The 69692-nt window shown below is 46.3% G+C and overlaps 7 protein-coding genes across 7 annotated transcripts; 3 read left to right on the forward strand and 4 right to left on the reverse strand.

The window, feature by feature from the left end:
* The first annotated feature begins 1958 nt into the window (after nt 1-1958).
* Nucleotides 1959-3592, forward strand: LOC125525845 (uncharacterized). Its single transcript, XM_087536718.1, has 4 exons — nt 1959-2185; nt 2558-2719; nt 2863-2988; nt 3023-3592. The coding sequence occupies exons 1-3, from the start codon at nt 2009-2011 to the stop codon at nt 2983-2985; spliced, it is 462 nt and encodes a 153-aa protein (XP_087392844.1). The 5' UTR covers nt 1959-2008; the 3' UTR covers nt 2986-2988; nt 3023-3592.
* Nucleotides 3593-12674: 9082 nt separating this feature from the next.
* LOC147958254 (uncharacterized) lies at nt 12675-14474 on the reverse strand. The gene is made up of 4 exons (XM_087532014.1): nt 14214-14474; nt 14001-14077; nt 13310-13441; nt 12675-13254 (listed from the first exon to the last, which is right to left on the reverse strand). Exons 1-4 carry the CDS (start codon nt 14472-14474, stop codon nt 12675-12677), a joined length of 1050 nt encoding a protein of 349 aa, XP_087388140.1.
* Nucleotides 14475-16838: 2364 nt separating this feature from the next.
* On the reverse strand, nt 16839-20862 carry LOC147958255 (uncharacterized). The gene is made up of 13 exons (XM_087535614.1): nt 20694-20862; nt 20493-20569; nt 20323-20403; nt 20127-20258; nt 19950-20036; nt 19769-19822; nt 19388-19478; nt 19225-19295; nt 19069-19138; nt 18870-18922; nt 18692-18785; nt 18375-18472; nt 16839-17312 (listed from the first exon to the last, which is right to left on the reverse strand). The coding sequence occupies exons 1-13, from the start codon at nt 20761-20763 to the stop codon at nt 17226-17228; spliced, it is 1065 nt and encodes a 354-aa protein (XP_087391740.1). The 5' UTR covers nt 20764-20862; the 3' UTR covers nt 16839-17225.
* A 13662-nt stretch (nt 20863-34524) lies between these two features.
* LOC147958256 (uncharacterized) lies at nt 34525-36158 on the forward strand. Its single transcript, XM_087536637.1, has 4 exons — nt 34525-34751; nt 35124-35285; nt 35429-35554; nt 35589-36158. The coding sequence occupies exons 1-3, from the start codon at nt 34575-34577 to the stop codon at nt 35549-35551; spliced, it is 462 nt and encodes a 153-aa protein (XP_087392763.1). The 5' UTR covers nt 34525-34574; the 3' UTR covers nt 35552-35554; nt 35589-36158.
* A 9055-nt stretch (nt 36159-45213) lies between these two features.
* LOC147958257 (uncharacterized) lies at nt 45214-47013 on the reverse strand. The gene is made up of 4 exons (XM_087532015.1): nt 46753-47013; nt 46540-46616; nt 45849-45980; nt 45214-45793 (listed from the first exon to the last, which is right to left on the reverse strand). Exons 1-4 carry the CDS (start codon nt 47011-47013, stop codon nt 45214-45216), a joined length of 1050 nt encoding a protein of 349 aa, XP_087388141.1.
* Nucleotides 47014-49375: 2362 nt separating this feature from the next.
* LOC147958258 (uncharacterized) lies at nt 49376-53398 on the reverse strand. Its single transcript, XM_087535746.1, has 13 exons — nt 53230-53398; nt 53030-53106; nt 52860-52940; nt 52664-52795; nt 52487-52573; nt 52306-52359; nt 51925-52015; nt 51762-51832; nt 51606-51675; nt 51407-51459; nt 51229-51322; nt 50912-51009; nt 49376-49849 (listed from the first exon to the last, which is right to left on the reverse strand). The coding sequence occupies exons 1-13, from the start codon at nt 53297-53299 to the stop codon at nt 49763-49765; spliced, it is 1065 nt and encodes a 354-aa protein (XP_087391872.1). The 5' UTR covers nt 53300-53398; the 3' UTR covers nt 49376-49762.
* A 13662-nt stretch (nt 53399-67060) lies between these two features.
* Nucleotides 67061-68694, forward strand: LOC147958259 (uncharacterized). The gene is made up of 4 exons (XM_087536636.1): nt 67061-67287; nt 67660-67821; nt 67965-68090; nt 68125-68694. The coding sequence occupies exons 1-3, from the start codon at nt 67111-67113 to the stop codon at nt 68085-68087; spliced, it is 462 nt and encodes a 153-aa protein (XP_087392762.1). The 5' UTR covers nt 67061-67110; the 3' UTR covers nt 68088-68090; nt 68125-68694.
* The last annotated feature ends 998 nt before the right edge of the window (nt 68695-69692 follow it).

The raw sequence follows: 69692 nt of genomic DNA on the forward strand, positions 1-69692 counted from the left end.
TACCTTCAGCCGGACTCCAGGACTATGAAGATACAAGATTGAAGATTTCGTCCCGTGTCCGGATGGGACTTTCCTTGGCGTGGAAGGCAAGCTTAGCGATGCGGATATTCAAGATCTCCTACCATTGTAACCGACTTTGTGTAACCCTAACCCTCTCCGGTGTCTATATAAACCAGAGGGTTTTAGTCCGTAGGACAACTTCATCATACAACAATCATACCGTAGGCTAGCTTCTAGGGTTTAGCCTCCTTGATCTCGTGGTAGATCTACTCTTGTACTACCCATATCATCAATATTAATCAAGCAGGACATAGGGTTTTACCTCCATCGTGAGGGCCTGAACCTGGGTAAAACATCGTGTTCCTTGCCTCCCGTTACAATCCGGCCTAGACGCACAGTTCGGGACCCTCTACCCGAGATCCGCCGGTTTTGACACCGACAACGCCCATCTCCTCCCCTTTCCGCCATGTGGTGGCCATGGACGGTGCCCACCTTCCCCCTCCTGCCGTTGCGGTGCTGCACCCCCTCCCCACTTTTTCTGACTTCTGTACATTGCTGCGTCGTGACGCAACATCGACGTCGACACAGTTGCCCCCTTTGTGCTAGATGGTGGCCATGACGCTGGCCGGGGATGTTTCAAACGGCGAGGGCGGCGCAACCGACGGGGCGGCCGAGAGTGGGTGTATCGTGATGATTTTTTTGCTACAACCGTCATCCAGTTTTGCTACTATCGACTCAAAATTTGCTACAAGGATTTTTCATGGCGAAGCTGCAACTGCGACGGCGGTGATGAAGTTTTGCTACATCCTTTGCCGTATTTTGCTACGACCGGCAAGATTTTTTGCTACAATGATTTCATGGTGAAGCTACAACCGCGACGTTGCTAACAAAGTTTTGCTGCATCCATCGCCGGATTTTGCTTCGACCGGCGAGGAATTTTGTTACAATCGGCGTTTTGTGGCTGGCGGCGGCTACAACCATGATTGAAAAGATGCAACCATGACCACCAGCGTCGCATTTTTTGCTACAACCAAGTCGCCTTTTGCTACAACCGGAGTCGCTCTTTGCTACAACCATCCGTCGGCGATGCGGAACTGGCAGTGCGAGGAGCTACGAGCGGTAGATGGGGATGCTACAACCGGTCGCCGGAGATGCTGGAACCGACGGTGCGAGAAGCTGCGAGCAGCAACCGGGATGCTATAACTGTCTAGGCGTGAAGCAATAACCCCTAGCGTTCTTTTGCTGGAAGCGGCCGCCGGCGATGCTACAACCTTCATCGGTGGATGCTACAACCATCAATGGCGGGAGCTACAAGCAGCGATGGCGAGATGGAAAGCCATGTCTCCATGGAGTCGATTTGCTGGGACGGGGGGCACGGCGGTGATGGCGGAGCTGCAACAGCGGCTGATGGCGCAGATGCGAGGATGTGCCGCGGTGCTGCAACCACGGGGCGGTCAGGGGAGCTGCAATGGCGACCTTGGGCACGACGACCACCTCGGGCACGACGCCAGCAACCTCGCGCGCGACGACGGCGAGCGGCGACGGCGAGGCGTGCGGTTGCGACAGCATGGTGGACGGTGCGAGCCAGCGGTGCTTCGCGGTCCCGCATCCATGGCGGCCCCGACTGGCTCCCTCCTCTCTGTATGTATTGGAGGCAAGGATAAGGTAAAAAAAAGGTTGAAGAGGAGATGGCGGCCAGATCGGGCGGCTGGGGGCAAACCGGCCGAAACTTTCGGCCGGCGCACCGGCGCCCAGTGCTGGCCAGGATGTGGTGTAATTAAGCGCTAACAAAGGTCAGTAAAAAAGTCATTTATTCCCCTGAAGAAAAGGGCCATTTATATTTAGAAAGAGAAAAAAAAAGTACTCTACGTGGCTTTTAGCACGGAACTCACTCACGTGCCTCCAAATAAGCGCTAGTAAACCCTAGCCAGTAGCCATACGCCCATCGCCTCCTCACCGCCGCCGACTCATCCGCATCCTCATCCTCATCCGCCCATCTGAGGCAAGCATGGCAGGCGGCCGACGAGGCGGTGCCACGGGCGCCTTTACTGTTGCCGGAAAGTTCAATCCGGTGCCTGAGTACGCTGTTACCTTCGTCCGCGACTACGACATCAAGGGCATCGGGGCCATATTGGCTAAAGCTTCCCCTTGCTCCATGGAGGAATGGATCGAACTCTTCAGAAAGGTGTGTTCAATTGATTTTCTTACCCATCTAGCTTCTGTTTCTTTCGGATTTAGAGCTTTGGTTTATCCGATTTGATCCTTCGGTCGACGCATCATGGCGAAGGTAGTGATTAGTGTTCGGGGTTCCCTAATCTTAAAGGGGTGGTGGGGGAAGACGGAGGCAGCGGGGCCGTGGCAACGTCGGCGTGTATGAGGCAGCGGTAGCCACAGGAGAAGAGGGGGAGATGATGACTGCGCTGGGATGGTTCGGTGGGATCATATGAACAGCAGTCCGGTTCTACCTTTTAATTCCTGTGGCTGCACTCATTTGTTCCCCGAACTACATCCGCTATAATTTTTTTTACTAACATACACCCCTGTAATATGTATTCAGAATGTGGAACAATTCAGGAAGCCTAATGCCATTGGGACATTCTCCAACAAAGGCAATGCCATGGACAAGGTGGGCGAGGAGAGCGACGTCGAGGAGGAGGGGGATTACGAGGTGGATGAAGATTCGGGCGACGGTATGGATGAAGATGAGGTGATACCTGAGGTAATAAAAGTCTAACTACATTCCCTATGTTAAAAATACTAGTACGATTTATTGGTTGCAGAATTTATTGGATCATTATTTGATTTGCTCGCTGGTTTAGTTGCCTCTTTTGACTAAGCTTTATAACATCAATGGTTGTTCAGCTGATGGTTGATGGCAGTAAACCTGCTACTGATGGACAGCTTCAAGTCCATAATGAAGGTGAACGACAGTGCAAGAAGCTAAGATTAGCAGAAGAAGGCTTTGGGTGGCAAGGGAAATTTTGAGAGGTCGTTTTTCTGCTAAGGTGGGAAATTTTGAGAGGTCGTTTTTCTGCTAAGGTGGGAAATTTTGAGAGGTCGTTTTTCTGCAAGGGAAATTTTGAGAGGTCGTTTTTGATATTTCTACCTTGTCATCTCGCTTGAGTAGGTATGTTTCCGAGGACAAAAATGGACGGTAGTAATGCCATGACTAGCTATCTTCTTTTTTATGGTATTGATCAAAGCAAGTACTTTCTGATTTACCCATGTAGCTCGAGGCCTCGAGCCTCGTGAGCCGCTCGAGATCGACTCGTCTTTGGCTCGACTCGGGACCAACTTGACAAAAATAAGTTGAGTATAGTCACTTTATGTAGCTCGATTAAGAAACATGCTGATCTTGAGCCAACATCGGCTCGCTTGATAGCTTGATATAATATAATTATATAAAATATAGTCCTGATATATATTAAAAGGAAATATGATCATTTATGTTGTCTATTATTTTCTCGGAGAACATTTAGGGCTGCTACATGGTAAGCTGTGTGTCAAATATCAGGTTGTTTTAGGCCAAAGTTTGAAAGCAGATGCATCTTGTTTCTTCTCTTGCCAGTTCATCCATGATTTCTTGCCATTAAGTACCCAATTGTCTTCACTTGACAAAGAATAAGTCAAATTACCTTGAAATAATTTATATTATAATCATTTCGATTTGATTGGAATAATATTTATAGTGGTTTCTTATGTTGTGTTGTGGGCTATCTTGTTTGCAAGACTGCCTTACATTATTAAAATAAATCATCTTATTTAGCTCAATACTAGCTCAAGATCGACTCAAGAACATTGCAAGCTGAGCACATGCCACTTTTTACAGCTCGACCATGAGCTTCGCTCTGTTTGGGCTCGCTTGGATATATTAGTATAAGTTGGGTTGATCATAATCCAACTCGCTCAAACTCTACTCGCTTACAAACCCTAAACCTAGGTTTTGGAAAACTTACCTATTTTTCTCAAACAAAAAAGAGAATAACTTGCCTATTATTATTATTATTATTATTATCATTATTATTATTATTATTATTATTATTATTATTATTATTATTATTATTATTATTATTATTATTATTATTATTATTATATATCATATAGCTCAGACTACTTCGTCTGGTGGAGCCTCATTTCAAAGAGTTAATATAGGGTGTGATATATAGTAAAAAAAGTAGTATAGGTATATCTCCCGCATAAACCAACTGCGGATATAATGTCGGAAATGTGGTGTGATATCATTGTGTGGAAACAACGGTTTAGCTTGGAATCGCAAGTTTAAATCTTTGTATGATATATTCATTAAAATTGCGTGCACACGGCCGGCTAGCTCGTTATACTTCTGTGTCCACGTACTACCTCATGCAATCAATTTGTGATCCAATTTTTAATTGCGTGCAATGATCACACGCGCATGCACATGCATCAGGACATGAATCAAATGCAGAATTGTAGTCTCTCCATACATATACGCTACTGCACCATCTTCACTCAGACAAACTTGCGTTTGGCATTAAAGTCTCTCCATATATGTACTTGACGAAACACCCATCTCTGCTTCTATAGTTTGATGAATAGGCCATATATGAGAAAGATAGGTAAAAGCTAGGACGTTGGAGACACAAGAGCAGAACAAAATAAGAGTGTGTGATGAACAATAGGGAATAAGAGGAGTCGGGAACGAGAGGATGTGTGCCTCATTTGGATGACAGCCCAACAAGACATCGCTCCATGACTACAATGCATGTTGGTACCAGATAGGCGGCTACCTCCCCACGAGACTTCCATCTCAGTAGCAACATTTTCACCTACAACGCCAGAAGCAGTGCTGGCTAGAACAAGTTAGCATGCTAGACCATTGGGGTTTGTTATTTAGATTCCAGTCACTTCGTGTGAGGTAGGAGTATCAAAGAAGTTGGTTCGACTTTCCTTTTAGTGTTTTTCTTTACTTTTTGGATACTCATATCTTTTATTCTTAAATCATTGTTTTGCCTTGTTTCTTTTCTGATTTCTTCTTTACCTTCTTTATTTGTCTTTTTCTTAAAGATGGTCTGATAAAAGTATATCAGATGGAACAAAAAAGAAAAGAGAAAATGGTTATTGGAACCCATACTTTATCCTTGCTACAATTAAAAGCTTATCGAACGTAGATTTGGTTCGTGAATAACATGGACTCTTTTTTTTGGACAGTTGGAATATTCTTTATGGAGTTTTTATTTTATCACATACCTCAGCGTTCGTGAATGGGTGCGATGGACAGTTTCCAAGAAAAAGTTGAAACGTACTCGTTACAAGGCACGTGCGAACAAATACATGAACAACATTTATTTGTCACATAACTCAAAAAGAAATATGATCAATACCATTCCTTTTGGTTCGCACAACAACATAATTATTCAGAAATTATGTCCATGGAGACATAATTTAGAACTTGCTCGACTTTCCCAAGAGAACCAAATCCAATTTGCTGAAGATCGTGATTTGGGAAGAAAAACGAGAGACTGAGATGTCAACCCACGACCTATAAATTGCAAAGCAAATGGCTCTACCATCTTAGCCAGCCTATGATCCTCTACAAAATTTGGAACAGATATTTTAATATATTAAACATAGTGCTTTTTATCTACTTCATTACTTGAAGCGCCAACAAAGATGGCGCAACTCAAAAACGGTAATACATAGGGTGCCACATTCTCTCAGAAACGCTAAACGTAGGTGGCATGTATGTACATCAAAAGCAGATCATTATTTTGAGAGAGAAGTTCACATTTCAACCTCGAATTAACCACACGGTTTGGTTTACAACCCTAAACTACAAAACCGGTCGAAATACACCCCGAACTAACCACGAGGTCCAAAACTCAACCTGGTCTTGGTTTTGCGTGGGTCAAGTGGTTTTGACCAAAGTCAGCACTGACTGGACTGCTGACCAGGCACCCGGTAAATAAAATAAAATAAAATAAAATAAACCTCTCTCTTCCTCCTCTCTATCTTTCTCTTTCTCTTTCTCTTTCTCCACCGCCGGGTACTCGATGCACATACCTTACTGGACTGGATCCTTACTATTGCTGCCGCTGCCGTCCGGAGCTCCCCTGGCACGCCTCCCCCTACCACTCCCCGCCGCCCACCACCCAGTGCCCCTTCCCCTGCCATGTAGCAACGCCGCCAATTCGAAGTAGCTCGGTGGCGAGGTCAACGGCGTCGGCGCCCTTCAGCCAGCACCGGACGAGCGCGTCGGCTCCCTTCATCCAGCAGCGGACGGCTTGTCCGGCTCTTCGAGGTACACCCAAGGGGATCCCGTCCATGAGGGCTCGCCGGAGTTGACGAAGATGACAGGGCAGTGCGGTTCTCGTCGGGATTGGCGTTCCTTTGGACGTCTTCTTCCGTGGGATGGCCGGCGAGGTTAGCAACGGCGAGGCAACCGTGACATGGTGGTGTTAGGCACCGATTTCCATCTCCTCAGGTGGCAATTTCTCGCCGGAGTTGATGCAGCGAGGCGGCGACACAGAGCATACTATTGTCCCGGTCCCCATATATCTTCCTATACAGGCGACGACGCCCCGGAGAAGCTGTTCCAGCTAGAGGCTGAAGGTGGTGTTCGCTAGCGTCGGCGACGGACGGAGGTACTGCTGCCAAGCCGCCACAGACTGGTTGTTGGCGAGCAGCACAGAGCGGCTGTTCTGGTTGCAAGCTGCAGGTGGTGTTGGCTGCCACCTCGGCGGACAGAGGCAGGGGTGGCTGGGCCGGTGGGCAAGGCGGCGGCGGCTGCAGTCGCTGGAGGAGGTCGGGGTGGGGCGATGAACAGAGAAACAAAGAACGGGCGGCGGCTGCAGTCGCTGGAGGAGGTCGGGGTGGGGCGATGAATAGAGAAACAAAGAACGGGCGGCGGCTGCTGCATCCGTTTTACTCCCCGAGAGAGAGAGAGAGAGCTGCATCCGTTTTACTCCCCGAGAGAGAGAGAGAGAGGAGAGTGGATTTTCTAGCATGCACGGGATCTTTTCTTTGTTGTGTGGGACCACCTACATACATCTACATGATATTCTATACTCACTAAGTTACATTCAAATAAATTGTTCTAATGTATATAATGAAATAAAAGTTTGATTTACATTCTGTTTGTACTGTCAGCACAATTGTGTTTGTACTGACAAGATCTTAAAAAAGACTAATATTGAATATATTTTTAGAAATTAAATTTTTAGACAACTAAATCACCATGCGTCAAACTTGTTTCATACAAAATTATTAATTCCATGCAAAATATTCAATAATGTTTTTTCTATTTCGCAAAAATATCTTATTGTTTCATTATGGCTCACTCTGTTCCAGTAGGAATCACAATTTAAAACCTTATTGAAGTACATTCAAACGGGGTCTTGTTTTGAAGTTCTCATCATCATAAACACAAAAATGCAAACAGGTCATAAGTTATATTTTTGGTTTATAAATGAAATAGTTTTAACCTTGGAAATAGAATGAAAAAGTATGGGATGGTGGAACATAGCTGGAACAATGTGCTTGCATGTGGTCAGAAAAATATTTAAGAAAGTACAAGCTCAATCAATACGCCTGGCATCTAATCTCTAAGCAAAATCAAGGGCTCTCTCATGCACCGTGCATGGGAGAATTGCTTTTCTCACAGAGAGAGAGAGAGAGAGAAGAGGAGGAGGAGGAGGAGCAGGGATAGAGTTTATTTTTTGTTTTTTATTTCTGGGTGCCTAATCAGCAGGCTAGTACAGCGTTGACTTCGGTCAAAACCACTTGACCGACACAAAACCGAGACCAGGGTTGTGTTTCGGACCTTGTGATTAGTTCGGGGTGTATTTCGACTGGTTTCGTATTTCAGGATTGTAAGTTAAACCGGATGGCTAGTTCGAGGTTGAAATGTGGACTTCTTTCTTATTTTGAGGGGCAGGAGACTAGCTCCACGCTAAGAAAGGTCATTTAGGAAAAGTAGTACGTGTCTTTCAGCATTGTACACATTCACGCGCAACCCTCAGCTAAAAAACGCGGAACTCTACCCTGAAAAAAAAATGAAAACAAATGTGCAACCCTCTCCGCTAGCAAACCCTAGATAGTAACGAAACCCCATCCCCTCCTCATCGCCACCCACACATCTGCTCATCGCGGATCTGAGGCAAGCATGGCAGGCAGCCAACCCGATAAAAGCAACATCGGTGCCATGGGCTCCATCCTTATGGTTGCTGGGAAGTTCAAGCCCTTGTCTGATCGCGCTATTAGCTTGGTCAGTGACTACGACATCAAGGGCATCATGGCCGTGGTGGATAAAGTTGCTCATTGCTTATTGGAGGTACAGATGGATGTCTTTAGCAAGGTGCTTCCAATTGCTTCTCTTACTTGTGTGGCTTGTGTTTCTTTCGGATATCAAGCTTTGGTTTATCTGATTTGATCCTTTCGGTCGATGCATCAGTGGCGAGGATAGTGGTTACCATTCGGTGTTCACCAGAACTCTAGTCTTAAAGGGCTGGCGGGGAAGATGGAGGCAGTGGTCGTTGCAACATCAGCGTGTATGCGACAGCCGTAGCCGTAGGAGAGGTGATGGCTGAGCGGGATGGTTCGGTGTGTTCATATGAACTGCTGCAGGGTCCTACCTTAATCCTTGTTTCCCTTTAGTTGGTGAAATATGTATTCAGAATCTGGAACGATTCAAGTTGCCTCATGCCATTGGAGCATTCCCCAAGGAAGGCAAGGCTAAGGACGAGGAAGAGAAGGGTGATGGCGAGGTCGGTGAACATGAGGAATTGACGATGATGATGTGGGTGAAGACGAGCAGACACTGAAAGTAATTAAAGTATTATTAAATTCCAGATGTTCAGTATTTAGATTTAGTGTTGGCAAAATTTATTACATAGCATTTGATTTTCTTGATGGTTTTAGTTAGTTCTTCTGACTAAGCTTGTAACATGAATGGTTATACAGTTGATGGTTGATGACAATAAACCTGCTACTGATGCACAACTTCAAGTCGCTAATGAAGGTGAACGCGCAAGAAGCCAAGGTTAGCAAAAGTGCCAAGGGGAATCTGAGAGGACGTTTTCCTAGTAAGGTGTGAGGAACTAGGGAAGAATAGGGCATCCTCCATCACCGATTATGTAAATCCCCTTATCCCAAACCTCTAATCTGTCTGATATATCTTCGTGGACGGAGCTGAAGGTTTCTCTTCATTTTGAAGACAAGACTCGAACATTTCTGTGTCCCCAAAATCAGATAAGGTTCCTGCATGAGATAAGGTTCCTGCTGAAGGTGAACATGTCTGAAAGTGATTATACAATCTATAGCTTGCATGACAGGAGCTCTACTCTGACACCAGAAATCACATATTATGAACTTCAATTCTAAGAGATCTTTTAGTATATGTTTGCAAATCTTGAGGGGAACAAGTGAGAGCAACAGATGTTAATCAACATATGGGAGTACGGCCAAATCAGAAAGTATCAGTACTGATCAATATCATAGAAAGCTAGCTAGTCATATCTATGCAGACATTGCTACCGTGCATGTGTTTTGTCCTCCAAAACTACCTACTCAAGCGAGACGGAAATGTGGAAATATCAAATTTACTAGGAGTCCAACATACGGATCGCATTCACATATGAAAGGTTGAACACAAGAAGGAGCACATTAAAGGTTGAACCCAAGAAGGAGCACACTATTTAGTTATTTCATAAATTGAATAGAGCATTCCAATAGACATCTAAATAGAGCATTTGAATATCGTTCAGTGGTTCACCCTTGAGTCAGGGAGATTGTCCACTTGAACCGAGACCAGATGGTGGTGCGCTCGAGCTGACCAGATGGTGCATGTGTGGGGTTCAACTCCCAACCGCGCCTATTTATTTTTCATCGCTATCTGCACACACCTATTGAAAACAAGAAGGAACAAGTTAGATAGTTAATTAATTCATTAATGAAATAGGGCATTCGGATATTATATGAATAGCACGTTCGAATATCCTAAAATAATATGCTTGTTTCTTTTTTCTTGAGAGAAAGATATATGTTGTGGTGGAGTGGTTCGTGCTTGAGTTAGGGAGAGTTACATTCCAAGTGTAGACGGAATGGTCCAAAATGCGATGTGGTATCATTGTGTGGAAACAACGTTTTGGCTTGTTGTCCCAAGTTTGAATCTTTGTATGCTGTTCATTAACATTGTGTGCAGACGCCGGCTAGCTCTTGATATACTCCAGTGTCCACGCGCTACCGATCATCACCAACAATCAATTTTTGGTCAAAACCTGTGACATCCCATACGCCCGTGCATGTGCGGTCTGTAGCAACTCCCACTCGAATTCATGATCTGCCTTAGTTATGTGCAACCGCGCCTATTTATTTTTCATCGCTATCTGCACACACCTATTGAAAACAAGAAGGAACAAGTTAGATAGTTAATTAATTCATTAATGAAATAGGGCATTCGGATATTATATGAATAGCACGTTCGAATATCCTAAAATAATATGCTTGTTTCTTTTTTCTTGAGAGAAAGATATATGTTGTGGTGGAGTGGTTCGTGCTTGAGTTAGGGAGAGTTACATTCCAAGTGTAGACGGAATGGTCCAAAATGCGATGTGGTATCATTGTGTGGAAACAACGTTTTGGCTTGTTGTCCCAAGTTTGAATCTTTGTATGCTGTTCATTAACATTGTGTGCAGACGCCGGCTAGCTCTTGATATACTCCAGTGTCCACGCGCTACCGATCATCACCAACAATCAATTTTTGGTCAAAACCTGTGACATCCCATACGCCCGTGCATGTGCGGTCTGTAGCAACTCCCACTCGAATTCATGATCTGCCTTAGTTATGTGCAATGACCGCGCGAACATGCACATGCACGAGCACATGCATCAAATGCTGAATTATAGTGCAACTACTCGAAAACAACCTTCCATCGTGTCTCTGCATACATATACACTCCTCAACTATCTTCACTCAGCAGATTTGCCTTACGCATGAAACTCTCTCCATATATGTATTCAGTGAAACACCCATGTTTGTGGATATCATTTGAATAGGCTATAGATGGGAAATGGTGAAAAAAGCTAGCACGACGGAGACAAGAGAGGTGGAACAAAATAAGAGTGTGTGAAGAGCATTACGGAACAAGAGGCATCGGGAACGAGATGGCCTGAGAAAAATATTGTGGAACGCCACACTTGGCTGGCAGACCTACTCAAAGTAATCCTCGACTATACTGTTTGTATCGATCGACTACATGGACTCCTTGAGCCTTTCATCGGCAAGGGTACCAGAGCGCCACTATCATATCAATAGCAACACTAGCTACGTCGCCAGAAGTAGTAGCATTAGAAGCTAGACCAAGTTGGCATGCTAGCCATTGGAGTTTAATAGACCAATCACGTGTATGGGCAAAGTCTTGCATCCAATGTTGGTTTTTTAGTTGCCCGTATCTTTCTGCTGGTTAGCAAAAATGGTACAAATATTACTCTTAAAAAGGAAGTAAACATTATTTAAAATAAACGTAAACATGAATGATTGCGCCATGATTCTCACAGCGGATTGTCTCTTCAGAAAATAGAAATAACAAGCCGAGTGGCCCACTCATCTACGCGGCTAGGTTCTTACACATTGTCATCGAATGTTTTAGATTTTTACATGATCTTTGGTACTCCCTCATGATAGATGCATAGAGCATGCACATGTTTCTAGGTCATCGATTTGACCAACCAAATATGTGATATATCATCAAGGGCATATAACTGGATTCGTATATGGATGAAGCATCTAAACTTCCAATTCTCGTCACATATAATATATATTTTAGTAGTCAAATTGCCGATGTAGAAGCACGTGCACACCATACACACCCGTCTTGAGGGTGTAGTTACCTTTGACTATTATTTATGTATATAAATGTTGTACAACATTATGAATGGTCATGCTATGAATAAAACCCTAATTATTAAGATAGTACTACTGTTGACAAGACTAAATATTTTGATATGGTCCAAAGGATTTTTGTGCTAATCTGACTGAAAATCCATTTACAGTAGTGTCCTGCCTCATACTGTTACGTGAGCGAGTAGCAGTGGGTGAAGGAAATATGTCCTAGAGGCAATAATAAAGTTATTATTTATTTCCTTATATCATGATAAATGTTTATTATTCATGCTAGAATTGTATTAACCGGAAACATAATACATGTGTGAATACATAGACAAACAGAGTGTCACTAGTATGCCTCTACTAGACTAACAAGTTGATCAAAGATGGTTAGGTTTCCTAGCCATAGACATAAGTTGTCATTTGATTAACGGGATAACATCATTAGGAGACTGATGTGATTGACATGACACATTCCGTTAGCTTAGCACACGATCGTTTAGTATGTTGCTATTGCTTTCTTCATGACTTATACATGTTCCAATGACTATGAGATTATGCAACTCCCGTTTACCGGAGGAACACTTTGTGTGCTACCAAACGTCACAACGTAACTGGGTGATTATAAAGGTGCTCTACAGGTGTCTCTGAAGGTACTTGTTGGGTTGGCGTATTTCGAGATTAGGATTTGTCACTCCGATTGTCGAAGAGGTATCTCTGGGCCCTCTCAGTAATGCACATCACTTAAGCCTTGCAAGCATTGAAAATAATGTGTGAGAGTGTACTGATTAGTTCTATCATCATGTAAACATTATTTATCATATTTCCATGGCCTTCCTAGTAACATAGAACAAGCTTGCATAGGCACAATATCGCAATCAATAGTGTCATGGTATGAACCTAAAGAAAAAGAAACTCTCACCATGCGTGTTACTTTTACCTTTCCACCATCATTAAACCATTGAATGTAGTATGGTTGTGGATGTTGTCGCGAAGGTAGGGAGAGCTTCTCCACCATGTCAATGCTTGCTAAATTGTTACAACTCCCTCCATCAATGATTATGCGAACGGAACGCTCCTTGACGACTCCTTTGATGTGGAAGAGGTTGTGACGTTGATCCTTCTTTGCTTTGACAATCTGAGCACTAAGTACACGATGTGATATAAGACTCATGTACTTATCGGCGTCGTCAGCGGTCACATGTTCTTCCTCTTGCTCCGGTCTTGTGTCATCGTCTTCATGTGTAGCAAGCAAGGCATATGTGTCTTCATCAAAATCACTAGCAGAGTCGTACTCGCCGTCTTCACGAATGATCAATACACGCTTATTAGGACACTCCTTCATGACATGGCCAAATCCCTTGCAAGTGTGGCATTGGATATCCTTTGTTCTTTTGAAGGAAGCGGACGATGACGATGAACTTTTTGTTGGAATTTGTGTATTACTCTTCAGTGGTGCCGAAGTGTGTGATGCTGAAGTTGATGAAGAAGGCCCCAGTCGAGAGGTTGCAGGTGCTGTTGTAGAGGTGCGAGTGGACGGGGCAGCAGGAGTGCGCGACGCCCATGTGGAAGTACGACCTGCAGAAAAATTAGGACGCAGTCTGGAACGACCCTGCACTTCATGTTCAGCATGTATAGCAAGATGGAATAAACGGGTCATTGAATGATAATCTTTATAAGCAAGTATGTCATAAATTTCTCTATTCAATCCACCCAAGAACCTAGCCATAGAGGCTTCCTCAGTCTCAACTAAACCACAACGTAACATGCCCATTTGCAATTCTTGATAATAGTCTTCCACATATTTAGATCCTTGGTTCAAGCGTTGTAGTTTATTTAGCAAGTCACGTTCATAATATCCAGGAACAAAACGGTGACGCATTACTAATTTCAAAGCTTCCCAAGTGGCAGGAATATTATTAGGATGTTTACGACAATGTGCTCTCCACCAAACAGAAGCAAAAGCACTAAACTCACTAGTTGCAGCCCTAACTCTTTTATCATCAGGAAAATCATGGCAAGCAAATTTTTGATCAACTAGTAATTCCCAGTCAAGATAAACATCTGGATCATATTTCCCATCAAAAGGAGGCATGACAAATTTAATTCTACCCAAAGAATCGTCATGGCCACGTACCTGAGGACGCTGGTGTCGTCCCATACCTTGTTGATTATTGCGTAGTCGACGATGATCACGATCATTGTTATCATTAACTGCATCAGGATCCTCAGAATCACCATCATAGTTGTCATCTTGGATGTCGTCGGCTATCGAGTTGGCATTGCGAGGACGGGGCTGGTCGACGGCATCGGTGTATGAAAGAGGGTGCCCCGGGTCTCCTGGGAGTACCCGACGAGCTCGTTGCAGACCTGTGTTGGTGGCTGGAAGATGCGGAGCGGAAGTGGAGGCGGCACCTAGACGGGCATCCTGGGCATCAAGACGTTTCATAATAGATGCAAGTGTTTGGGTGAACGTCTCATTGCTATCCTCGATCGACTTGAGACGCTTATCAAGTGCGCCCTCGAACGATGTGAACCGCTCGGTGTATGCATGCACATCCTCCTCAAGGCGTGCCACCGTGGCTTTCATGTTGTCTTCGTCACCTGCCATGGTTAGGACGGAACAAGAACAAAATCACAAGTATATTGCTCCTACAGTAACTATAGTGAGGCGGTGGAAAATGTCTCGCAACTCTCGAGCAATTACCAAGCTCTTTACCAGTTCTTACCGTGCTGCAGTGGTTGTCGGCCGTTGGCGATGTCAAAAGTGATCAAAAGATTGATATAGCGATTACCAAGGGACCGAACAAGATACGATATAGGAAGTGGAGCTTGGTGAAGGTTTCCTCAACTCACAATATGTGGCACAATTAAGCAAAAAGTAATGCAAGCTGAATAATTGCTCAAACTCTTAACTAGTGCTGGCAGTCGACTAGTAAGAGATAAAACAATCTAAGCCTAGATACTGAAACAAGTGAGTGGAAACCGATGAAAAATATGATAGCTCTAAGTAGCTAGATATAAGTGAGGTATAAATGCCGTGTATAATAAAGCTCGAAAGCAGATGATAAATGACGCGGCGATGAACACTGTAGCAGTAAAATAATGTCCAGAAAAGAAAATATCAGCCCAAAACAGATGCTAGCCGGCCTGATTTTTTTGCAACTTTTTCTTTTAACTTTTCTTTTGATTTTTTTCACTCTTTTTTTGATTTTTTTCTTTTTTTTTCCCTTTTTTTTGAGGCCGGTTGCTAGCAGACGTCAGGGACACAAAGCAAGGCTACTGGACAAAGGTGCTACGAGAGCTAGCTATACGTGCACTGGTGTTGAGATTACCTAAAACTAGTAGTACTAATGCACAGAAACAGTAGGCTGCTGGTGGAGAGTGTTGGTTGTGGCGCGTGTGGAGGCAGACAAAGAGATTTGAATGTCTGGCGTGGTGCGTGTGGTGAAGCGGCGCTGGCGGGCTCTAGCAAAGCAAGCGCGTGGATGGATGGGCGGATGTATGGTGTCAGACACGGATGATTGTCTGTCTGGCCGTAAGCTGCTGCTGTGCGACGGTGATTTTGTGTGATCAAATCATCGACTGATAAAAATATAGCAAAGAAAAACACAGGCGTCCGGAGGTAATAAGAATCGGAAACAATCGATCGCAATATTTATTTATTTTTGATCGTGAACGAGCGGAAGGGATTATGTGGGTGGACAAAAACAGATTGATCTAGTAGATAATTTTACATCCTAACCAATCTAAACCAGCACTAATTCTAGGATGAATGTAACCAAAAATTCAACGATGCAAATACTAGATGCAAAAACTGCTAAAGGCTAAAAAAGGTAGGTGTGATGGATGAACTAATCTAATTTTTTTTGCTTCTTTTTGTGGGTCTATGGGACAGAAAATAACTAATCTAATAAAACTGTAAATCTCTCACCGATGAACCTGAAAACTGATACCACTTGATGTGACGGCGGCCCGATCTTTCGATGAGAGTGGGGATAATTATCGATTTGGTGGATTTTGACCTTGACGATCCGGCTATACCGTACCCGACGATATGCCTCGACAATCGCTAAACCAATCTCCGATGGTTATTGACCTTGCCGTAGGCACGATCAACCTGAACAACGAGGTTCAAGTTCCTGCAAGCAACCGAAGAACCGGCAAGAACAAAGGTGAATTGCAACTGAAATTGCGGATAATAAACTGAGCACACGAACTAGATGAAAAGTTGGGGTTCCACTGTGGATCTGACAAGGCGGTAGTCCTACACGTCTCGTAGATGCGAATTGTAGCGATGGCTAGACAATACAATAAAACCCGAGATCTAAACCTAACAGTAGCTAACTATTTATTAGAGTACGGCCGCCTGCGCGTAGACGAATCCTGGTCGGCTACGACTTGAAAGAAATCAGAATCATGAGCCGGCCCACATGTAGTTTATTTCCTTGTTTAGCTGTTGACGGTGTGGGCTGCACGCGGACGTGGCCTTCTCCGGTCCAGGAAGCCTAATACTCCTTCTCCTCCTTTTGCACTTCAGCACGTACGTGGCTAGGTACCTTCTTGCATGTCAATAGTGTTGCTGCTTGTGGAATCAACGTGCAACATTTTTCATCTTCCATCTGCATGCGGCTTTTCCTCCTTATCTCTCCAACACCTTCGTTCCTGAGTACAAGTAAATCCAAACATGAGTGTAATATAATATTCTCATTAGTTAAATCATATGTACAAAGGAGCGATAGTACCTGGTCATTTATCTGTCTCGCTCGTGCTCTAGTCATAGGTCCAGATGGAATAACTGATGTCGCGGTGGGTGCAATTGTGGCAGAGATGTCCTCATCACGGGGGGGAGGGGGGGGGGGGGCACTGTCAGGTTGGAGTGTCGCCACTAACTGGGCAGTTACGAGTCAACGATTTTCTTGAACAATGGTAAATACAGTTCAGTATATGCAGAGCTCCCCAGGAAACATGATGGTGCATGATAAAAAAACTGCTCACATATGCTGTGTCGTTTCAAATGGAGAAATATAGCGTAGCGATTAGCTAGATAATGATGGAACAAATCAAGTCTGTGGAGCACACAGAATTTGTGCTGCGTAAAACCTCACGGCTTTTCACTGCACTCCTCTTGTTATTAGTAGCAACGACAGAAAAATGGCCACGAGATCGCGCAGTACCCGGCCTCCTTGCGGACCGCGCCATCCCACGATCCAACGAGTGCCGAGCGCGGTCACCGTGGTCTAGGCGAACTCGCCGCGCACGCACCATCACGGCGAAGGGATTTATTCAACAACGACAGTGATCCGAAAGTGAGGACAATTTATTGAGGCCGTGCACTCCATGAAGCATCCCGAACCCCGAGCTACTGCAGGAATCGGTCGAACCATTCGCTCGCTTCCTTCACCATGTTCGCCGTTAACATATGTTCAACTCCCGGCTCCACGATGAACTGAACAGCATACAGCAGATCAAAAAATGGCGTTAGCAATCCAAGAGGCACCCTGTGTTTTACCAGGATCACAGCTCCCTGTCATCCTAGGTCAATAGTCAACAGTCAACACAATCACGTATTTGCCACGGAAGAGGACACAAATCATCAATGGAATGAAGTGAAAAAAAGCACAAAGGAAAAAGCCTTTGACCCAGTATAAGATCTAAATTTCCTGGACAAAGTTTGTATTCTAAAATATCTGGCTCTTTTACATTGTAGGAACAGAGTCTCATTTTTTCTGTGCTTGTACTATGATTACTCCATCTTAGCACTGCCCATATTGATCTATAGCTTTAACTCTACAGGAGAGAATACCTTAAACAAAAACTTTACAAATTTATACTCCCACCGTTCCATAATTCCATAATTTGAGCTAAACCAGGACAAGAATTATGGAACGAATTCTTGTCGTGGTTTTATTTCAAATTTGAACTAAAACCTCGACAAGAATTCTAGAACAAAGGGGTTCATAGTACTAATAATAATTATTACTATCAGCAGGATTAGCCATTTAACCCGAAAAGATTAATACAAGTATAAAGTATAAACGGGTTCCATGGCACCCGGTGAATAGTAAAATAAAAATAAAAAAATCTGAAATTTTGTGACATTATTTATGTCCAAATGTCTTAGATGCTTGCAAAATTTGGGGTCCATATGACATCCGACGGGCTAACAAAAAAAGTTCTGCTCAACAGTGCACACAAGTTTGAGCACAAATTGTTGTTTTCTGTATGAGCTCCTAGAATGTTATTTGGACACAAAACTTTGCAAGCAGCTGCAACATTTGGTCATAATAAATCACACGAAGTTTCAGATTTTTTTTACTAATTATTTTCGATTTTACTGTTCACAGGGGTACCATGGAGCTCGAGCTCTGAAAAACACTCTAACCAAGCCCGTACAATTTTGAAAGAAAGTCTCATCTTCATCGCGATAAGAAAATACTCCCTCCGTCTGGAATTACTTGTCAGAGTGACAAGTAATTCCGGACGGAGGTTGTAGTAGTTTGCATGTTACCTTGAACTTCTCCGCAGAACCAGCTTTTTCATAAGCTTCAGCAACTCTGGAAGCAGGCTCTTGTAGACCAGCGATAGGGCAACAAGGGTCTTCAGCGCCTGCATCATAATTGGTAAATGAAGCACCAGAAGCAGGAAACATGTTCAATTAGCAAAATAAATGAATAAAAATTAACGAAGGGCCAACAACAGTTCTGGCTCAACAATAAAACTAAAATATATACTGAAGAGTGAGAGACAGTTCTATATGTGGGGTTATGAACAAGTATTGGACAAAACAGAAGCACTCAATACGGAATATATGCTTCACAGTTTTACCATTTAGGAGGAGGAGCGGACGTGGTGCAATCAGGGGAACCGAGTAAGGTGCATCAAACCGTGAAGCAAGCCCAGGTGCTATCCTGTCCCAAACCTGGTAAAAATATGTCAACACATGATCATGAAACTTTTCTACATGAATAATCAGAAATAAAGGCCAGATAAATCAGATAGTCACCTTCTCCACAACCTCCGAATCTATTTCACTCTTCCCTAAATCAGTTGCTGCCTCTACAGGAAAGAAAAAAGAATAAAACGACATGGATATTTACATGTAAATGTTCTGAACTGATATGCTATATTTCAGTTGTGATATATATTTTTTCAATGGTGTGAGCATAAACTTAAAAGAGGATGCATCATGCATGGTATCTCACCTTCAAATACAGGCCTGATGCTGTTAACTCTGGCTTCCCACATGTTATTGTCTATTGCCCACCGAAATCCCTGTAGTCACCACAAAGAGATTAGCTTTACATGGAACAAATCACAAAATCATCGACAAAACATAAATAACATGCTGCTGTGTGTACCTGAAAACCAACTATCGGAACAACAACACTGTACCGTGTATCCACGAAAGCACCAAACCATGAATGCATTCCTGTATTCAGCTCCAAATAAAAAATGTAAAATTTCTAAAAGTGAAACCTATGCATTAATTCTAGTATCATGATGCAACCATGATAATAATACCTCCGAGTGATTCACCAGTAATCCCAATCCTTGAGGGATCGACATCCTTCCTTGCACTAAGATGATCTGCAAGCTTTATCAAGTCCCATGCCTGCACATATTACTTGCTGAGTATGGTAAAAATCGAAAGGCCAATCATATTTTGAAGTACTATAAATCAGGTCATATGGTAGAAGACAATCACACAGAAACCCAAAATCCAGCTGAGGCGCTAATCCAGCCGGTCTAACACCAACACCAGTGGCTTACCAATCAGATTAGTTTAAGAGTAGAACCACATCCTGTATATATTCGGCTTGACATTTTTTCGTACAAATAACCATCGACTTGTTAAGAAGGAGCAAAAGATTAACAGTAACAAGTTGAAATAACATATGGTACCGTGTCAAAAATAAAAGGCATCGTGTCCCCATTCCTCCAAGCTGCTTTCAGTGCCTGTGTTCAAACCATGAAAGTAGCCAGTAGGGATGGTTGGGTCAGTTGAAATCTATGGATACCATAATTAATTGTCGAACATTTCATGGAATTGGTAGGAGAAGAAAGGAAGTAATAAGTAGATTACATCGGTGTAAGTATTCTTGTGGCTGGCCCTTTCACCATGATAGCGAGAATCGATGGAAACAGCAATATAACCCCTGGAGGCATATGCCTGCAAATGTCAACAAGTTTAGGAGCCAATAACTAGCAGTGTTAAAAGCTGATGTAATGTACGTATGGTTGAAATGAGAAGCAATTCTACCTCTAGCAGTGGACGCACCCATTCCTTGCATTTGTAAGAGCTGTGCAGTATCACAACAACCGGCTTCCTTTCGGGAGCAGTACTGTCGTTGAGTTTCAGCAGAAGTACAGGTACACGCCCCTGCTCACCTGACTGTTCGTTGAAGAGCCAAGTGAAGCACATGTATGTAATAGCATCAATCTGTTGGTAAGTATACCTCCGTAATCAGGAAGAAATTCTCCTCGACCAGCTTCTCGTGGAAGTCCTCCACCTCCTTCCTCGGGCACGACTCCATGGCCTGGGAAAAGTTCACGAGAGACACGGTTGAGCTGACATTGACACACACACAGCAAGCGCATCGCTCTTCAAATCGGAACGGATCCTGACCTCTCTGGGCCCCAGAGGCCAGTCGCCCTGGAACAGCGGCTTCGTCACCGGAGTCCCTTGCTCCACGGACAGAGGCACTGGCGCGACGATGGAGCAGATTCAGAACAAGCCACTGATCGACTCAAGCTCCGCGCGCGGGAGACAGAAGGAGACACGTACGGAGGGGGGGGGGGGGGGGGGGGGGGGGGGGGGCTGGCTGACCTTGGGGTTCGCGGCGGCGGCTGAGCAGGACCTGGAGGTACTCCGACCTGAGGTCTCCGGCGGCGGCCATTGGGGCTCCGGTGGGCGGTGGCGTCGGTGTGGAAGCCGCTGGAACTGGAGCTTGATGCACCGGGAACTGGAGTGGCAGCCGAGCCGAGCCCCATCCCTACTAGTAGGAGTAGTAGTTTCTTCAAGCGGCCGCGTACTCTCGTCACGTGCGTGTGGCCACGTCTCACGTCTCGCTGTCTCGACAACGACGACGAATCTCTGGCCCCGCGCATTGCATGCAGAAATTTGACCTTTTTTTTAAGTTCCATGCAGTTTGGTCGCTATCGCGTGTGTCGCGTGCCACATAAAAAACGATCGCTCAAATCGCTATCCCTGTCCCATCTTCCCTCTCACATTAAGAGCTTTTCTTTTGAAGGATCAGACCTATTAAAATTCACTAGAAAAACATATCGAGCATAATAAAATTACATTGAAATTCCGAGACCACGGAACGAACACTACTGCACTCAGAACGAGCCGCCGACGCGCTACCTATCGCCGCTTCTCTACCGGAGCTGGCTTGACCTTTGTTAATGCCAACTATAAAGTCTTGGTGCACGTGTCCTAACCAACGTCTTGTAGCCGCAGTCGTCGTTCTTGAACCCCTACATAGATCTGAAATACATGACACCAAATCTCGCCACATGACGAGAAACCCGCTTCAAGGAGACGACAGAAATCTGCGCCGGACCTCCATCGACTATGTCCAGACGGATGAACTTAAGAAGGATTGGGGCCCTGAAGAAAAATTGAAGCGCCGCCATCCGCCCCAACGAAGCACCTGTGATGACTAGAAAGACCTAATCTAAACTATTTACCAGAGCGAAGGCATCGGGATTCCCCTTCCCTGCAACGGGCTGCCGGAGCGACATTTAGAGGGGAGATGAATCCATAGTCCCACTGATAAAATCTGGATGGGAGAGTTTACCCTAGCAGCCTAGGATTAGGGGAGAAAAATGACAGAAAGTCTATCTGACATTAAGAGCGTCTTTGATTCATAGAACTCTAAAAATATGGAAATTGGAAAAACCTAGAATTAAAATATCCTCCTTAGCTCAATACTATAAGATTTTTACTCTTCTGGTTGCATCATAAAACAGAGAATTATTTCAAAGAGGTTTAAAAAGATGCAATTTTTTGAAATATAGTATAAAGGAATCGTTAGGAAAATTTCTATATAATTCAATCCTATGAAGCAAAACAATTAACATAGAAAAAATTAACCCCCCACAAAAATAACAGAAAAAATTAGTAAGGGTTCTAATCCTCCAAAATTTCTTTAAAATTTCTATAAGAATCCTTTGGAATCAAAGGAGGCCTACTGATCTTTTCCCCCCTACCAAGATCATAGCAATATGCTCTTTGAAAGAAATGTCAACTGACGAATGTTCACTAGGGGAGGTCCCAGCAAACGCCTGCACAACCGAGTGTGTGGAATCAAACATATGGCATTATAAAAACATTGTGTTCGCTAGCAGTTCTTCCCTACACAAGCTTTCATTCGCTGGCAGTTCTTCCATAACTCCTTCGAAGAGTCAAGTTTGACGAAGAAATACAATAGAAGGATCTTTTGACCAAAATACAAAGCATACAACACAAGAGAATTATACCTTAGACTGGTAAGTTTAACAAATGCCTTAAGGCTTAAGAAAGCTTAAACGAAAGCAAATGGCGACCATATCCCTGCCCAGACAAGTATTTGTGGGATAAACAGCTAACGCCGTTGTTGGTGTCCCGGTTTACGGACCCCTCACCATGACAGTTCCAAGCCTGGTGGCCTGGGATGAGGACTCCTTAATCGGTTTCACCCTGAGCCACGTTGGGCGGCAATGACGAGATACATGAAGACTCTGAAAGCTTTGACGTTCAAGACAAGAACTCTGCTCGCTTGATATATATTTACTCTGCTTGCTTGAGCCGCAAACGAAGATGACGCGACTAGAAAACGCCAGTAAGTATGGCGCCATATTCTCTCCTTTTATTCGAGGGGACTACTGGCGCCATATTCTCTCCTTTTATTTAAGGGGACACCATATTCTCTCCGAAGCATTAAAATTAGGAAAACGTTTCGCTTCGGCGCACCGGTCGAACACTCGGCCGGTCGCTTTCCGAGCGACGCTCACGGGGCCACACACAGCTTATCCTACCCACCCCTTTTCCCTTATCCATCCACACACAGATCCCCTCTCTCCTTCCTCTGTTTTTCCCCATCATCTACTTCTCCGCTATGGCTGCACCACCGATGACGCCTGAGGGAGTCCTGGATTAGGGGCTGTCCGGGTAGCCGGACTATACCTTCAGCCGGACTCCAGGACTATGAAGATACAAGATTGAAGACTTCGTCCCGTGTCCGGATGGGACTTTCCTTGGCGTGGAAGGCAAGCTTAGCGATGCGGATATTCAAGATCTCCTACCATTGTAACCGACTTTGTGTAACCCTAACCCTCTCCGGTGTCTATATAAACCGGAGGGTTTTAGTCCGTAGGACAACTTCATCATACAACAATCATACCGTAGGCTAGCTTCTAGGGTTTAGCCTCCTTGATCTCGTGGTAGATCTACTCTTGTACTACCCATATCATCAATATTAATCAAGCAAGACATAGGGTTTTACCTCCATCGAGAGGGCCCGAACCTGGGTAAAACATCGTGTTCCTTGCCTCCCGTTACAATCCGGCCTAGACGCACAGTTCGGGACCCCCTACCCAAGATCCGCCGGTTTTGACACCGACATTGATGCTTTCATTGAGAGTTCCTCTGTGCCGTCGCAATCAGGAAGGATGCCTCTTCCCGTCTTTAAAGACGACGCCGTTACTAAGGAAGCCTTGGCTGTCGGCCAAACTCTCCGGCTAGGCGGTTTTCTCATGACCGCCAGTTCGGCCGTTGCGCCGACGGTGACCTCTCGGGTCATCAAAAGCAATCTTCACATCAGCTCGGAACTCGCCGAGCAGTTAGATCCAATGGAGCTCTCTTCCATAAATGAGCTCTTGGATCGCATCGCCGCCTTGGGGGTCACTACGGATTATGACCAGGTTGGGCTTAAACCCGATCTAAGAGAAATTAATTCTCCCCAAGTCACCCATCACGTTGCCGTGGTAGAGGCACAGTGCGGCGACTCTTCATCTATCTTAAGGACTAGCTACGTCCGGATTCCTGATCCCTCCAAGCCGGACACCCGTGGAGGGGAGGATGTAACTCAAGACCTGAACTTAGAATCAGGCAACATGCTAGATTCACTGGACAACATCCAAGAATCCAAACTTCAGAGTTCGGAAACTCCTTGGCCTCTGAGTCTTAGAGTGGGTGAAGTTCCGGATTTAATTCCACCCACCCACCCGAACATAAGCGATCTATCCCAAATCAGGCAAAAGGCCGAAGAAACAGTACATCATTACTGGGCGAGGTTCCTCCTGGTTATGAACATGATAAAGGACTGCCGCGAGGAAGACGCAATCTCAATCTTCTGCAATAATTGCACGGACAAAGGAATCCTCAACGCCACAGGTCGTCGTGATCTTACACGCTTCGCTGACTTGACGTCCATAGTACAAAAGTACTGTGCGATGGAAAGCGCCCGGAAAACCGAAACTAAATTTTGGGACAATCCGGCCCTGAATAGAAACCCCATCCGAAATAAAAGGGTGCATCATCATCAGACACCCGGGTTAAAAACCAAAAAACCAAAACCCTTTACAGGGCATGGAATCGTACTGGAGGGATGGCTTAATGGACCTTGTAAAATTCATAGTACAGAGGACGCCACACCAACTCATAGCCTTAGAGCATGTTGGATACTCCGGCAGGTGGCCAAAAGGGGCGAAGATCTCCTGACTCCGGAGGCCGTAGAAAGCCACCTCAGGGACTCCAGTACAGTCTTAACAGTCTTTGAGACTTTCGCATCAAATAATATGCGAAAAAAACACTCCGCAGCCTCGCCGAAGTCTATCAAGTAGTAACAATAAACCCATGGAGTGACACGGCTATTACTTTTAATGCCAGTGATGAACCTAAATTCTGAACAACTCGAGCACCAGCCGCATTGGTACTCAGTACTATAGTGGACGGCTTTCGCCTCACCAAGGTACTCATGGACGGAGGCAGCGGATTGAACCTCATTTATGAGGAAACCCTTCAAAAAATGGAAATAGACTGGAACCGCATTGAGCGAAGTAGCACAACCTTTAGAGGAATAATTCCCAGTCAGGAAGCGCGCTGTACAGGAAAAATCACACTAGATATGGTGTTCGGCACGGCGGATAATTATAGGTCCGAAGAGGTCACATTCCAAGTGGCCCGTTTCAGTAGCGGATACCACGCTCTGCTGGGGCGGGAAGCATTTACAATCTTCCAAGCAATACCCCATTACGGGTACATGAAGCTCAAGATGCCCGGGCCGAACGGAATCATCACTCTCACTAGTGATCCGGACATAGCACTCCGCGCCGAAAACAAGACAGCCGCATTGGCCCTTGAGGCACTGTCCGAAGCCCTAGTGGCTGAGGAACTGACTACGCTGCGCTCCACGGTAAACAGGGACGATGTGATACTCGACAAAAGATCCAAGTCCACCTCCTTTAAACCAGCAGATGAAATAGTCAAATTCCAAGTCCATCCAACGGACCCCAATAAAACAGCTTCCATCGGGGCACAGTTAAACCCCGATGTAGACGCCGCATTGCGAGAATTCCTACGGGAGAACTGAGACATTTTTGCCTGGCACCCTTCAGACATGCCAGGAATCCCACGCAGGCTGGCCGAACACAGCTTAAATATCCTAAAAGGATTCAAACCTGTCAAACAAGCCCTTCGGCATTTCTCTGAGCCCAAGAGACAGGCAATGGGAGAGGAGCTAGCCAAACTATTGGAGGCCGGATTCATCAGAGATATAAAACATCCGGACTGGCTAGCAAACTTGGTGATGGTACCAAAGAAGGACAAATCCTGGCGCCTGTGCGTCGACTTCAAAGACCTTAAAAAGGCTTGCCCAAAGGATCCCTTCCCCCTCCCCCGCATCGATCAAATTATCGACGCCACTGCAGGACATGATTCGTTGTGCTTCCTCGACGCATACTCCGGTTACCATCAAATCAAGATGGCCGAGTCAGACCAAGCCGCAACGGCATTCATCACCTCATACGGCCCATTCTGCTTCAACACAATGCCTTTCGGGTTCAAAAACACCGGCGCAACATATCAGCGCATGATTCAGACATGTCTGGCAACCCAGATCGGCAAAACAGTAGAGGCATACGTGGATGGTGTGGTCGTAAAAACAAGACATGTCGAATCTCTAGTAGACGACTTGAGGCTTACATTTGACAACCTCCGAGCATACGACATCAAGCTAAATTCGGAAAATGCGTTTTCGGCGTTCCAGCCGGAAAGCTCTTGGGCTTCATCGTATCCGGTAGAGGAATCGAAGCAAATCCAGCCAAGATCCGAGCTTTGTCACAATTGGATATCCCAAAGGACCTCAAACAAATACAAAAATTAACTGGATGCGTGGCGGCTCTAAGCCGCTTTATCTCCCGTTTGGGAGAAAAGGCGCTACCCCTCTACCGCCTCCTTCGGCGCACCAAACACTTCGAGTGGACGGATGCCGCCACGGCCGGACTCGACGAAATAAAAGCCATATTGGCAACAAACCCTGTCCTGGCCGCGCCAAACATCGGCGAACCAATGCTATTGTACATTGCAGCAACCCATCAAGTTGTTAGCGCGGTACTCGTCGTCGAGCGGGAAACGGACGGACACAAATTCCCCCTTCAAAAGCCAGTTTACTATGTGTCCACTGTCCTCACCCCATGCAAATCACGGTACCCACATTATCAAAAGATTGCATATGCGGTATTCATGGCATCCCGGAAGCTATGACACTACTTCCAAGAGTGTTCGATCACAGTAGCATCGGAAGTACCACTCAACGATATTATAAACAACCGTGACGCAACGGGCCGGATTGCAAAATGGGCCATCGAGCTCCTCCCGTTTGACATAACCTATAGGCCACGGCGAGCTATCAAGTCGCAAGTTTTGGCTGACTTCGTCGCAGAATGGACGGAGGCCGAACTCCCTAAAGAGTACGGCACATATTCAAACTGGATCATGCACTTCGACGGTTCCAAAATGTTGGCCGGACTAGGGGCCGGCGTCGTTTTGACGTCCCCCACAGGAGACACAGTTCAATATGTACTCCAGATTATGTACACGGACTCCAACAATGCAGCCGAATATGAGGCCCCTTTACATGGTCTCCGGATAGCAGTATCCATGGGCATTCAACGACTAGAGGTGCGCGGGGATTCGAACCTCGCATATCCCAAATAAATGGAGACTTCGATGCCAATGATCCAAAAATGGCAGCTTACCGCAACGCCGTCCTCAAAATGTTAGCTCGGTTTGAGGGCTCGAATTTCATCATATAGCCCGAGAAAACAATCAGGCGGCAGACGTCCTAGCACGCATCAGCGCAAAACGCGATGCGGTCCCCCCAACATCTTCCTGGAAAGGCTGTTCAAGCCATCCGTAGTATGGGAAGGGGAACATGGCAATATTAGCCCGGACCCAACCACACTGTCCGACGCTGAACAATCTGACATAACCGGAGGCTTTGCCAATGAAAACACAACCTCAGCCCACGTACTAATGACCGTTATCGCCCCGTGAACAGAACCATTCCTAGCCTACCTTACTAGGCAGGAACTCCCAGAGGACCAAAACGAGGCACGCTGCATAGTGCGGCGGTTTAAAGCCTATAAAGTCCATGAGGGAGAACTTTATAAGAAAAGCACTACGGGAGTCCTTCAAAGGTGCATCTCCGAAGAGGAAGGGCGGAACCTGCTGGCTGAAATTCATGCCGGACTCGGTGGCCATCACGCCGCAGCCCGGTCCCTTGTAAGCAAGGCTTTCCATACATGCTTTTATTGGCCGACGGCCCGGGTGGACGCTCAGGACTTGGTCCAACGATGCGTCGGTTGCCAGCTTTTCGCAAACCAAAGCCATATGCCACCCACCGCCCTCCAAACTATCCCCATCACTTGGCCTTTCTCGGTTTGGGGACTTGACATGGTGGGACCCCTTAAAGACGGAATCCACAAGAAAAAAAATACTTACTAGTCATGGTGGATAAGTTCACCAAATGGATAGAAGCCAAGCCTGTTAAGACGGCCGAATCCAGACCTGTGATAGACTTTATATCCGGGGTCGTACACCGTTATGGCATCCCCCACAACATCATCACCGATAACGGCACGAGCTTTACGGCCGATGAGGTAAAACTCTAGTGCAAAAACATGGGCATCGAGCTCGATTATGCTTCCGTCTATCACCCACAAACTAACGGTCAGGTCGAACGTGCAAATGGTCTCATTATGAGCGGCATCAAAACCAGATTAGTGCGGTCCCTCAAGGAATCTAACACGCACTGGGTAGAGGAGTTAGACTCCGTACTCTGGGGGCTGCGGACCACGCCAAATCGCACCACCGGATACACACTATTTTTTATGGTGTACGGCGCAGAGGCAGTCTTGGCCTGCGACATAATTCATGACTCACCTCGAGTGCGCATGTACGAAGAAAGGGAAGCCGATCTCGATCGGCAGGACAGTTTGGACGCCTTAGAGGAGGAGCGCGACGTGGCAAAAGCCCGTTCCGCATTCTATCAATAGCAGGCTCGAAGATATCAAAGCAGAGAAGTGCGGGCCAAAAACTACAACATTGGTGAATTAGTTCTACGCCTGCCGGACAAGAAAAAGGACAAGCTGAAGCCCAAGTGGGAAGGTCCCTTCATAATCGATCAAGTCCTGACTGGTGGAGCATACCGCCTGCGAGATGCGTCGGATAATCGACTCGAGCCGAACCCATGGAACGCAGCCCGTCTCCGAAGATTCTATGCCTAGCGCCGGACTCTGTGTTTGTCTCCTTCCTCTGCCCATTTTTTACATTTTCTGTCTTACATTTCTCTCCTTCCCCTCTTTTCTTTTATAGCCCTTAAAGGCTTCTCAAGTGACGTGCTACTCGCGCTCATTAAACCTGGGGGCTTCTTTAACAGAAGCTTATTTATACGGGCTTCACGCCCACCACATGTGTCAAACTTCCGCATGTACCTTTTCTTCACCATTATATGCATCGATATGACTTAAGTTTTGGCCAAGCTGGGTTGCCTGGCTCCTGTGCTTACCCCTACGTTCCCGATTGTTCGGCTAGGTGGTAAAGGGAGCACTTCTGTGATTGTTACTGCTGGATCAGCTGGATGTGTACCTCAGACTGGGTGAAGCCGAAAGCTAGCGTTCTTAAGGGAATATTCGGTCGGTGAACCAAAAGATGACCTTTTTTTACTTATTTATATATATGCCCCCAGATGATTTTCCTGCTTTTGCAGTCCGGACATGCACTTTAGGGCATGCCTCCCAGAGAAAGGAACCCCTAACGGAACTATTCTCTCTGGAAGATGTTTCTTACTAACCATGTAATATAACATAACTAGTTGGGCACTTGTCTGATAAAGCACTAATGACCCCTACGCCTGGTCTCCATGCATACCCCGGTTCTTACATAACCGGTCGGGTATTCGGACACACTCCGGACCGTCAGGTCCTGAGGTCGAAGCGAAAAGGTCGGCAACGACAAACGATCTACAATCCGGCTAGAAGGCATTACACATGTCAATTAAAAATTACATAGTCACTATGACTGATTGTATTCCTCTTCGATACCATCTAACAGGCTGTCTAACTTACAGTCCTGTTGGGAATACTTTGCGGCCAATGCTACTTGGCCGTACACTAAGCTTACAGGGATCTCCTTCCCGTCAGGCCCCACAGGTCCGACCTCGGCCATGTGGTTCGGGTCAGACTTCGTGTACCGCGTCTTCACCATGGCCCAGGCCTCCCTAGCACCTTGTCGGCAGGCCGATATCTTCCATACCCGGAAGCGCCGCCGAGCTCCCCTAAGCTTCTCCGAAAGCTCTCCAAGGCCCTCGGGCATGGAGTGGGAAGGCCATAATGCTTGGGCAACGCCCCGCATCGCCTGCCGAACTCGTTCGTACAGTTGCGAGAGCTCAGGAAGAAGGTCACTCGTAGAACCGGGCATCTCCTCTGCAGGACGACCCGTTAGCATACCTACAGACATTACTCTGTTAGTCAACTTCCTCGCCGAACTCTTTTCTTTCAAAGATTCGCTTAAGCACTTACTAAATATGCCGCGTCGAAGTCGCTGATTCTCCTTAGTAGAGTCCGACAGCTGGCCACGAACATCTTTCAGCTCAACGACCAGCTTGGTGTTGGCATCCTGAAGATCATTCTTCTCCCGCCTCACCCTTGTAAGCATACTCTCACCGGCCTTTAGCTGGCGTATGAGTTGTTGTCTCTCCGGATCCAGTCCGGCGCCATCTGCAATATGATTTGTCAGATTTACACCCACGCCGCACTTCGCAAAATACTAATCTTTCAAAGTATATTTTACCAGATGGGGTCCCTTTGGGCTCCCCTGCCGCGGCTAGTACGGCCTCCAGTTGGGCTTTGCACTCTTCCAGCTCCTGGGACAGTACGGTATTCTTCTCTGTAAGAACCTGCATAACAAATGATCCTTAAATCAGTTACTCTAACTGTTTCAAGTCTCGGGGGCTACTGGTATATATATATTTACCAAAAATTTCTTACCCGTATGTCTTTTACATATTGCTCCGTGGCTCTGGCTAAACCATTTTGAGCGGCACGGAGGTACGCATCTCCCGAATTGAAAGCATTTAATGCCTCTTGGGAGAAACAAGCATCGCGAGGAACTGTCCGGCGACGCCTGTGGTTCATAGCACTCTCCACCTCGGAATTGGTGGCAGACAGCTTGTCCGCATCCTCTGTCGGAGGGGCGTCCGGTGCGCGCCTTGTGTTCGCTTCCGCTTTCGGGCCAGGCGTTGGAGCCTGGCTGGTGGAGGCACGATTGGCAACCTCTCCGGATATAGTCCGGGGAGGTCTCTTCGTCCTGAAGATAGCGTGAACGTTAAATACGCCCTGAAGGAATAACACCAGGGAAAAAGAGGGTGTGCTATACCTTTGCGCCGGCGTCTCAGTCCGGACTACATTCCTTTTTACCCCATGGGGCCCTGCGGCCCCTTGTTGGCTAGCCGCCGCAGGTTCGGCCTCCCACCTCGGAAACCTCCCCTGCAAAACATGGTCGTTGTCAGAAAAACTGAAATGCGTGAGAATGGATTCCTTCTCAAGGGGATGAGACTCCGCTCTCTGTTATCTGGGAGGCCGGGATTAACCCTGGGTAATCAGCCGTAATGGCCACCAAGGTATTGTCCTTGCTTAGCTGATGAAACACCCCGTCAATCAGCTCCACCGATATGTCCGGATCCTCTTCGGAGTCCAGATCGAGGGACCGTTCTGGATCCTCGGGCTGTGAGGGACGGCTGTTTATATCCTTTACTTCCTGACGTAGTTCCTGCGTTGAAGTCGTTAGACTACATATTTAATCATGGGAATATAAAACGGATGGGTAAGCACAATTGTCCACTTACCCAACTCGGAGGGTTGTACATAGTAAATCCGCCCTGCGGGTTGACGCGGAGGAATTCCTCCTCTTCTCCCTTGTACAAAAAGGATAAGATCTTTACTAGAGCGGCAGCTGAGGCTGGCCCCTTACGACCGTAATGGGTGGCGTCATCCTCCCCGTTAAAATCCCACATGGGGTGGCCTCTATATTGAAGCGGCTGCACCCCCGCATAATGCATGCGGCCATGACTCCGATCATGGTTAGTCCGGAATGAGCCAATAGTCTTATCCGACCCATCAGGTGAAGGACGTCCCTGTCGCCTTCTCTCTGAGAACTCCGCGGACGCCAGCTTAGGCGTTTCCTTAAGGGAGCACTATTGAATTCAGGGAGACCGACCCGGATAGGATCCGGCAGCGGGACATCATCTGTATAAAACCATTCCGAAGGCCAGTCCTCGGACGCCTTCTTTGGGGTTCTGGATAGATATCCGGTCCCGGCGATACGCCACACTTCGGCTCCGCCCACTTGATATATAGACCCCTCTTGAGAGCGGGGCACCAAGCAGAATAACCTTTTCCACAGCGCGAAATGAGCCTCAACACCCAAGAATAGCTCGCAAAGGGCGACGAAGCCTGCGATATGCAATATAGAGGCGGGCGTGAGATCGTGCAACTGGAGGCCGTAGAACTCCAAAAGCCCACGGAGAAATGGATGAATTAGAAATCCAAGTCCTCTTATTAGATAAGGGACGAGGCACACTCGCTCTCCTTTGGAGGGATTGGGGGTGCTCTCCGCTTGCTCTCCACCATTATAGGTGGCGAGTCCGGCTCGGACCGGGACCATATAGGCCTGAGGGAGGAATCCCTTGACCTGAAGCGACACTAGCTCGTTGTGCGGGATGGAGCACCTCTCCCAGTCTCCAGGTTTAGAACTGGAAGGGCGAGGGGAGGAGCTGCGACGGCTGGCCATGTTGGAATGGATCTTTGCTGGAGGCGCTCTGATGATTACTCGCGGGGAGAAGAAGGTGCGGTTTGGATCTGAATCCCCATCCCATTAAATAGGCGGCTCGTTTATGCGGATAGGGGTGTGAATGTAAAAACACCCCGACTTTTCGCATTTGTTTGACACGTGGAAGACGGCCATTATTGGGCGTGGAAGCCAAGGTGCGCTACATTACGAAAATCGGACATTATTCAGCAGGTATACGGAATTTGGAGAAGAACCCGCCTTGCAATGCCGAAGATAATCTGCGCGCTGGACTCGTCGTCATTGAAGCCTGGTTCGGGGGCTACTGAGGGAGTCCTGGATTAGGGGGTGTCCGGGTAGCCGGACTATACCTTCAGCCGGACTCCAGGACTATGAAGATACAAGATTGAAGATTTCGTCCCGTGTCCGGATGGGACTTTCCTTGGCGTGGAAGGCAAGCTTAGCGATGCGGATATTCAAGATCTCCTACCATTGTAACCGACTTTGTGTAACCCTAACCCTCTCCGGTGTCTATATAAACCAGAGGGTTTTAGTCCGTAGGACAACTTCATCATACAACAATCATACCGTAGGCTAGCTTCTAGGGTTTAGCCTCCTTGATCTCGTGGTAGATCTACTCTTGTACTACCCATATCATCAATATTAATCAAGCAGGACATAGGGTTTTACCTCCATCGTGAGGGCCTGAACCTGGGTAAAACATCGTGTTCCTTGCCTCCCGTTACAATCCGGCCTAGACGCACAGTTCGGGACCCTCTACCCGAGATCCGCCGGTTTTGACACCGACAACGCCCATCTCCTCCCCTTTCCGCCATGTGGTGGCCATGGACGGTGCCCACCTTCCCCCTCCTGCCGTTGCGGTGCTGCACCCCCTCCCCACTTTTTCTGACTTCTGTACATTGCTGCGTCGTGACGCAACATCGACGTCGACACAGTTGCCCCCTTTGTGCTAGATGGTGGCCATGACGCTGGCCGGGGATGTTTCAAACGGCGAGGGCGGCGCAACCGACGGGGCGGCCGAGAGTGGGTGTATCGTGATGATTTTTTTGCTACAACCGTCATCCAGTTTTGCTACTATCGACTCAAAATTTGCTACAAGGATTTTTCATGGCGAAGCTGCAACTGCGACGGCGGTGATGAAGTTTTGCTACATCCTTTGCCGTATTTTGCTACGACCGGCAAGATTTTTTGCTACAATGATTTCATGGTGAAGCTACAACCGCGACGTTGCTAACAAAGTTTTGCTGCATCCATCGCCGGATTTTGCTTCGACCGGCGAGGAATTTTGTTACAATCGGCGTTTTGTGGCTGGCGGCGGCTACAACCATGATTGAAAAGATGCAACCATGACCACCAGCGTCGCATTTTTTGCTACAACCAAGTCGCCTTTTGCTACAACCGGAGTCGCTCTTTGCTACAACCATCCGTCGGCGATGCGGAACTGGCAGTGCGAGGAGCTACGAGCGGTAGATGGGGATGCTACAACCGGTCGCCGGAGATGCTGGAACCGACGGTGCGAGAAGCTGCGAGCAGCAACCGGGATGCTATAACTGTCTAGGCGTGAAGCAATAACCCCTAGCGTTCTTTTGCTGGAAGCGGCCGCCGGCGATGCTACAACCTTCATCGGTGGATGCTACAACCATCAATGGCGGGAGCTACAAGCAGCGATGGCGAGATGGAAAGCCATGTCTCCATGGAGTCGATTTGCTGGGACGGGGGGCACGGCGGTGATGGCGGAGCTGCAACAGCGGCTGATGGCGCAGATGCGAGGATGTGCCGCGGTGCTGCAACCACGGGGCGGTCAGGGGAGCTGCAATGGCGACCTTGGGCACGACGACCACCTCGGGCACGACGCCAGCAACCTCGCGCGCGACGACGGCGAGCGGCGACGGCGAGGCGTGCGGTTGCGACAGCATGGTGGACGGTGCGAGCCAGCGGTGCTTCGCGGTCCCGCATCCATGGCGGCCCCGACTGGCTCCCTCCTCTCTGTATGTATTGGAGGCAAGGATAAGGTAAAAAAAAGGTTGAAGAGGAGATGGCGGCCAGATCGGGCGGCTGGGGGCAAACCGGCCGAAACTTTCGGCCGGCGCACCGGCGCCCAGTGCTGGCCAGGATGTGGTGTAATTAAGCGCTAACAAAGGTCAGTAAAAAAGTCATTTATTCCCCTGAAGAAAAGGGCCATTTATATTTAGAAAGAGAAAAAAAAAGTACTCTACGTGGCTTTTAGCACGGAACTCACTCACGTGCCTCCAAATAAGCGCTAGTAAACCCTAGCCAGTAGCCATACGCCCATCGCCTCCTCACCGCCGCCGACTCATCCGCATCCTCATCCTCATCCGCCCATCTGAGGCAAGCATGGCAGGCGGCCGACGAGGCGGTGCCACGGGCGCCTTTACTGTTGCCGGAAAGTTCAATCCGGTGCCTGAGTACGCTGTTACCTTCGTCCGCGACTACGACATCAAGGGCATCGGGGCCATATTGGCTAAAGCTTCCCCTTGCTCCATGGAGGAATGGATCGAACTCTTCAGAAAGGTGTGTTCAATTGATTTTCTTACCCATCTAGCTTCTGTTTCTTTCGGATTTAGAGCTTTGGTTTATCCGATTTGATCCTTCGGTCGACGCATCATGGCGAAGGTAGTGATTAGTGTTCGGGGTTCCCTAATCTTAAAGGGGTGGTGGGGGAAGACGGAGGCAGCGGGGCCGTGGCAACGTCGGCGTGTATGAGGCAGCGGTAGCCACAGGAGAAGAGGGGGAGATGATGACTGCGCTGGGATGGTTCGGTGGGATCATATGAACAGCAGTCCGGTTCTACCTTTTAATTCCTGTGGCTGCACTCATTTGTTCCCCGAACTACATCCGCTATAATTTTTTTTACTAACATACACCCCTGTAATATGTATTCAGAATGTGGAACAATTCAGGAAGCCTAATGCCATTGGGACATTCTCCAACAAAGGCAATGCCATGGACAAGGTGGGCGAGGAGAGCGACGTCGAGGAGGAGGGGGATTACGAGGTGGATGAAGATTCGGGCGACGGTATGGATGAAGATGAGGTGATACCTGAGGTAATAAAAGTCTAACTACATTCCCTATGTTAAAAATACTAGTACGATTTATTGGTTGCAGAATTTATTGGATCATTATTTGATTTGCTCGCTGGTTTAGTTGCCTCTTTTGACTAAGCTTTATAACATCAATGGTTGTTCAGCTGATGGTTGATGGCAGTAAACCTGCTACTGATGGACAGCTTCAAGTCCATAATGAAGGTGAACGACAGTGCAAGAAGCTAAGATTAGCAGAAGAAGGCTTTGGGTGGCAAGGGAAATTTTGAGAGGTCGTTTTTCTGCTAAGGTGGGAAATTTTGAGAGGTCGTTTTTCTGCTAAGGTGGGAAATTTTGAGAGGTCGTTTTTCTGCAAGGGAAATTTTGAGAGGTCGTTTTTGATATTTCTACCTTGTCATCTCGCTTGAGTAGGTATGTTTCCGAGGACAAAAATGGACGGTAGTAATGCCATGACTAGCTATCTTCTTTTTTATGGTATTGATCAAAGCAAGTACTTTCTGATTTACCCATGTAGCTCGAGGCCTCGAGCCTCGTGAGCCGCTCGAGATCGACTCGTCTTTGGCTCGACTCGGGACCAACTTGACAAAAATAAGTTGAGTATAGTCACTTTATGTAGCTCGATTAAGAAACATGCTGATCTTGAGCCAACATCGGCTCGCTTGATAGCTTGATATAATATAATTATATAAAATATAGTCCTGATATATATTAAAAGGAAATATGATCATTTATGTTGTCTATTATTTTCTCGGAGAACATTTAGGGCTGCTACATGGTAAGCTGTGTGTCAAATATCAGGTTGTTTTAGGCCAAAGTTTGAAAGCAGATGCATCTTGTTTCTTCTCTTGCCAGTTCATCCATGATTTCTTGCCATTAAGTACCCAATTGTCTTCACTTGACAAAGAATAAGTCAAATTACCTTGAAATAATTTATATTATAATCATTTCGATTTGATTGGAATAATATTTATAGTGGTTTCTTATGTTGTGTTGTGGGCTATCTTGTTTGCAAGACTGCCTTACATTATTAAAATAAATCATCTTATTTAGCTCAATACTAGCTCAAGATCGACTCAAGAACATTGCAAGCTGAGCACATGCCACTTTTTACAGCTCGACCATGAGCTTCGCTCTGTTTGGGCTCGCTTGGATATATTAGTATAAGTTGGGTTGATCATAATCCAACTCGCTCAAACTCTACTCGCTTACAAACCCTAAACCTAGGTTTTGGAAAACTTACCTATTTTTCTCAAACAAAAAAGAGAATAACTTGCCTATTATTATTATTATTATTATTATTATCATTATTATTATTATTATTATTATTATTATTATTATTATTATTATATATCATATAGCTCAGACTACTTCGTCTGGTGGAGCCTCATTTCAAAGAGTTAATATAGGGTGTGATATATAGTAAAAAAAGTAGTATAGGTATATCTCCCGCATAAACCAACTGCGGATATAATGTCGGAAATGTGGTGTGATATCATTGTGTGGAAACAACGGTTTAGCTTGGAATCGCAAGTTTAAATCTTTGTATGATATATTCATTAAAATTGCGTGCACACGGCCGGCTAGCTCGTTATACTTCTGTGTCCACGTACTACCTCATGCAATCAATTTGTGATCCAATTTTTAATTGCGTGCAATGATCACACGCGCATGCACATGCATCAGGACATGAATCAAATGCAGAATTGTAGTCTCTCCATACATATACGCTACTGCACCATCTTCACTCAGACAAACTTGCGTTTGGCATTAAAGTCTCTCCATATATGTACTTGACGAAACACCCATCTCTGCTTCTATAGTTTGATGAATAGGCCATATATGAGAAAGATAGGTAAAAGCTAGGACGTTGGAGACACAAGAGCAGAACAAAATAAGAGTGTGTGATGAACAATAGGGAATAAGAGGAGTCGGGAACGAGAGGATGTGTGCCTCATTTGGATGACAGCCCAACAAGACATCGCTCCATGACTACAATGCATGTTGGTACCAGATAGGCGGCTACCTCCCCACGAGACTTCCATCTCAGTAGCAACATTTTCACCTACAACGCCAGAAGCAGTGCTGGCTAGAACAAGTTAGCATGCTAGACCATTGGGGTTTGTTATTTAGATTCCAGTCACTTCGTGTGAGGTAGGAGTATCAAAGAAGTTGGTTCGACTTTCCTTTTAGTGTTTTTCTTTACTTTTTGGATACTCATATCTTTTATTCTTAAATCATTGTTTTGCCTTGTTTCTTTTCTGATTTCTTCTTTACCTTCTTTATTTGTCTTTTTCTTAAAGATGGTCTGATAAAAGTATATCAGATGGAACAAAAAAGAAAAGAGAAAATGGTTATTGGAACCCATACTTTATCCTTGCTACAATTAAAAGCTTATCGAACGTAGATTTGGTTCGTGAATAACATGGACTCTTTTTTTTGGACAGTTGGAATATTCTTTATGGAGTTTTTATTTTATCACATACCTCAGCGTTCGTGAATGGGTGCGATGGACAGTTTCCAAGAAAAAGTTGAAACGTACTCGTTACAAGGCACGTGCGAACAAATACATGAACAACATTTATTTGTCACATAACTCAAAAGAAATATGATCAATACCATTCCTTTTGGTTCGCACAACAACATAATTATTCAGAAATTATGTCCATGGAGACATAATTTAGAACTTGCTCGACTTTCCCAAGAGAACCAAATCCAATTTGCTGAAGATCGTGATTTGGGAAGAAAAACGAGAGACTGAGATGTCAACCCACGACCTATAAATTGCAAAGCAAATGGCTCTACCATCTTAGCCAGCCTATGATCCTCTACAAAATTTGGAACAGATATTTTAATATATTAAACATAGTGCTTTTTATCTACTTCATTACTTGAAGCGCCAACAAAGATGGCGCAACTCAAAAACGGTAATACATAGGGTGCCACATTCTCTCAGAAACGCTAAACGTAGGTGGCATGTATGTACATCAAAAGCAGATCATTATTTTGAGAGAGAAGTTCACATTTCAACCTCGAATTAACCACACGGTTTGGTTTACAACCCTAAACTACAAAACCGGTCGAAATACACCCCGAACTAACCACGAGGTCCAAAACTCAACCTGGTCTTGGTTTTGCGTGGGTCAAGTGGTTTTGACCAAAGTCAGCACTGACTGGACTGCTGACCAGGCACCCGGTAAATAAAATAAAATAAAATAAAATAAACCTCTCTCTTCCTCCTCTCTATCTTTCTCTTTCTCTTTCTCTTTCTCCACCGCCGGGTACTCGATGCACATACCTTACTGGACTGGATCCTTACTATTGCTGCCGCTGCCGTCCGGAGCTCCCCTGGCACGCCTCCCCCTACCACTCCCCGCCGCCCACCACCCAGTGCCCCTTCCCCTGCCATGTAGCAACGCCGCCAATTCGAAGTAGCTCGGTGGCGAGGTCAACGGCGTCGGCGCCCTTCAGCCAGCACCGGACGAGCGCGTCGGCTCCCTTCATCCAGCAGCGGACGGCTTGTCCGGCTCTTCGAGGTACACCCAAGGGGATCCCGTCCATGAGGGCTCGCCGGAGTTGACGAAGATGACAGGGCAGTGCGGTTCTCGTCGGGATTGGCGTTCCTTTGGACGTCTTCTTCCGTGGGATGGCCGGCGAGGTTAGCAACGGCGAGGCAACCGTGACATGGTGGTGTTAGGCACCGATTTCCATCTCCTCAGGTGGCAATTTCTCGCCGGAGTTGATGCAGCGAGGCGGCGACACAGAGCATACTATTGTCCCGGTCCCCATATATCTTCCTATACAGGCGACGACGCCCCGGAGAAGCTGTTCCAGCTAGAGGCTGAAGGTGGTGTTCGCTAGCGTCGGCGACGGACGGAGGTACTGCTGCCAAGCCGCCACTGACTGGTTGTTGGCGAGCAGCACAGAGCGGCTGTTCTGGTTGCAAGCTGCAGGTGGTGTTGGCTGCCACCTCGGCGGACAGAGGCAGGGGTGGCTGGGCCGGTGGGCAAGGCGGCGGCGGCTGCAGTCGCTGGAGGAGGTCGGGGTGGGGCGATGAACAGAGAAACAAAGAACGGGCGGCGGCTGCAGTCGCTGGAGGAGGTCGGGGTGGGGCGATGAATAGAGAAACAAAGAACGGGCGGCGGCTGCTGCATCCGTTTTACTCCCCGAGAGAGAGAGAGAGAGCTGCATCCGTTTTACTCCCCGAGAGAGAGAGAGAGAGGAGAGTGGATTTTCTAGCATGCACGGGATCTTTTCTTTGTTGTGTGGGACCACCTACATACATCTACATGATATTCTATACTCACTAAGTTACATTCAAATAAATTGTTCTAATGTATATAATGAAATAAAAGTTTGATTTACATTCTGTTTGTACTGTCAGCACAATTGTGTTTGTACTGACAAGATCTTAAAAAAGACTAATATTGAATATATTTTTAGAAATTAAATTTTTAGACAACTAAATCACCATGCGTCAAACTTGTTTCATACAAAATTATTAATTCCATGCAAAATATTCAATAATGTTTTTTCTATTTCGCAAAAATATCTTATTGTTTCATTATGGCTCACTCTGTTCCAGTAGGAATCACAATTTAAAACCTTATTGAAGTACATTCAAACGGGGTCTTGTTTTGAAGTTCTCATCATCATAAACACAAAAATGCAAACAGGTCATAAGTTATATTTTTGGTTTATAAATGAAATAGTTTTAACCTTGGAAATAGAATGAAAAAGTATGGGATGGTGGAACATAGCTGGAACAATGTGCTTGCATGTGGTCAGAAAAATATTTAAGAAAGTACAAGCTCAATCAATACGCCTGGCATCTAATCTCTAAGCAAAATCAAGGGCTCTCTCATGCACCGTGCATGGGAGAATTGCTTTTCTCACAGAGAGAGAGAGAGAGAGAGAGAAGAGGAGGAGGAGGAGGAGCAGGGATAGAGTTTATTTTTTGTTTTTTATTTCTGGGTGCCTAATCAGCAGGCTAGTACAGCGTTGACTTCGGTCAAAACCACTTGACCGACACAAAACCGAGACCAGGGTTGTGTTTCGGACCTTGTGATTAGTTCGGGGTGTATTTCGACTGGTTTCGTATTTCAGGATTGTAAGTTAAACCGGATGGCTAGTTCGAGGTTGAAATGTGGACTTCTTTCTTATTTTGAGGGGCAGGAGACTAGCTCCACGCTAAGAAAGGTCATTTAGGAAAAGTAGTACGTGTCTTTCAGCATTGTACACATTCACGCGCAACCCTCAGCTAAAAAACGCGGAACTCTACCCTGAAAAAAAAATGAAAACAAATGTGCAACCCTCTCCGCTAGCAAACCCTAGATAGTAACGAAACCCCATCCCCTCCTCATCGCCACCCACACATCTGCTCATCGCGGATCTGAGGCAAGCATGGCAGGCAGCCAACCCGATAAAAGCAACATCGGTGCCATGGGCTCCATCCTTATGGTTGCTGGGAAGTTCAAGCCCTTGTCTGATCGCGCTATTAGCTTGGTCAGTGACTACGACATCAAGGGCATCATGGCCGTGGTGGATAAAGTTGCTCATTGCTTATTGGAGGTACAGATGGATGTCTTTAGCAAGGTGCTTCCAATTGCTTCTCTTACTTGTGTGGCTTGTGTTTCTTTCGGATATCAAGCTTTGGTTTATCTGATTTGATCCTTTCGGTCGATGCATCAGTGGCGAGGATAGTGGTTACCATTCGGTGTTCACCAGAACTCTAGTCTTAAAGGGCTGGCGGGGAAGATGGAGGCAGTGGTCGTTGCAACATCAGCGTGTATGCGACAGCCGTAGCCGTAGGAGAGGTGATGGCTGAGCGGGATGGTTCGGTGTGTTCATATGAACTGCTGCAGGGTCCTACCTTAATCCTTGTTTCCCTTTAGTTGGTGAAATATGTATTCAGAATCTGGAACGATTCAAGTTGCCTCATGCCATTGGAGCATTCCCCAAGGAAGGCAAGGCTAAGGACGAGGAAGAGAAGGGTGATGGCGAGGTCGGTGAACATGAGGAATTGACGATGATGATGTGGGTGAAGACGAGCAGACACTGAAAGTAATTAAAGTATTATTAAATTCCAGATGTTCAGTATTTAGATTTAGTGTTGGCAAAATTTATTACATAGCATTTGATTTTCTTGATGGTTTTAGTTAGTTCTTCTGACTAAGCTTGTAACATGAATGGTTATACAGTTGATGGTTGATGACAATAAACCTGCTACTGATGCACAACTTCAAGTCGCTAATGAAGGTGAACGCGCAAGAAGCCAAGGTTAGCAAAAGTGCCAAGGGGAATCTGAGAGGACGTTTTCCTAGTAAGGTGTGAGGAACTAGGGAAGAATAGGGCATCCTCCATCACCGATTATGTAAATCCCCTTATCCCAAACCTCTAATCTGTCTGATATATCTTCGTGGACGGAGCTGAAGGTTTCTCTTCATTTTGAAGACAAGACTCGAACATTTCTGTGTCCCCAAAATCAGATAAGGTTCCTGCATGAGATAAGGTTCCTGCTGAAGGTGAACATGTCTGAAAGTGATTATACAATCTATAGCTTGCATGACAGGAGCTCTACTCTGACACCAGAAATCACATATTATGAACTTCAATTCTAAGAGATCTTTTAGTATATGTTTGCAAATCTTGAGGGGAACAAGTGAGAGCAACAGATGTTAATCAACATATGGGAGTACGGCCAAATCAGAAAGTATCAGTACTGATCAATATCATAGAAAGCTAGCTAGTCATATCTATGCAGACATTGCTACCGTGCATGTGTTTTGTCCTCCAAAACTACCTACTCAAGCGAGACGGAAATGTGGAAATATCAAATTTACTAGGAGTCCAACATACGGATCGCATTCACATATGAAAGGTTGAACACAAGAAGGAGCACATTAAAGGTTGAACCCAAGAAGGAGCACACTATTTAGTTATTTCATAAATTGAATAGAGCATTCCAATAGACATCTAAATAGAGCATTTGAATATCGTTCAGTGGTTCACCCTTGAGTCAGGGAGATTGTCCACTTGAACCGAGACCAGATGGTGGTGCGCTCGAGCTGACCAGATGGTGCATGTGTGGGGTTCAACTCCCAACCGCGCCTATTTATTTTTCATCGCTATCTGCACACACCTATTGAAAACAAGAAGGAACAAGTTAGATAGTTAATTAATTCATTAATGAAATAGGGCATTCGGATATTATATGAATAGCACGTTCGAATATCCTAAAATAATATGCTTGTTTCTTTTTTCTTGAGAGAAAGATATATGTTGTGGTGGAGTGGTTCGTGCTTGAGTTAGGGAGAGTTACATTCCAAGTGTAGACGGAATGGTCCAAAATGCGATGTGGTATCATTGTGTGGAAACAACGTTTTGGCTTGTTGTCCCAAGTTTGAATCTTTGTATGCTGTTCATTAACATTGTGTGCAGACGCCGGCTAGCTCTTGATATACTCCAGTGTCCACGCGCTACCGATCATCACCAACAATCAATTTTTGGTCAAAACCTGTGACATCCCATACGCCCGTGCATGTGCGGTCTGTAGCAACTCCCACTCGAATTCATGATCTGCCTTAGTTATGTGCAACCGCGCCTATTTATTTTTCATCGCTATCTGCACACACCTATTGAAAACAAGAAGGAACAAGTTAGATAGTTAATTAATTCATTAATGAAATAGGGCATTCGGATATTATATGAATAGCACGTTCGAATATCCTAAAATAATATGCTTGTTTCTTTTTTCTTGAGAGAAAGATATATGTTGTGGTGGAGTGGTTCATGCTTGAGTTAGGGAGAGTTACATTCCAAGTGTAGACGGAATGGTCCAAAATGCGATGTGGTATCATTGTGTGGAAACAACGTTTTGGCTTGTTGTCCCAAGTTTGAATCTTTGTATGCTGTTCATTAACATTGTGTGCAGACGCCGGCTAGCTCTTGATATACTCCAGTGTCCACGCGCTACCGATCATCACCAACAATCAATTTTTGGTCAAAACCTGTGACATCCCATACGCCCGTGCATGTGCGGTCTGTAGCAACTCCCACTCGAATTCATGATCTGCCTTAGTTATGTGCAATGACCGCGCGAACATGCACATGCACGAGCACATGCATCAAATGCTGAATTATAGTGCAACTACTCGAAAACAACCTTCCATCGTGTCTCTGCATACATATACACTCCTCAACTATCTTCACTCAGCAGATTTGCCTTACGCATGAAACTCTCTCCATATATGTATTCAGTGAAACACCCATGTTTGTGGATATCATTTGAATAGGCTATAGATGGGAAATGGTGAAAAAAGCTAGCACGACGGAGACAAGAGAGGTGGAACAAAATAAGAGTGTGTGAAGAGCATTACGGAACAAGAGGCATCGGGAACGAGATGGCCTGAGAAAAATATTGTGGAACGCCACACTTGGCTGGCAGACCTACTCAAAGTAATCCTCGACTATACTGTTTGTATCGATCGACTACATGGACTCCTTGAGCCTTTCATCGGCAAGGGTACCAGAGCGCCACTATCATATCAATAGCAACACTAGCTACGTCGCCAGAAGTAGTAGCATTAGAAGCTAGACCAAGTTGGCATGCTAGCCATTGGAGTTTAATAGACCAATCACGTGTATGGGCAAAGTCTTGCATCCAATGTTGGTTTTTTAGTTGCCCGTATCTTTCTGCTGGTTAGCAAAAATGGTACAAATATTACTCTTAAAAAGGAAGTAAACATTATTTAAAATAAACGTAAACATGAATGATTGCGCCATGATTCTCACAGCGGATTGTCTCTTCAGAAAATAGAAATAACAAGCCGAGTGGCCCACTCATCTACGCGGCTAGGTTCTTACACATTGTCATCGAATGTTTTAGATTTTTACATGATCTTTGGTACTCCCTCATGATAGATGCATAGAGCATGCACATGTTTCTAGGTCATCGATTTGACCAACCAAATATGTGATATATCATCAAGGGCATATAACTGGATTCGTATATGGATGAAGCATCTAAACTTCCAATTCTCGTCACATATAATATATATTTTAGTAGTCAAATTGCCGATGTAGAAGCACGTGCACACCATACACACCCGTCTTGAGGGTGTAGTTACCTTTGACTATTATTTATGTATATAAATGTTGTACAACATTATGAATGGTCATGCTATGAATAAAACCCTAATTATTAAGATAGTACTACTGTTGACAAGACTAAATATTTTGATATGGTCCAAAGGATTTTTGTGCTAATCTGACTGAAAATCCATTTACAGTAGTGTCCTGCCTCATACTGTTACGTGAGCGAGTAGCAGTGGGTGAAGGAAATATGTCCTAGAGGCAATAATAAAGTTATTATTTATTTCCTTATATCATGATAAATGTTTATTATTCATGCTAGAATTGTATTAACCGGAAACATAATACATGTGTGAATACATAGACAAACAGAGTGTCACTAGTATGCCTCTACTAGACTAACAAGTTGATCAAAGATGGTTAGGTTTCCTAGCCATAGACATAAGTTGTCATTTGATTAACGGGATAACATCATTAGGAGACTGATGTGATTGACATGACACATTCCGTTAGCTTAGCACACGATCGTTTAGTATGTTGCTATTGCTTTCTTCATGACTTATACATGTTCCAATGACTATGAGATTATGCAACTCCCGTTTACCGGAGGAACACTTTGTGTGCTACCAAACGTCACAACGTAACTGGGTGATTATAAAGGTGCTCTACAGGTGTCTCTGAAGGTACTTGTTGGGTTGGCGTATTTCGAGATTAGGATTTGTCACTCCGATTGTCGAAGAGGTATCTCTGGGCCCTCTCAGTAATGCACATCACTTAAGCCTTGCAAGCATTGAAAATAATGTGTGAGAGTGTACTGATTAGTTCTATCATCATGTAAACATTATTTATCATATTGCCATGGCCTTCCTAGTAACATAGAACAAGCTTGCATAGGCACAATATCGCAATCAATAGTGTCATGGTATGAACCTAAAGAAAAAGAAACTCTCACCATGCGTGTTACTTTTACCTTTCCACCATCATTAAACCATTGAATGTAGTATGGTTGTGGATGTTGTCGCGAAGGTAGGGAGAGCTTCTCCACCATGTCAATGCTTGCTAAATTGTTACAACTCCCTCCATCAATGATTATGCGAACGGAACGCTCCTTGACGACTCCTTTGATGTGGAAGAGGTTGTGACGTTGATCCTTCTTTGCTTTGACAATCTGAGCACTAAGTACACGATGTGATATAAGACTCATGTACTTATCGGCGTCGTCAGCGGTCACATGTTCTTCCTCTTGCTCCGGTCTTGTGTCATCGTCTTCATGTGTAGCAAGCAAGGCATATGTGTCTTCATCAAAATCACTAGCAGAGTCGTACTCGCCGTCTTCACGAATGATCAATACACGCTTATTAGGACACTCCTTCATGACATGGCCAAATCCCTTGCAAGTGTGGCATTGGATATCCTTTGTTCTTTTGAAGGAAGCGGACGATGACGATGAACTTTTTGTTGGAATTTGTGTATTACTCTTCAGTGGTGCCGAAGTGTGTGATGCTGAAGTTGATGAAGAAGGCCCCAGTCGAGAGGTTGCAGGTGCTGTTGTAGAGGTGCGAGTGGACGGGGCAGCAGGAGTGCGCGACGCCCATGTGGAAGTACGACCTGCAGAAAAATTAGGACGCAGTCTGGAACGACCCTGCACTTCATGTTCAGCATGTATAGCAAGATGGAATAAACGGGTCATTGAATGATAATCTTTATAAGCAAGTATGTCATAAATTTCTCTATTCAATCCACCCAAGAACCTAGCCATAGAGGCTTCCTCAGTCTCAACTAAACCACAACGTAACATGCCCATTTGCAATTCTTGATAATAGTCTTCCACATATTTAGATCCTTGGTTCAAGCGTTGTAGTTTATTTAGCAAGTCACGTTCATAATATCCAGGAACAAAACGGTGACGCATTACTAATTTCAAAGCTTCCCAAGTGGCAGGAATATTATTAGGATGTTTACGACAATGTGCTCTCCACCAAACAGAAGCAAAAGCACTAAACTCACTAGTTGCAGCCCTAACTCTTTTATCATCAGGAAAATCATGGCAAGCAAATTTTTGATCAACTAGTAATTCCCAGTCAAGATAAACATCTGGATCATATTTCCCATCAAAAGGAGGCATGACAAATTTAATTCTACCCAAAGAATCGTCATGGCCACGTACCTGAGGACGCTGGTGTCGTCCCATACCTTGTTGATTATTGCGTAGTCGACGATGATCACGATCATTGTTATCATTAACTGCATCAGGATCCTCAGAATCACCATCATAGTTGTCATCTTGGATGTCGTCGGCTATCGAGTTGGCATTGCGAGGACGGGGCTGGTCGACGGCATCGGTGTATGAAAGAGGGTGCCCCGGGTCTCCTGGGAGTACCCGACGAGCTCGTTGCAGACCTGTGTTGGTGGCTGGAAGATGCGGAGCGGAAGTGGAGGCGGCACCTAGACGGGCATCCTGGGCATCAAGACGTTTCATAATAGATGCAAGTGTTTGGGTGAACGTCTCATTGCTATCCTCGATCGACTTGAGACGCTTATCAAGTGCGCCCTCGAACGATGTGAACCGCTCGGTGTATGCATGCACATCCTCCTCAAGGCGTGCCACCGTGGCTTTCATGTTGTCTTCGTCACCTGCCATGGTTAGGACGGAACAAGAACAAAATCACAAGTATATTGCTCCTACAGTAACTATAGTGAGGCGGTGGAAAATGTCTCGCAACTCTCGAGCAATTACCAAGCTCTTTACCAGTTCTTACCGTGCTGCAGTGGTTGTCGGCCGTTGGCGATGTCAAAAGTGATCAAAAGATTGATATAGCGATTACCAAGGGACCGAACAAGATACGATAGGAAGTGGAGCTTGGTGAAGGTTTCCTCAACTCACAATATGTGGCACAATTAAGCAAAAAGTAATGCAAGCTGAATAATTGCTCAAACTCTTAACTAGTGCTGGCAGTCGACTAGTAAGAGATAAAACAATCTAAGCCTAGATACTGAAACAAGTGAGTGGAAACCGATGAAAAATATGATAGCTCTAAGTAGCTAGATATAAGTGAGGTATAAATGCCGTGTATAATAAAGCTCGAAAGCAGATGATAAATGACGCGGCGATGAACACTGTAGCAGTAAAATAATGTCCAGAAAAGAAAATATCAGCCCAAAACAGATGCTAGCCGGCCTGATTTTTTTGCAACTTTTTCTTTTAACTTTTCTTTTGATTTTTTTCACTCTTTTTTTGATTTTTTTCTTTTTTTTTCCCTTTTTTTTGAGGCCGGTTGCTAGCAGACGTCAGGGACACAAAGCAAGGCTACTGGACAAAGGTGCTACGAGAGCTAGCTATACGTGCACTGGTGTTGAGATTACCTAAAACTAGTAGTACTAATGCACAGAAACAGTAGGCTGCTGGTGGAGAGTGTTGGTTGTGGCGCGTGTGGAGGCAGACAAAGAGATTTGAATGTCTGGCGTGGTGCGTGTGGTGAAGCGGCGCTGGCGGGCTCTAGCAAAGCAAGCGCGTGGATGGATGGGCGGATGTATGGTGTCAGACACGGATGATTGTCTGTCTGGCCGTAAGCTGCTGCTGTGCGACGGTGATTTTGTGTGATCAAATCATCGACTGATAAAAATATAGCAAAGAAAAACACAGGCGTCCGGAGGTAATAAGAATCGGAAACAATCGATCGCAATATTTATTTATTTTTGATCGTGAACGAGCGGAAGGGATTATGTGGGTGGACAAAAACAGATTGATCTAGTAGATAATTTTACATCCTAACCAATCTAAACCAGCACTAATTCTAGGATGAATGTAACCAAAAATTCAACGATGCAAATACTAGATGCAAAAACTGCTAAAGGCTAAAAAAGGTAGGTGTGATGGATGAACTAATCTAATTTTTTTTGCTTCTTTTTGTGGATCTATGGGACAGAAAATAACTAATCTAATAAAACTGTAAATCTCTCACCGATGAACCTGAAAACTGATACCACTTGATGTGACGGCGGCCCGATCTTTCGATGAGAGTGGGGATAATTATCGATTTGGTGGATTTTGACCTTGACGATCCGGCTATACCGTACCCGACGATATGCCTCGACAATCGCTAAACCAATCTCCGATGGTTATTGACCTTGCCGTAGGCACGATCAACCTGAACAACGAGGTTCAAGTTCCTGCAAGCAACCGAAGAACCGGCAAGAACAAAGGTGAATTGCAACTGAAATTGCGGATAATAAACTGAGCACACGAACTAGATGAAAAGTTGGGGTTCCACTGTGGATCTGACAAGGCGGTAGTCCTACACGTCTCGTAGATGCGAATTGTAGCGATGGCTAGACAATACAATAAAACCCGAGATCTAAACCTAACAGTAGCTAACTATTTATTAGAGTACGGCCGCCTGCGCGTAGACGAATCCTGGTCGGCTACGACTTGAAAGAAATCAGAATCATGAGCCGGCCCACATGTAGTTTATTTCCTTGTTTAGCTGTTGACGGTGTGGGCTGCACGCGGACGTGGCCTTCTCCGGTCCAGGAAGCCTAATACTCCTTCTCCTCCTTTTGCACTTCAGCACGTACGTGGCTAGGTACCTTCTTGCATGTCAATAGTGTTGCTGCTTGTGGAATCAACGTGCAACATTTTTCATCTTCCATCTGCATGCGGCTTTTCCTCCTTATCTCTCCAACACCTTCGTTCCTGAGTACAAGTAAATCCAAACATGAGTGTAATATAATATTCTCATTAGTTAAATCATATGTACAAAGGAGCGATAGTACCTGATCATTTATCTGTCTCGCTCGTGCTGTAGTCATAGGTCCAGATGGAATAACTGATGTCGCGGTGGGTGCAATTGTGGCAGAGATGTCCTCATCACGGGGGGGAGGGGGGGGGGGGGCACTGTCAGGTTGGAGTGTCGCCACTAACTGGGCAGTTACGAGTCAACGATTTTCTTGAACAATGGTAAATACAGTTCAGTATATGCAGAGCTCCCCAGGAAACATGATGGTGCATGATAAAAAAACTGCTCACATATGCTGTGTCGTTTCAAATGGAGAAATATAGCGTAGCGATTAGCTAGATAATGATGGAACAAATCAAGTCTGTGGAGCACACAGAATTTGTGCTGCGTAAAACCTCACGGCTTTTCACTGCACTCCTCTTGTTATTAGTAGCAACGACAGAAAAATGGCCACGAGATCGCGCAGTACCCGGCCTCCTTGCGGACCGCGCCATCCCACGATCCAACGAGTGCCGAGCGCGGTCACCGTGGTCTAGGCGAACTCGCCGCGCACGCACCATCACGGCGAAGGGATTTATTCAACAACGACAGTGATCCGAAAGTGAGGACAATTTATTGAGGCCGTGCACTCCATGAAGCATCCCGAACCCCGAGCTACTGCAGGAATCGGTCGAACCATTCGCTCGCTTCCTTCACCATGTTCGCCGTTAACATATGTTCAACTCCCGGCTCCACGATGAACTGAACAGCATACAGCAGATCAAAAAATGGCGTTAGCAATCCAAGAGGCACCCTGTGTTTTACCAGGATCACAGCTCCCTGTCATCCTAGGTCAATAGTCAACAGTCAACACAATCACGTATTTGCCACGGAAGAGGACACAAATCATCAATGGAATGAAGTGAAAAAAAGCACAAAGGAAAAAGCCTTTGACCCAGTATAAGATCTAAATTTCCTGGACAAAGTTTGTATTCTAAAATATCTGGCTCTTTTACATTGTAGGAACAGAGTCTCATTTTTTCTGTGCTTGTACTATGATTACTCCATCTTAGCACTGCCCATATTGATCTATAGCTTTAACTCTACAGGAGAGAATACCTTAAACAAAAACTTTACAAATTTATACTCCCACCGTTCCATAATTCCATAATTTGAGCTAAACCAGGACAAGAATTATGGAACGAATTCTTGTCGTGGTTTTATTTCAAATTTGAACTAAAACCTCGACAAGAATTCTAGAACAAAGGGGTTCATAGTACTAATAATAATTATTACTATCAGCAGGATTAGCCATTTAACCCGAAAAGATTAATACAAGTATAAAGTATAAACGGGTTCCATGGCACCCGGTGAATAGTAAAATAAAAATAAAAAAATCTGAAATTTTGTGACATTATTTATGTCCAAATGTCTTAGATGCTTGCAAAATTTGGGGTCCATATGACATCCGACGGGCTAACAAAAAAAGTTCTGCTCAACAGTGCACACAAGTTTGAGCACAAATTGTTGTTTTCTGTATGAGCTCCTAGAATGTTATTTGGACACAAAACTTTGCAAGCAGCTGCAACATTTGGTCATAATAAATCACACGAAGTTTCAGATTTTTTTTACTAATTATTTTCGATTTTACTGTTCACAGGGGTACCATGGAGCTCGAGCTCTGAAAAACACTCTAACCAAGCCCGTACAATTTTGAAAGAAAGTCTCATCTTCATCGTGATAAGAAAATACTCCCTCCGTCTGGAATTACTTGTCAGAGTGACAAGTAATTCCGGACGGAGGTTGTAGTAGTTTGCATGTTACCTTGAACTTCTCCGCAGAACCAGCTTTTTCATAAGCTTCAGCAACTCTGGAAGCAGGCTCTTGTAGACCAGCGATAGGGCAACAAGGGTCTTCAGCGCCTGCATCATAATTGGTAAATGAAGCACCAGAAGCAGGAAACATGTTCAATTAGCAAAATAAATGAATAAAAATTAACGAAGGGCCAACAACAGTTCTGGCTCAACAATAAAACTAAAATATATACTGAAGAGTGAGAGACAGTTCTATATGTGGGGTTATGAACAAGTATTGGACAAAACAGAAGCACTCAATACGGAATATATGCTTCACAGTTTTACCATTTAGGAGGAGGAGCGGACGTGGTGCAATCAGGGGAACCGAGTAAGGTGCATCAAACCGTGAAGCAAGCCCAGGTGCTATCCTGTCCCAAACCTGGTAAAAATATGTCAACACATGATCATGAAACTTTTCTACATGAATAATCAGAAATAAAGGCCAGATAAATCAGATAGTCACCTTCTCCACAACCTCCGAATCTATTTCACTCTTCCCTAAATCAGTTGCTGCCTCTACAGGAAAGAAAAAAGAATAAAACGACATGGATATTTACATGTAAATGTTCTGAACTGATATGCTATATTTCAGTTGTGATATATATTTTTTCAATGGTGTGAGCATAAACTTAAAAGAGGATGCATCATGCATGGTATCTCACCTTCAAATACAGGCCTGATGCTGTTAACTCTGGCTTCCCACATGTTATTGTCTATTGCCCACCGAAATCCCTGTAGTCACCACAAAGAGATTAGCTTTACATGGAACAAATCACAAAATCATCGACAAAACATAAATAACATGCTGCTGTGTGTACCTGAAAACCAACTATCGGAACAACAACACTGTACCGTGTATCCACGAAAGCACCAAACCATGAATGCATTCCTGTATTCAGCTCCAAATAAAAAATGTAAAATTTCTAAAAGTGAAACCTATGCATTAATTCTAGTATCATGATGCAACCATGATAATAATACCTCCGAGTGATTCACCAGTAATCCCAATCCTTGAGGGATCGACATCCTTCCTTGCACTAAGATGATCTGCAAGCTTTATCAAGTCCCATGCCTGCACATATTACTTGCTGAGTATGGTAAAAATCGAAAGGCCAATCATATTTTGAAGTACTATAAATCAGGTCATATGGTAGAAGACAATCACACAGAAACCCAAAATCCAGCTGAGGCGCTAATCCAGCCGGTCTAACACCAACACCAGTGGCTTACCAATCAGATTAGTTTAAGAGTAGAACCACATCCTGTATATATTCGGCTTGACATTTTTTCGTACAAATAACCATCGACTTGTTAAGAAGGAGCAAAAGATTAACAGTAACAAGTTGAAATAACATATGGTACCGTGTCAAAAATAAAAGGCATCGTGTCCCCATTCCTCCAAGCTGCTTTCAGTGCCTGTGTTCAAACCATGAAAGTAGCCAGTAGGGATGGTTGGGTCAGTTGAAATCTATGGATACCATAATTAATTGTCGAACATTTCATGGAATTGGTAGGAGAAGAAAGGAAGTAATAAGTAGATTACATCGGTGTAAGTATTCTTGTGGCTGGCCCTTTCACCATGATAGCGAGAATCGATGGAAACAGCAATATAACCCCTGGAGGCATATGCCTGCAAATGTCAACAAGTTTAGGAGCCAATAACTAGCAGTGTTAAAAGCTGATGTAATGTACGTATGGTTGAAATGAGAAGCAATTCTACCTCTAGCAGTGGACGCACCCATTCCTTGCATTTGTAAGAGCTGTGCAGTATCACAACAACCGGCTTCCTTTCGGGAGCAGTACTGTCGTTGAGTTTCAGCAGAAGTACAGGTACACGCCCCTGCTCACCTGACTGTTCGTTGAAGAGCCAAGTGAAGCACATGTATGTAATAGCATCAATCTGTTGGTAAGTATACCTCCGTAATCAGGAAGAAATTCTCCTCGACCAGCTTCTCGTGGAAGTCCTCCACCTCCTTCCTCGGGCACGACTCCATGGCCTGGGAAAAGTTCACGAGAGACACGGTTGAGCTGACATTGACACACACACAGCAAGCGCATCGCTCTTCAAATCGGAACGGATCCTGACCTCTCTGGGCCCCAGAGGCCAGTCGCCCTGGAACAGCGGCTTCGTCACCGGAGTCCCTTGCTCCACGGACAGAGGCACTGGCGCGACGATGGAGCAGATTCAGAACAAGCCACTGATCGACTCAAGCTCCGCGCGCGGGAGACAGAAGGAGACACGTACGGAGGGGGGGGGGGGGGGGGGGGGGGGGGGGGCTGGCTGACCTTGGGGTTCGCGGCGGCGGCTGAGCAGGACCTGGAGGTACTCCGACCTGAGGTCTCCGGCGGCGGCCATTGGGGCTCCGGTGGGCGGTGGCGTCGGTGTGGAAGCCGCTGGAACTGGAGCTTGATGCACCGGGAACTGGAGTGGCAGCCGAGCCGAGCCCCATCCCTACTAGTAGGAGTAGTAGTTTCTTCAAGCGGCCGCGTACTCTCGTCACGTGCGTGTGGCCACGTCTCACGTCTCGCTGTCTCGACAACGACGACGAATCTCTGGCCCCGCGCATTGCATGCAGAAATTTGACCTTTTTTTTAAGTTCCATGCAGTTTGGTCGCTATCGCGTGTGTCGCGTGCCACATAAAAAACGATCGCTCAAATCGCTATCCCTGTCCCATCTTCCCTCTCACATTAAGAGCTTTTCTTTTGAAGGATCAGACCTATTAAAATTCACTAGAAAAACATATCGAGCATAATAAAATTACATTGAAATTCCGAGACCACGGAACGAACACTACTGCACTCAGAACGAGCCGCCGACGCGCTACCTATCGCCGCTTCTCTACCGGAGCTGGCTTGACCTTTGTTAATGCCAACTATAAAGTCTTGGTGCACGTGTCCTAACCAACGTCTTGTAGCCGCAGTCGTCGTTCTTGAACCCCTACATAGATCTGAAATACATGACACCAAATCTCGCCACATGACGAGAAACCCGCTTCAAGGAGACGACAGAAATCTGCGCCGGACCTCCATCGACTATGTCCAGACGGATGAACTTAAGAAGGATTGGGGCCCTGAAGAAAAATTGAAGCGCCGCCATCCGCCCCAACGAAGCACCTGTGATGACTAGAAAGACCTAATCTAAACTATTTACCAGAGCGAAGGCATCGGGATTCCCCTTCCCTGCAACGGGCTGCCGGAGCGACATTTAGAGGGGAGATGAATCCATAGTCCCACTGATAAAATCTGGATGGGAGAGTTTACCCTAGCAGCCTAGGATTAGGGGAGAAAAATGACAGAAAGTCTATCTGACATTAAGAGCGTCTTTGATTCATAGAACTCTAAAAATATGGAAATTGGAAAAACCTAGAATTAAAATATCCTCCTTAGCTCAATACTATAAGATTTTTACTCTTCTGGTTGCATCATAAAACAGAGAATTATTTCAAAGAGGTTTAAAAAGATGCAATTTTTTGAAATATAGTATAAAGGAATCGTTAGGAAAATTTCTATATAATTCAATCCTATGAAGCAAAACAATTAACATAGAAAAAATTAACCCCCCACAAAAATAACAGAAAAAATTAGTAAGGGTTCTAATCCTCCAAAATTTCTTTAAAATTTCTATAAGAATCCTTTGGAATCAAAGGAGGCCTACTGATCTTTTCCCCCCTACCAAGATCATAGCAATATGCTCTTTGAAAGAAATGTCAACTGACGAATGTTCACTAGGGGAGGTCCCAGCAAACGCCTGCACAACCGAGTGTGTGGAATCAAACATATGGCATTATAAAAACATTGTGTTCGCTAGCAGTTCTTCCCTACACAAGCTTTCATTCGCTGGCAGTTCTTCCATAACTCCTTCGAAGAGTCAAGTTTGACGAAGAAATACAATAGAAGGATCTTTTGACCAAAATACAAAGCATACAACACAAGAGAATTATACCTTAGACTGGTAAGTTTAACAAATGCCTTAAGGCTTAAGAAAGCTTAAACGAAAGCAAATGGCGACCATATCCCTGCCCAGACAAGTATTTGTGGGATAAACAGCTAACGCCGTTGTTGGTGTCCCGGTTTACGGACCCCTCACCATGACAGTTCCAAGCCTGGTGGCCTGGGATGAGGACTCCTTAATCGGTTTCACCCTGAGCCACGTTGGGCGGCAATGACGAGATACATGAAGACTCTGAAAGCTTTGACGTTCAAGACAAGAACTCTGCTCGCTTGATATATATTTACTCTGCTTGCTTGAGCCGCAAACGAAGATGACGCGACTAGAAAACGCCAGTAAGTATGGCGCCATATTCTCTCCTTTTATTCGAGGGGACTACTGGCGCCATATTCTCTCCTTTTATTTAAGGGGACACCATATTCTCTCCGAAGCATTAAAATTAGGAAAACGTTTCGCTTCGGCGCACCGGTCGAACACTCGGCCGGTCGCTTTCCGAGCGACGCTCACGGGGCCACACACAGCTTATCCTACCCACCCCTTTTCCCTTATCCATCCACACACAGATCCCCTCTCTCCTTCCTCTGTTTTTCCCCATCATCTACTTCTCCGCTATGGCTGCACCACCGATGACGCCTGAGGGAGTCCTGGATTAGGGGCTGTCCGGGTAGCCGGACTATACCTTCAGCCGGACTCCAGGACTATGAAGATACAAGATTGAAGACTTCGTCCCGTGTCCGGATGGGACTTTCCTTGGCGTGGAAGGCAAGCTTAGCGATGCGGATATTCAAGATCTCCTACCATTGTAACCGACTTTGTGTAACCCTAACCCTCTCCGGTGTCTATATAAACCGGAGGGTTTTAGTCCGTAGGACAACTTCATCATACAACAATCATACCGTAGGCTAGCTTCTAGGGTTTAGCCTCCTTGATCTCGTGGTAGATCTACTCTTGTACTACCCATATCATCAATATTAATCAAGCAAGACATAGGGTTTTACCTCCATCGAGAGGGCCCGAACCTGGGTAAAACATCGTGTTCCTTGCCTCCCGTTACAATCCGGCCTAGACGCACAGTTCGGGACCCCCTACCCAAGATCCGCCGGTTTTGACACCGACATTGATGCTTTCATTGAGAGTTCCTCTGTGCCGTCGCAATCAGGAAGGATGCCTCTTCCCGTCTTTAAAGACGACGCCGTTACTAAGGAAGCCTTGGCTGTCGGCCAAACTCTCCGGCTAGGCGGTTTTCTCATGACCGCCAGTTCGGCCGTTGCGCCGACGGTGACCTCTCGGGTCATCAAAAGCAATCTTCACATCAGCTCGGAACTCGCCGAGCAGTAGATCCAATGGAGCTCTCTTCCATAAATGAGCTCTTGGATCGCATCGCCGCCTTGGGGGTCACTACGGATTATGACCAGGTTGGGCTTAAACCCGATCTAAGAGAAATTAATTCTCCCCAAGTCACCCATCACGTTGCCGTGGTAGAGGCACAGTGCGGCGACTCTTCATCTATCTTAAGGACTAGCTACGTCCGGATTCCTGATCCCTCCAAGCCGGACACCCGTGGAGGGGAGGATGTAACTCAAGACCTGAACTTAGAATCAGGCAACATGCTAGATTCACTGGACAACATCCAAGAATCCAAACTTCAGAGTTCGGAAACTCCTTGGCCTCTGAGTCTTAGAGTGGGTGAAGTTCCGGATTTAATTCCACCCACCCACCCGAACATAAGTGATCTATCCCAAATCAGGCAAAAGGCCGAAGAAACAGTACATCATTACTGGGCGAGGTTCCTCCTGGTTATGAACATGATAAAGGACTGCCGCGAGGAAGACGCAATCTCAATCTTCTGCAATAATTGCACGGACAAAGGAATCCTCAACGCCACAGGTCGTCGTGATCTTACACGCTTCGCTGACTTGACGTCCATAGTACAAAAGTACTGTGCGATGGAAAGCGCCCGGAAAACCGAAACTAAATTTTGGGACAATCCGGCCCTAAATAGAAACCCCATCTGAAATAAAAGGGTGCATCATCATCAGACACCCGGGTTAAAAACCAAAAAACCAAAACCCTTTACAGGGCATGGAATCGTACTGGAGGGATGGCTTAATGGACCTTGTAAAATTCATAGTACAGAGGACGCCACACCAACTCATAGCCTTAGAGCATGTTGGATACTCCGGCAGGTGGCCAAAAGGGGCGAAGATCTCCTGACTCCGGAGGCCGTAGAAAGCCACCTCAGGGACTCCAGTACAGTCTTAACAGTCTTTGAGACTTTCGCATCAAATAATATGCGAAAAAAAACACTCCGCAGCCTCGCCGAAGTCTATCAAGTAGTAACAATAAACCCATGGAGTGACACGGCTATTACTTTTAATGCCAGTGATGAACCTAAATTCTGAACAACTCGAGCACCAGCCGCATTGGTACTCAGTACTATAGTGGACGGCTTTCGCCTCACCAAGGTACTCATGGACGGAGGCAGCGGATTGAACCTCATTTATGAGAAAACCCTTCAAAAAATGGAAATAGACTGGAACCGCATTGAGCGAAGTAGCACAACCTTTAGAGGAATAATTCCCAGTCAGGAAGCGCGCTGTACAGGAAAAATCACACTAGATATGGTGTTCGGCACGGCGGATAATTATAGGTCCGAAGAGGTCACATTCCAAGTGGCCCGTTTCAGTAGCGGATACCACGCTCTGCTGGGGCGGGAAGCATTTACAATCTTCCAAGCAATACCCCATTACGGGTACATGAAGCTCAAGATGCCCGGGCCGAACGGAATCATCACTCTCACTAGTGATCCGGACATAGCACTCCGCGCCGAAAACAAGACAGCCGCATTGGCCCTTGAGGCACTGTCCGAAGCCCTAGTGGCTGAGGAACTGACTACGCTGCGCTCCACGGTAAACAGGGACGATGTGATACTCGACAAAAGATCCAAGTCCACCTCCTTTAAACCAGCAGATGAAATAGTCAAATTCCAAGTCCATCCAACGGACCCCAATAAAACAGCTTCCATCGGGGCACAGTTAAACCCCGATGTAGACGCCGCATTGCGAGAATTCCTACGGGAGAACTGAGACATTTTTGCCTGGCACCCTTCAGACATGCCAGGAATCCCACGCAGGCTGGCCGAACACAGCTTAAATATCCTAAAAGGATTCAAACCTGTCAAACAAGCCCTTCGGCATTTCTCTGAGCCCAAGAGACAGGCAATGGGAGAGGAGCTAGCCAAACTATTGGAGGCCGGATTCATCAGAGATATAAAACATCCGGACTGGCTAGCAAACTTGGTGATGGTACCAAAGAAGGACAAATCCTGGCGCCTGTGCGTCGACTTCAAAGACCTTAAAAAGGCTTGCCCAAAGGATCCCTTCCCCCTCCCCCGCATCGATCAAATTATCGACGCCACTGCAGGACATGATTCGTTGTGCTTCCTCGACGCATACTCCGGTTACCATCAAATCAAGATGGCCGAGTCAGACCAAGCCGCAACGGCATTCATCACCTCATACGGCCCATTCTGCTTCAACACAATGCCTTTCGGGTTCAAAAACACCGGCGCAACATATCAGCGCATGATTCAGACATGTCTGGCAACCCAGATCGGCAAAACAGTAGAGGCATACGTGGATGGTGTGGTCGTAAAAACAAGACATGTCGAATCTCTAGTAGACGACTTGAGGCTTACATTTGACAACCTCCGAGCATACGACATCAAGCTAAATTCGGAAAATGCGTTTTCGGCGTTCCAGCCGGAAAGCTCTTGGGCTTCATCGTATCCGGTAGAGGAATCGAAGCAAATCCAGCCAAGATCCGAGCTTTGTCACAATTGGATATCCCAAAGGACCTCAAACAAATACAAAAATTAACTGGATGCGTGGCGGCTCTAAGCCGCTTTATCTCCCGTTTGGGAGAAAAGGCGCTACCCCTCTACCGCCTCCTTCGGCGCACCAAACACTTCGAGTGGACGGATGCCGCCACGGCCGGACTCGACGAAATAAAAGCCATATTGGCAACAAACCCTGTCCTGGCCGCGCCAAACATCGGCGAACCAATGCTATTGTACATTGCAGCAACCCATCAAGTTGTTAGCGCGGTACTCGTCGTCGAGCGGGAAACGGACGGACACAAATTCCCCCTTCAAAAGCCAGTTTACTATGTGTCCACTGTCCTCACCCCATGCAAATCACGGTACCCACATTATCAAAAGATTGCATATGCGGTATTCATGGCATCCCGGAAGCTATGACACTACTTCCAAGAGTGTTCGATCACAGTAGCATCGGAAGTACCACTCAACGATATTATAAACAACCGTGACGCAACGGGCCGGATTGCAAAATGGGCCATCGAGCTCCTCCCGTTTGACATAACCTATAGGCCACGGCGAGCTATCAAGTCGCAAGTTTTGGCTGACTTCGTCGCAGAATGGACGGAGGCCGAACTCCCTAAAGAGTACGGCACATATTCAAACTGGATCATGCACTTCGACGGTTCCAAAATGTTGGCCGGACTAGGGGCCGGCGTCGTTTTGACGTCCCCCACAGGAGACACAGTTCAATATGTACTCCAGATTATGTACACGGACTCCAACAATGCAGCCGAATATGAGGCCCCTTTACATGGTCTCCGGATAGCAGTATCCATGGGCATTCAACGACTAGAGGTGCGCGGGGATTCGAACCTCGCATATCCCAAATAAATGGAGACTTCGATGCCAATGATCCAAAAATGGCAGCTTACCGCAACGCCGTCCTCAAAATGTTAGCTCGGTTTGAGGGCTCGAATTTCATCATATAGCCCGAGAAAACAATCAGGCGGCAGACGTCCTAGCACGCATCAGCGCAAAACGCGATGCGGTCCCCCCAACATCTTCCTGGAAAGGCTGTTCAAGCCATCCGTAGTATGGGAAGGGGAACATGGCAATATTAGCCCGGACCCAACCACACTGTCCGACGCTGAACAATCTGACATAACCGGAGGCTTTGCCAATGAAAACACAACCTCAGCCCACGTACTAATGACCGTTATCGCCCCGTGAACAGAACCATTCCTAGCCTACCTTACTAGGCAGGAACTCCCAGAGGACCAAAACGAGGCACGCTGCATAGTGCGGCGGTTTAAAGCCTATAAAGTCCATGAGGGAGAACTTTATAAGAAAAGCACTACGGGAGTCCTTCAAAGGTGCATCTCCGAAGAGGAAGGGCGGAACCTGCTGGCTGAAATTCATGCCGGACTCGGTGGCCATCACGCCGCAGCCCGGTCCCTTGTAAGCAAGGCTTTCCATACATGCTTTTATTGGCCGACGGCCCGGGTGGACGCTCAGGACTTGGTCCAACGATGCGTCGGTTGCCAGCTTTTCGCAAACCAAAGCCATATGCCACCCACCGCCCTCCAAACTATCCCCATCACTTGGCCTTTCTCGGTTTGGGGACTTGACATGGTGGGACCCCTTAAAGACGGAATCCACAAGAAAAAAAATACTTACTAGTCATGGTGGATAAGTTCACCAAATGGATAGAAGCCAAGCCTGTTAAGACGGCCGAATCCAGACCTGTGATAGACTTTATATCCGGGGTCGTACACCGTTATGGCATCCCCCACAACATCATCACCGATAACGGCACGAGCTTTACGGCCGATGAGGTAAAACTCTAGTGCAAAAACATGGGCATCGAGCTCGATTATGCTTCCGTCTATCACCCACAAACTAACGGTCAGGTCGAACGTGCAAATGGTCTCATTATGAGCGGCATCAAAACCAGATTAGTGCGGTCCCTCAAGGAATCTAACACGCACTGGGTAGAGGAGTTAGACTCCGTACTCTGGGGGCTGCGGACCACGCCAAATCGCACCACCGGATACACACTATTTTTTATGGTGTACGGCGCAGAGGCAGTCTTGGCCTGCGACATAATTCATGACTCACCTCGAGTGCGCATGTACGAAGAAAGGGAAGCCGATCTCGATCGGCAGGACAGTTTGGACGCCTTAGAGGAGGAGCGCGACGTGGCAAAAGCCCGTTCCGCATTCTATCAATAGCAGGCTCGAAGATATCAAAGCAGAGAAGTGCGGGCCAAAAACTACAACATTGGTGAATTAGTTCTACGCCTGCCGGACAAGAAAAAGGACAAGCTGAAGCCCAAGTGGGAAGGTCCCTTCATAATCGATCAAGTCCTGACTGGTGGAGCATACCGCCTGCGAGATGCGTCGGATAATCGACTCGAGCCGAACCCATGGAACGCAGCCCGTCTCCGAAGATTCTATGCCTAGCGCCGGACTCTGTGTTTGTCTCCTTCCTCTGCCCATTTTTTACATTTTCTGTCTTACATTTCTCTCCTTCCCCTCTTTTCTTTTATAGCCCTTAAAGGCTTCTCAAGTGACGTGCTACTCGCGCTCATTAAACCTGGGGGCTTCTTTAACAGAAGCTTATTTATACGGGCTTCACGCCCACCACATGTGTCAAACTTCCGCATGTACCTTTTCTTCACCATTATATGCATCGATATGACTTAAGTTTTGGCCAAGCTGGGTTGCCTGGCTCCTGTGCTTACCCCTACGTTCCCGATTGTTCGGCTAGGTGGTAAAGGGAGCACTTCTGTGATTGTTACTGCTGGATCAGCTGGATGTGTACCTCAGACTGGGTGAAGCCGAAAGCTAGCGTTCTTAAGGGAATATTCGGTCGGTGAACCAAAAGATGACCTTTTTTTACTTATTTATATATATGCCCCCAGATGATTTTCCTGCTTTTGCAGTCCGGACATGCACTTTAGGGCATGCCTCCCAGAGAAAGGAACCCCTAACGGAACTATTCTCTCTGGAAGATGTTTCTTACTAACCATGTAATATAACATAACTAGTTGGGCACTTGTCTGATAAAGCACTAATGACCCCTACGCCTGGTCTCCATGCATACCCCGGTTCTTACATAACCGGTCGGGTATTCGGACACACTCCGGACCGTCAGGTCCTGAGGTCGAAGCGAAAAGGTCGGCAACGACAAACGATCTACAATCCGGCTAGAAGGCATTACACATGTCAATTAAAAATTACATAGTCACTATGACTGATTGTATTCCTCTTCGATACCATCTAACAGGCTGTCTAACTTACAGTCCTGTTGGGAATACTTTGCGGCCAATGCTACTTGGCCGTACACTAAGCTTACAGGGATCTCCTTCCCGTCAGGCCCCACAGGTCCGACCTCGGCCATGTGGTTCGGGTCAGACTTCGTGTACCGCGTCTTCACCATGGCCCAGGCCTCCCTAGCACCTTGTCGGCAGGCCGATATCTTCCATACCCGGAAGCGCCGCCGAGCTCCCCTAAGCTTCTCCGAAAGCTCTCCAAGGCCCTCGGGCATGGAGTGGGAAGGCCATAATGCTTGGGCAACGCCCCGCATCGCCTGCCGAACTCGTTCGTACAGTTGCGAGAGCTCAGGAAGAAGGTCACTCGTAGAACCGGGCATCTCCTCTGCAGGACGACCCGTTAGCATACCTACAGACATTACTCTGTTAGTCAACTTCCTCGCCGAACTCTTTTCTTTCAAAGATTCGCTTAAGCACTTACTAAATATGCCGCGTCGAAGTCGCTGATTCTCCTTAGTAGAGTCCGACAGCTGGCCACGAACATCTTTCAGCTCAACGACCAGCTTGGTGTTGGCATCCTGAAGATCATTCTTCTCCCGCCTCACCCTTGTAAGCATACTCTCACCGGCCTTTAGCTGGCGTATGAGTTGTTGTCTCTCCGGATCCAGTCCGGCGCCATCTGCAATATGATTTGTCAGATTTACACCCACGCCGCACTTCGCAAAATACTAATCTTTCAAAGTATATTTTACCAGATGGGGTCCCTTTGGGCTCCCCTGCCGCGGCTAGTACGGCCTCCAGTTGGGCTTTGCACTCTTCCAGCTCCTGGGACAGTACGGTATTCTTCTCTGTAAGAACCTGCATAACAAATGATCCTTAAATCAGTTACTCTAACTGTTTCAAGTCTCGGGGGCTACTGGTATATATATATTTACCAAAAATTTCTTACCCGTATGTCTTTTACATATTGCTCCGTGGCTCTGGCTAAACCATTTTGAGCGGCACGGAGGTACGCATCTCCCGAATTGAAAGCATTTAATGCCTCTTGGGAGAAACAAGCGTCGCGAGGAACTGTCCGGCGACGCCTGTGGTTCATAGCACTCTCCACCTCGGAATTGGTGGCAGACAGCTTGTCCGCATCCTCTGTCGGAGGGGCGTCCGGTGCGCGCCTTGTGTTCGCTTCCGCTTTCGGGCCAGGCGTTGGAGCCTGGCTGGTGGAGGCACGATTGGCAACCTCTCCGGATATAGTCCGGGGAGGTCTCTTCGTCCTGAAGATAGCGTGAACGTTAAATACGCCCTGAAGGAATAACACCAGGGAAAAAGAGGGTGTGCTATACCTTTGCGCCGGCGTCTCAGTCCGGACTACATTCCTTTTTACCCCATGGGGCCCTGCGGCCCCTTGTTGGCTAGCCGCCGCAGGTTCGGCCTCCCACCTCGGAAACCTCCCCTGCAAAACATGGTCGTTGTCAGAAAAACTGAAATGCGTGAGAATGGATTCCTTCTCAAGGGGATGAGACTCCGCTCTCTGTTATCTGGGAGGCCGGGATTAACCCTGGGTAATCAGCCGTAATGGCCACCAAGGTATTGTCCTTGCTTAGCTGATGAAACACCCCGTCAATCAGCTCCACCGATATGTCCGGATCCTCTTCGGAGTCCAGATCGAGGGACCGTTCTGGATCCTCGGGCTGTGAGGGACGGCTGTTTATATCCTTTACTTCCTGACGCAGTTCCTGCGTTGAAGTCGTTAGACTACATATTTAATCATGGGAATATAAAACGGATGGGTAAGCACAATTGTCCACTTACCCAACTCGGAGGGTTGTACATAGTAAATCCGCCCTGCGGGTTGACGCGGAGGAATTCCTCCTCTTCTCCCTTGTACAAAAAGGATAAGATCTTTACTAGAGCGGCAGCTGAGGCTGGCCCCTTACGACCGTAATGGGTGGCGTCATCCTCCCCGTTAAAATCCCACATGGGGTGGCCTCTATATTGAAGCGGCTGCACCCCCGCATAATGCATGCGGCCATGACTCCGATCATGGTTAGTCCGGAATGAGCCAATAGTCTTATCCGACCCATCAGGTGAAGGACGTCCCTGTCGCCTTCTCTCTGAGAACTCCGCGGACGCCAGCTTAGGCGTTTCCTTAAGGGAGCACTATTGAATTCAGGGAGACCGACCCGGATAGGATCCGGCAGCGGGACATCATCTGTATAAAACCATTCCGAAGGCCAGTCCTCGGACGCCTTCTTTGGGGTTCTGGATAGATATCCGGTCCCGGCGATACGCCACACTTCGGCTCCGCCCACTTGATATATAGACCCCTCTTGAGAGCGGGGCACCAAGCAGAATAACCTTTTCCACAGCGCGAAATGAGCCTCAACACCCAAGAATAGCTCGCAAAGGGCGACGAAGCCTGCGATATGCAATATAGAGGCGGGCGTGAGATCGTGCAACTGGAGGCCGTAGAACTCCAAAAGCCCACGGAGAAATGGATGAATTAGAAATCCAAGTCCTCTTATTAGATAAGGGACGAGGCACACTCGCTCTCCTTTGGAGGGATTGGGGGTGCTCTCCGCTTGCTCTCCACCATTATAGGTGGCGAGTCCGGCTCGGACCGGGACCATATAGGCCTGAGGGAGGAATCCCTTGACCTGAAGCGACACTAGCTCGTTGTGCGGGATGGAGCACCTCTCCCAGTCTCCAGGTTTAGAACTGGAAGGGCGAGGGGAGGAGCTGCGACGGCTGGCCATGTTGGAATGGATCTTTGCTGGAGGCGCTCTGATGATTACTCGCGGGGAGAAGAAGGTGCGGTTTGGATCTGAATCCCCATCCCATTAAATAGGCGGCTCGTTTATGCGGATAGGGGTGTGAATGTAAAAACACCCCGACTTTTCGCATTTGTTTGACACGTGGAAGACGGCCATTATTGGGCGTGGAAGCCAAGGTGCGCTACATTACGAAAATCGGACATTATTCAGCAGGTATACGGAATTTGGAGAAGAACCCGCCTTGCAATGCCGAAGATAATCTGCGCGCTGGACTCGTCGTCATTGAAGCCTGGTTCGGGGGCTACTGAGGGAGTCCTGGATTAGGGGGTGTCCGGGTAGCCGGACTATACCTTCAGCCGGACTCCAGGACTATGAAGATACAAGATTGAAGATTTCGTCCCGTGTCCGGATGGGACTTTCCTTGGCGTGGAAGGCAAGCTTAGCGATGCGGATATTCAAGATCTCCTACCATTGTAACCGACTTTGTGTAACCCTAACCCTCTCCGGTGTCTATATAAACCAGAGGGTTTTAGTCCGTAGGACAACTTCATCATACAACAATCATACCGTAGGCTAGCTTCTAGGGTTTAGCCTCCTTGATCTCGTGGTAGATCTACTCTTGTACTACCCATATCATCAATATTAATCAAGCAGGACATAGGGTTTTACCTCCATCGTGAGGGCCTGAACCTGGGTAAAACATCGTGTTCCTTGCCTCCCGTTACAATCCGGCCTAGACGCACAGTTCGGGACCCTCTACCCGAGATCCGCCGGTTTTGACACCGACAACGCCCATCTCCTCCCCTTTCCGCCATGTGGTGGCCATGGACGGTGCCCACCTTCCCCCTCCTGCCGTTGCGGTGCTGCACCCCCTCCCCACTTTTTCTGACTTCTGTACATTGCTGCGTCGTGACGCAACATCGACGTCGACACAGTTGCCCCCTTTGTGCTAGATGGTGGCCATGACGCTGGCCGGGGATGTTTCAAACGGCGAGGGCGGCGCAACCGACGGGGCGGCCGAGAGTGGGTGTATCGTGATGATTTTTTTGCTACAACCGTCATCCAGTTTTGCTACTATCGACTCAAAATTTGCTACAAGGATTTTTCATGGCGAAGCTGCAACTGCGACGGCGGTGATGAAGTTTTGCTACATCCTTTGCCGTATTTTGCTACGACCGGCAAGATTTTTTGCTACAATGATTTCATGGTGAAGCTACAACCGCGACGTTGCTAACAAAGTTTTGCTGCATCCATCGCCGGATTTTGCTTCGACCAGCGAGGAATTTTGTTACAATCGGCGTTTTGTGGCTGGCGGCGGCTACAACCATGATTGAAAAGATGCAACCATGACCACCAGCGTCGCATTTTTTGCTACAACCAAGTCGCCTTTTGCTACAACCGGAGTCGCTCTTTGCTACAACCATCCGTCGGCGATGCGGAACTGGCAGTGCGAGGAGCTACGAGCGGTAGATGGGGATGCTACAACCGGTCGCCGGAGATGCTGGAACCGACGGTGCGAGAAGCTGCGAGCAGCAACCGGGATGCTATAACTGTCTAGGCGTGAAGCAATAACCCCTAGCGTTCTTTTGCTGGAAGCGGCCGCCGGCGATGCTACAACCTTCATCGGTGGATGCTACAACCATCAATGGCGGGAGCTACAAGCAGCGATGGCGAGATGGAAAGCCATGTCTCCATGGAGTCGATTTGCTGGGACGGGGGGCACGGCGGTGATGGCGGAGCTGCAACAGCGGCTGATGGCGCAGATGCGAGGATGTGCCGCGGTGCTGCAACCACGGGGCGGTCAGGGGAGCTGCAATGGCGACCTTGGGCACGACGACCACCTCGGGCACGACGCCAGCAACCTCGCGCGCGACGACGGCGAGCGGCGACGGCGAGGCGTGCGGTTGCGACAGCATGGTGGACGGTGCGAGCCAGCGGTGCTTCGCGGTCCCGCATCCATGGCGGCCCCGACTGGCTCCCTCCTCTCTGTATGTATTGGAGGCAAGGATAAGGTAAAAAAAAGGTTGAAGAGGAGATGGCGGCCAGATCGGGCGGCTGGGGGCAAACCGGCCGAAACTTTCGGCCGGCGCACCGGCGCCCAGTGCTGGCCAGGATGTGGTGTAATTAAGCGCTAACAAAGGTCAGTAAAAAAGTCATTTATTCCCCTGAAGAAAAGGGCCATTTATATTTAGAAAGAGAAAAAAAAAGTACTCTACGTGGCTTTTAGCACGGAACTCACTCACGTGCCTCCAAATAAGCGCTAGTAAACCCTAGCCAGTAGCCATACGCCCATCGCCTCCTCACCGCCGCCGACTCATCCGCATCCTCATCCTCATCCGCCCATCTGAGGCAAGCATGGCAGGCGGCCGACGAGGCGGTGCCACGGGCGCCTTTACTGTTGCCGGAAAGTTCAATCCGGTGCCTGAGTACGCTGTTACCTTCGTCCGCGACTACGACATCAAGGGCATCGGGGCCATATTGGCTAAAGCTTCCCCTTGCTCCATGGAGGAATGGATCGAACTCTTCAGAAAGGTGTGTTCAATTGATTTTCTTACCCATCTAGCTTCTGTTTCTTTCGGATTTAGAGCTTTGGTTTATCCGATTTGATCCTTCGGTCGACGCATCATGGCGAAGGTAGTGATTAGTGTTCGGGGTTCCCTAATCTTAAAGGGGTGGTGGGGGAAGACGGAGGCAGCGGGGCCGTGGCAACGTCGGCGTGTATGAGGCAGCGGTAGCCACAGGAGAAGAGGGGGAGATGATGACTGCGCTGGGATGGTTCGGTGGGATCATATGAACAGCAGTCCGGTTCTACCTTTTAATTCCTGTGGCTGCACTCATTTGTTCCCCGAACTACATCCGCTATAATTTTTTTTACTAACATACACCCCTGTAATATGTATTCAGAATGTGGAACAATTCAGGAAGCCTAATGCCATTGGGACATTCTCCAACAAAGGCAATGCCATGGACAAGGTGGGCGAGGAGAGCGACGTCGAGGAGGAGGGGGATTACGAGGTGGATGAAGATTCGGGCGACGGTATGGATGAAGATGAGGTGATACCTGAGGTAATAAAAGTCTAACTACATTCCCTATGTTAAAAATACTAGTACGATTTATTGGTTGCAGAATTTATTGGATCATTATTTGATTTGCTCGCTGGTTTAGTTGCCTCTTTTGACTAAGCTTTATAACATCAATGGTTGTTCAGCTGATGGTTGATGGCAGTAAACCTGCTACTGATGGACAGCTTCAAGTCCATAATGAAGGTGAACGACAGTGCAAGAAGCTAAGATTAGCAGAAGAAGGCTTTGGGTGGCAAGGGAAATTTTGAGAGGTCGTTTTTCTGCTAAGGTGGGAAATTTTGAGAGGTCGTTTTTCTGCTAAGGTGGGAAATTTTGAGAGGTCGTTTTTCTGCAAGGGAAATTTTGAGAGGTCGTTTTTGATATTTCTACCTTGTCATCTCGCTTGAGTAGGTATGTTTCCGAGGACAAAAATGGACGGTAGTAATGCCATGACTAGCTATCTTCTTTTTTATGGTATTGATCAAAGCAAGTACTTTCTGATTTACCCATGTAGCTCGAGGCCTCGAGCCTCGTGAGCCGCTCGAGATCGACTCGTCTTTGGCTCGACTCGGGACCAACTTGACAAAAATAAGTTGAGTATAGTCACTTTATGTAGCTCGATTAAGAAACATGCTGATCTTGAGCCAACATCGGCTCGCTTGATAGCTTGATATAATATAATTATATAAAATATAGTCCTGATATATATTAAAAGGAAATATGATCATTTATGTTGTCTATTATTTTCTCGGAGAACATTTAGGGCTGCTACATGGTAAGCTGTGTGTCAAATATCAGGTTGTTTTAGGCCAAAGTTTGAAAGCAGATGCATCTTGTTTCTTCTCTTGCCAGTTCATCCATGATTTCTTGCCATTAAGTACCCAATTGTCTTCACTTGACAAAGAATAAGTCAAATTACCTTGAAATAATTTATATTATAATCATTTCGATTTGATTGGAATAATATTTATAGTGGTTTCTTATGTTGTGTTGTGGGCTATCTTGTTTGCAAGACTGCCTTACATTATTAAAATAAATCATCTTATTTAGCTCAATACTAGCTCAAGATCGACTCAAGAACATTGCAAGCTGAGCACATGCCACTTTTTACAGCTCGACCATGAGCTTCGCTCTGTTTGGGCTCGCTTGGATATATTAGTATAAGTTGGGTTGATCATAATCCAACTCGCTCAAACTCTACTCGCTTACAAACCCTAAACCTAGGTTTTGGAAAACTTACCTATTTTTCTCAAACAAAAAAGAGAATAACTTGCCTATTATTATTATTATTATTATTATTATTATTATCATTATTATTATTATTATTATTATTATTATTATTATTATATATCATATAGCTCAGACTACTTCGTCTGGTGGAGCCTCATTTCAAAGAGTTAATATAGGGTGTGATATATAGTAAAAAAAGTAGTATAGGTATATCTCCCGCATAAACCAACTGCGGATATAATGTCGGAAATGTGGTGTGATATCATTGTGTGGAAACAACGGTTTAGCTTGGAATCGCAAGTTTAAATCTTTGTATGATATATTCATTAAAATTGCGTGCACACGGCCGGCTAGCTCGTTATACTTCTGTGTCCACGTACTACCTCATGCAATCAATTTGTGATCCAATTTTTAATTGCGTGCAATGATCACACGCGCATGCACATGCATCAGGACATGAATCAAATGCAGAATTGTAGTCTCTCCATACATATACGCTACTGCACCATCTTCACTCAGACAAACTTGCGTTTGGCATTAAAGTCTCTCCATATATGTACTTGACGAAACACCCATCTCTGCTTCTATAGTTTGATGAATAGGCCATATATGAGAAAGATAGGTAAAAGCTAGGACGTTGGAGA

Source organism: Triticum urartu, chromosome 7A, assembly GCF_056163025.1.
Source record: "Triticum urartu cultivar PI428250 chromosome 7A, HENAU_Tu73, whole genome shotgun sequence".
Lineage (NCBI taxonomy): Eukaryota > Viridiplantae > Streptophyta > Magnoliopsida > Poales > Poaceae > Triticum > Triticum urartu.

What these genes read in the sequence shown, in the direction of transcription:
- LOC147958259 (XM_087536636.1), top strand. Translation starts at nt 67,111, where the DNA reads ATGGCAGGCGGCCGACGAGGCGGTGCCACGGGCGCCTTTACTGTTGCC. An exon ending in GGATCGAACTCTTCAGAAAG is followed by an intron (nt 67,288 to 67,659) that starts GTGTGTTCAATT and finishes ATATGTATTCAG; the next exon opens with AATGTGGAACAATTCAGGAA. An exon ending in AAGATGAGGTGATACCTGAG is followed by an intron (nt 67,822 to 67,964) that starts GTAATAAAAGTC and finishes ATGGTTGTTCAG; the next exon opens with CTGATGGTTGATGGCAGTAA.
- LOC147958257 (XM_087532015.1), bottom strand. Translation starts at nt 47,013, where the DNA reads ATGGCAGGTGACGAAGACAACATGAAAGCCACGGTGGCACGCCTTGAG. An exon ending in GTCTGCAACGAGCTCGTCGG is followed by an intron (nt 46,617 to 46,752) that starts GTACTCCCAGGA and finishes ATCCTGATGCAG; the next exon opens with TTAATGATAACAATGATCGT. An exon ending in CACTTCGGCACCACTGAAGA is followed by an intron (nt 45,794 to 45,848) that starts GTAATACACAAA and finishes TTCCTTCAAAAG; the next exon opens with AACAAAGGATATCCAATGCC.
- LOC147958258 (XM_087535746.1), bottom strand. Translation starts at nt 53,299, where the DNA reads ATGGCCGCCGCCGGAGACCTCAGGTCGGAGTACCTCCAGGTCCTGCTC. An exon ending in GGGTGCGTCCACTGCTAGAG is followed by an intron (nt 52,574 to 52,663) that starts GTAGAATTGCTT and finishes TGACATTTGCAG; the next exon opens with GCATATGCCTCCAGGGGTTA. An exon ending in ACAAGAATACTTACACCGAT is followed by an intron (nt 52,360 to 52,486) that starts GTAATCTACTTA and finishes GTTTGAACACAG; the next exon opens with GCACTGAAAGCAGCTTGGAG.
- LOC125525845 (XM_087536718.1), top strand. Translation starts at nt 2,009, where the DNA reads ATGGCAGGCGGCCGACGAGGCGGTGCCACGGGCGCCTTTACTGTTGCC. An exon ending in GGATCGAACTCTTCAGAAAG is followed by an intron (nt 2,186 to 2,557) that starts GTGTGTTCAATT and finishes ATATGTATTCAG; the next exon opens with AATGTGGAACAATTCAGGAA. An exon ending in AAGATGAGGTGATACCTGAG is followed by an intron (nt 2,720 to 2,862) that starts GTAATAAAAGTC and finishes ATGGTTGTTCAG; the next exon opens with CTGATGGTTGATGGCAGTAA.
- LOC147958255 (XM_087535614.1), bottom strand. Translation starts at nt 20,763, where the DNA reads ATGGCCGCCGCCGGAGACCTCAGGTCGGAGTACCTCCAGGTCCTGCTC. An exon ending in GGCCTCTGGGGCCCAGAGAG is followed by an intron (nt 20,404 to 20,492) that starts GTCAGGATCCGT and finishes AACTTTTCCCAG; the next exon opens with GCCATGGAGTCGTGCCCGAG. An exon ending in TGCCTTTTATTTTTGACACG is followed by an intron (nt 19,479 to 19,768) that starts GTACCATATGTT and finishes TAATATGTGCAG; the next exon opens with GCATGGGACTTGATAAAGCT.
- LOC147958254 (XM_087532014.1), bottom strand. Translation starts at nt 14,474, where the DNA reads ATGGCAGGTGACGAAGACAACATGAAAGCCACGGTGGCACGCCTTGAG. An exon ending in GACGACACCAGCGTCCTCAG is followed by an intron (nt 13,442 to 14,000) that starts GTACGTGGCCAT and finishes ATTTTTCTGCAG; the next exon opens with GTCGTACTTCCACATGGGCG. An exon ending in CACTTCGGCACCACTGAAGA is followed by an intron (nt 13,255 to 13,309) that starts GTAATACACAAA and finishes TTCCTTCAAAAG; the next exon opens with AACAAAGGATATCCAATGCC.
- LOC147958256 (XM_087536637.1), top strand. Translation starts at nt 34,575, where the DNA reads ATGGCAGGCGGCCGACGAGGCGGTGCCACGGGCGCCTTTACTGTTGCC. An exon ending in GGATCGAACTCTTCAGAAAG is followed by an intron (nt 34,752 to 35,123) that starts GTGTGTTCAATT and finishes ATATGTATTCAG; the next exon opens with AATGTGGAACAATTCAGGAA. An exon ending in AAGATGAGGTGATACCTGAG is followed by an intron (nt 35,286 to 35,428) that starts GTAATAAAAGTC and finishes ATGGTTGTTCAG; the next exon opens with CTGATGGTTGATGGCAGTAA.